The sequence below is a fragment of the Phocoena sinus genome, chromosome 15 (assembly GCF_008692025.1).
Source record: "Phocoena sinus isolate mPhoSin1 chromosome 15, mPhoSin1.pri, whole genome shotgun sequence".
Taxonomy (NCBI): domain Eukaryota; kingdom Metazoa; phylum Chordata; class Mammalia; order Artiodactyla; family Phocoenidae; genus Phocoena; species Phocoena sinus.
In genome coordinates, this window is record NC_045777.1 from 79,879,754 (window position 1) to 79,948,233 (window position 68,480).

At 56.2% G+C, this 68,480-nt stretch overlaps 3 protein-coding genes across 9 annotated transcripts; all 3 read left to right on the plus strand.

Annotated features, from left to right (window-relative positions):
* The first annotated feature begins 4,957 nt into the window (after positions 1-4,957).
* DTX2 (deltex E3 ubiquitin ligase 2) lies at positions 4,958-38,850 on the plus strand. Of its 7 annotated transcripts, XM_032605236.1 has the most exons (11): positions 4,958-5,133; positions 6,314-6,478; positions 17,500-17,856; positions 19,780-20,416; positions 26,679-26,779; positions 31,659-31,799; positions 34,166-34,239; positions 35,372-35,530; positions 36,218-36,379; positions 37,603-37,692; positions 38,307-38,850. In XM_032605236.1, the coding sequence occupies exons 3-11, from the start codon at positions 17,589-17,591 to the stop codon at positions 38,532-38,534; spliced, it is 1,860 nt and encodes a 619-aa protein (XP_032461127.1). In that variant the 5' UTR covers positions 4,958-5,133; positions 6,314-6,478; positions 17,500-17,588; the 3' UTR covers positions 38,535-38,850. The 7 variants fall into 7 exon arrangements, with proteins under 7 accessions (XP_032461127.1, XP_032461128.1, XP_032461132.1 ...); XM_032605237.1 differs by lacking the exon at positions 6,314-6,478; XM_032605241.1 differs by lacking the exon at positions 31,659-31,799 and having other exon boundaries at positions 4,985-5,133.
* A 2,996-nt stretch (positions 38,851-41,846) lies between these two features.
* UPK3B (uroplakin 3B) lies at positions 41,847-45,739 on the plus strand. The gene is made up of 6 exons (XM_032605243.1): positions 41,847-42,026; positions 42,177-42,326; positions 42,564-42,801; positions 44,029-44,108; positions 44,847-44,976; positions 45,445-45,739. The coding sequence occupies exons 1-6, from the start codon at positions 41,945-41,947 to the stop codon at positions 45,602-45,604; spliced, it is 840 nt and encodes a 279-aa protein (XP_032461134.1). The 5' UTR covers positions 41,847-41,944; the 3' UTR covers positions 45,605-45,739.
* Positions 45,740-55,392: 9,653 nt separating this feature from the next.
* UPK3BL2 (uroplakin 3B like 2) lies at positions 55,393-59,569 on the plus strand. Its single transcript, XM_032605244.1, is given in 7 exon segments — positions 55,393-55,489; positions 57,006-57,158; positions 57,328-57,434; positions 57,436-57,548; positions 58,120-58,196; positions 58,489-58,609; positions 59,461-59,569. Coding segments are annotated over 7 exon segments (762 nt in total). The 5' UTR covers positions 55,393-55,407.
* Positions 59,570-68,480: the final 8,911 nt, after the last annotated feature.

Below are 68,480 nucleotides of genomic sequence, written 5' to 3' on the forward strand. Positions count from 1 at the left end.
GAAGATCCCACATGCCACAGAGCGGCTGGGCCCACGAGCCATGGCCGCTGAGCCTGTGCGTCCGGAGCCTGTGCTCCGTGGAGGGAGAGGCCACAGCAGTGAGAGGCCTGCGTACCGCAAAAAAAAAAAAAAAAAAAAAAAAAGAGTTCTCAGCACAAGAAAAAAAAAAAAAAAAAAGTCTTCCCTTCTGGGCAGCTGATTTAGTACAGAGCCTCCGCCTGGAATGTTTCAGCTCCCACAAGGCATACCTAACCTTCTCTACTGTGTGCATGTGTTGGGGGGCATTCTCATATTTTTGATAGAAAAAATCAGCATGAATGCATACTAAATAAAATAAAAATCCTCAGCTCATCCCTTACCTTCTTGGAGCATCTTAGGTTTCCTCTCAGAAAATATCTATGCCTCCAAGCCTGTGTGTGCATTTAAAACACACAAATGTACCCCAGAGTTCACTGTAGCACTATTTACAATAGCCAGAACATGGATGCAACCTAAATGTCCATTGATTGAGGAATGGATAAAGAAGATGTGGTACATATACACAACGGAATATTACTGAGCCATAAAAAAGAATGAAATAATGCCATTTGCAGCAACATGGATGGACCTAGAGATTGTCATACTGAGTGAAGTAAGTCAGACAAAGACAAATATTATACGATATCTCTTACATGTGGAATCTAAAAAAATGGTACAAATGGACTTATTTACAAAACACAGAGTCACAGATGTAGAAAACAAACTTATGGTTACCAAGGGGGAAGTGGGGGGAGGGATAAACTGGGAGACTGGGATTGGGAGAGTGGGATATATACATTACCATATATAAAATAGATAACTAATAAGGACCTACTGTATAGCACAGGGAACTCTACTCAATACTCGGTAATGATCTACATGGGAAAAGAATCTAAAAAAAGTGGATATATGTATATATATATAACTGATTCACTTTGCTGTACACCTGAAACTAACACAACATTGTAAATCAACTGTAGTCCAATAAAAATTAAAATACACACACACACACACACACACACACACACACAAAAGTGCCCATTCTACTCTAACCCTCTGCTCTGAAAGTTCCTTTTTTACTTAACAATAGATCTTGGCTACCAGTTCCATCAGCACTTGTGAGTCTTCCTCATTCTTTCTGCCTAGCGTTCCAGGGTTATTTAACCAGCCCCGTTCTGCTATGTGTATTGGCTTAAAGTTCAGTTTGCAAGTGGCCAAACCAGTTTCCCTCATTTCCAGCTTCCTGAGGGACATCCTGCTGCAGACTCAGAGCACAGCACACTCACTTTCTCCTGCCAAAAACTTCAAAGTCCCTGTCCCCCGTTCTCCCTCTCGCTGTTGTCCTATTTCGCTTCTTTTCACGACCGGAACTCTTTACTTTTCCCCAAATAAAAATAGTCTTTCTTTTCAGGTTACAAAAATGGAAACTATTCATTGGGACACAGTGAAATGCTACAGGAAAAGTACAAAGAAAGTGACTATCACCTGTTCCTCCCGCCCTTTGGTTGTCACCGTGTTGGCTAGCGTCTTCCCAAACGCACACGGCCACGGGCATCCTTACGTAAGTGGCATCATTCCACAGGTGTGGATTTATCCTCTGCTACCCCCTTCAATCTCCTCCTCCCATGTGTGGAACACAAAGATTGCTCTTGGAACAGCTGCCTATGCTTCCAGACTGCATTCCTAACCTCCATGGCCTCAGCTCCTGCCTCTCAATGGAAGCCACTGTGTGGTCACCAATGGCCTTCCTGTCCCTAAGTCAGAAGTTTGGGACCTTTCTGGACATCAGCCGGTTGACTGAAAAATGAGAGAGCCCAAGACTGGGAGGCAGGAGCCCTGGGTTCTGGGATGGACTCCCCACCAGGGGACCAGCTGGTTGGGCCTCTCAGAGTGTCTGTCACCACTGAGCTCCCGCTTCGTGGAACCCTCCCCTTGGTTCTCTGCCGTCATGTTCACCTGGTGTCCCCCAGTCCAGCCTGTTCCCCAGACACTTCTGCTTCTCATCTGTCCTTCAAAAGTCAGCATTCCTCAGCCCTGGACTGACATTTGCGCCTCTTCTGCGGTCTTCCCAAGTGATCTCAATTTCATCGCCTGTGACTCCAAAATCCCCATCTCTAGCCCAGATCTCTCCAGGGCCTCATACCTGGCTGTTCGACCCCTCCCCCCCCACACACTCTGCGTGAGGTTGACTGACTGACCTCCCCACTTTTCTAGCATGCTCTACCTAATGGGAGGACACTCCCATGCACCCAGTCTTCCAGACTGTGTCCTACTTCCTGTCCCTGTGGAACTTCGCCTCAGCCTTCCCCCTGGCCTCCCACACTGGTTCTCAACCTTGAGCCCCTGAGACTTCCCCAGAGCTCCAACAGTCTACGTTTAGAGGTCCTCCCCTCTCTAGAGCCTAAGTTTCACAACCTTCCGAGCCAGCCTCTCACCATTGTTCTATCCATTTGAGTGTCTACGTGTATGTGCAGTGGGGTTTTGGACAAACACTCCAGTGCTTCACTGAGGAAAAAGGAAACACTTAAAATATCTTTTGGGTGTTGAAAGGCTTTTCTAATGCTTCAGACCATTTCATCTGCATCTCCACCTTTCCTGCAGTGAGGCCAGCCATATGGGGGTGCTCAAGTCTGGAGTCAGACACTACCTTGATATAAAGACCAGCTCTCAGGGCTTCCCTGGTAGTTCAGTGGTTAAGAATCCGCCTGCCCACGCAGGGAACACGGGTTCGAGCCCTGGTCCGGGAAGATCCCACATGATGCAGAGCAACTAAGCCCGTGTGCGACAACTACTGAGCCTGCGCTCTAGAGTCCATGAGCCACAACTACTGAGCCCTCGTGCCACAACTACTGAAGCTTGCACACCTAGAGCCCGTGCTCTGCAACAAGAGAAGCCACTGCAACGAGAAGCCTGCACACCGCAGTGAAGAGTAGCCCCCGCTTGCCGCAACTAGAGAAAGCCCGCGCGCAGCAATGAAGACCCAACGCAGCCAAAAATAAATAAATAAATAAATTTATTAAAAAAAAAAAAGACCAGCTCTCAGCTGTCAACTATGTGACCTTGGACACATTGCTTAAGCTCTGTGTCCTCACTTAAGCCTCAGTGTCCTCATCTTTTTATTTTATTTATTTAGTTATTTTGGCTGTGCTGCATGGCATGTGGGATCTTAGTTCCCGGACCAGGGATCGAACCTGGGCCCCCTGCAGTGAAAGCTCAGAGTCTTAACCACTGGACTTCCAGGGAAGTCCTCAGTGTCCTCATCTTTAAAATGGGAGTAATGAGGGAAGCACCTACTAGGTGAGTTAGACATGTTGTTAATGATTATGGCTGAGAAAACTGAGGCTCTGAGAGGGGAAGGGAAGTGGTCCCATCCTAATCTGTAGCCACGGCAGGCATCTAGTATAAACCACAGGTAAAACGCCACCCTTCGTTTCTCAATGGAGAGCTGGCTCTGGGCATAATTAGAAGAACCTGACTTTGATGCCTCCCCAGTCTCAAAGCCTATGTCCTCTAAGTCACCTCTGGGTGGTATGGGGAGCTGACCCAGGTCTGGTACCCAGCCTAGGGTACAAGAAACTGGGCCTGCTGCAGTTGTTTCTTCTCTTCCTTCACTAGCTTTTGGTGGGTTACTCCCCCTCTCTCCTCCGCTATAAAATGAAGTGTTTGAACTGAATGTTGGGGGAGGGCTCTTTCCCCATCTCCAGCAATCTGAATCTTCCTCAAATCCCTGATAAAGTATGAGTGACATTAGATTATGTAAGGATATTCAACTAGAGTTCAAGATTCAGAGGACTCTGAATCCCCTGGAATTGTATGCAAAATATGTGTGTATATACACGTGTGGACACATCTGAGCATTTTTCTGGGAATAGCTTTCTTTAGCTTTCTACAGGAGGTCTATGATCCCAAAAGATTAGTCACCAGTCTGGTTTAGGCCTCATCACCTTCGACCTGAACAACAACCTCCAGACTGGTCTCCCCACTCCTTTCTCTATCCTCCACCCACCACAGGGGTATCCTTCTAAAATGCAATGCCTACTCTCATTCCCCTGCTTAATCTTCGATTGACTCCAGTGGCCTAAATTTCTTGCATGACATATAGAGTCCATCGTAATCTTACCCAGACATTTCCCCATATCCTGCCACACCCTAATCCATTTTCTCTGTCCTCACCCCATCCATGTACCCTCTGCCTTGGCCACACAGAACATTTCCCTGCTTCCTGAATGCGTCAGGCACTTTCACATCTCTCATCCTTTGCAAGGGATTCCCTGTATTCCATCTGGCAAACCCCTATACAGGCTTCAAAATCCAATTCAGATGTCACCTCCTTTGCGATGTCTTCCTGACCTCCCCCCCACATTAGGCACCCCCTTCTATGCTCTCACTCCTTTATCACATTTATCCTACTAGATTGTAGGTGTGTGTTTTTTTTATTTAATTTTTTATTATCTATCTATTTATCTATCTATCATCTATCTATCTAACTATGGCTGCGTTGGGTCTTCGTTGCTGCACGCGGGCTTTCTCTAGTTGCGGTGAGCGGGGGCTACTCTTCATTGTGGTGTGCGGGCTTCTCATTGCGGTGGCTTCCTTTGCTGTGGAGCATGGGCTCTGGGCGTGCGGGCTTCAGTAGTTGTGGCACGCAGGCTCAGTAGCTGTGGCTCCCGGCCTCTGGAGCACAGGCTTAGTAGTTGTAGCAACGGCTTAGTTGCTCCGTGGCATGTGGGATCTTCCTGCACCAGGACTCGTACCCGTGTCCCCTACATTGGCAGGCGGATTCTTAACCACTGCGCCATCAGGGGAGTCCTGTAGTTGTATGTTTAAGTATCTGTCTCCCCAGCTAGACACGAAGCTCTCTTGGGATACATACCCTCTAAACAGGTGAACGTCGAGTTCAGCCCCGCCCCCCCGCTGTTCCACTGGAACTACGTTTCCCAGAAGGCCCAGCGTCCTGGGCATGCGCAATGGGACGCAAGGAAGCGACGCTGTTTCACTCTGGCTGCCTCTTCGTTAGGCTGGGAGGCAGAGCCTGAGCCGTGCCCAGGCCCAGCGGGGGCTGCAGCCTGAGCCCGGCGGTGTCGTCCGCCTGCCCCCCCGCCCTCCTCAGCCTCGGTGAGAGGGGCGGACAGGCCACCTGCTCGTCGCCAGGGCTGGGGTCCCGGGGACGCGGGGGAGACCGAGCCGATCTGGGACCGGAAGGGGGCGGGCGTGGGCGTGAGGGAAGGTTGGGCCAGGCCGGAGAAGAGCCCCGGGGTGACGGGGGAGGGGGAGGGGATTGTGGGGACCGGCCTTCGGGTAGATGTCCCGGAGGAGGGAGTTGGGGGAATTGGGAGACGCTGGGAGCTTAGCACCGGACCTGGTGGGAGGGTGAACGCCGGGGTGGAAGCCGAAGGGCTAGCAGGGGGAGGGGCGCAGACACAGAGTTTGGTCCATCTGTGGGAGTGTACCCTTTCTCACAGGACTTGGAGGAGGCGGTAATGCCACCGGCTGCCCTAGTTAGCGTTTGGGTTCTGCTGGGGTCTGCCTCCCGGTGGACGGCTCACTGGAGCCAGGGGCTGTACTTCAGGGGAGTTTGCCTCCTTAGTCTAACTCCTAACTCGCCTCATGTAGGGTCTGACTTCCAGGAAGTGCCTATTTCCTGGGACCCTGGGTCACTTTCTTGGGGAGGGCATAAGGTATATGCAGTGTAAAGGATTTAGGAGGCTTTTTTTTTCCCCCTGAAACTACCCTTTCTCAGCCAGCTGCTGTCCCCCACACTGGTTCCTCTTCCCTAAGTGCCAATAGCAGTGGAAGTAGTTTGTGCAGAGACGCTTGGGCCCTTAAGAAACTCAAAATATTTCTGCATGCTATCCTAGCTCCTGTAGAGTCGTAGAAGGTGGTCTTTCGGGTAACCAAAATCAGGCTTTACTTAAACCATCAGTATGACTATAACTAGGCTTCTTGTTCATTTGCCATGTGACCTTGGCCAAATTTTTTCCCTCTCTGGTGTGTTGCTTCCCTGGATACCTACACTGCAGATTGGCTTTCGAAGTCCTTTCAGGCCTTTCTGTGGAAGGGCTTAGTGTGTGTTTGTTTGTTTTGTGGGGTTGTTGTTGTTTTTAGCCATCCCCTTGGTTATTGAGTGGGCAGAGGGAGACTACTGTACCTTCTGCTCTGCCCAGGCTGTTGGAAAATGAATCTGGTGGTTTCCAGTCCCCAGCCACAGCACACAGACTGGACATCTGTGTATTCGTTTTCACTAACTCCTGTTTCTCAATTTAAAACCTGATCATCTTCTTCCTTGTTGGCAAAGGTGCCTTGGAATTCGTGTTGCTGAGTCAGGAAGCCTTTCAGATTTGCCCGGTTTTTGTTGTTTGAATTTTATATCAAGATGGGAACTCAAACAAGTCATTCCTCCTAAGGATCTGGTATCTCCATCAAGAAGGCACAGTTTGTGCCAGCTCTCCAGAGAGAAAAGGTGAGAGCCATGGGGACTTGACATTGCTGCCTTCCCAATCTGGTTTTCAGTAGAGAAAGTGGGCACTGGGGAGGGTGGAACTTGAGGTCCCCAGGATGAAAGTGAGCCCTGGGAGTTGATTGTTGATTGCCAACTGTCTCAGATAAATTCAGGTGGCTTCCTGCCAGCAGCTTCTCCTGTTTAACCAGTCTTAGAAGATGCTTTCCGCCTTCAGACGCGCTTTATGGGATGAAGGACACGAGTCACGGTTTCTGCATTTGAACTGGAAATTTTAGTTTCTTTTGTTACTTGAACCTTTACTGGGTGCCTCCTTTTTGTCAAGCCCCATGCCCAGTGCTGGGGGTACAGTGACCAGGCGCAAAAGTTCTGTCTTCCAGGAGCTCATTGTTTGGTGGAAAAGATAAACAAACCGTAGACAGTGACAAGGTGGTGTCAGTGTGACACATGTTGAGGAGTGGATAATCACAGGGCGGAGCCCAGCCCACCCTTGCCCAGGAGGGAAGGTCCAGAAGCCTCCAGAAGCTGACAGCTAAGGTTGTGAAGAAGGAGTAGGTCCCAGGAAGTAGGGGGCGGAGCCTGGCAGAGGAGTCAGTATACGCAAAGTCGTGAAGAAACCTGGCACGTCTGGGTCACTATAAGCAGGCTGAAGCGACAGCGTGTGGATGCGGGGCCGAGAAGCCTGGAAAGGTAGGCAGGGGGCTGAGCGGGGGCTTTTATGGGTCATGCCAAGGCTCAGGGGAACAGAAGGATTTTAGTACAATTCCAGGAAGGGCATTTTTCTTTTTTCTTTTTTTTTTTTTTTTTGCCGTGCCACGCGGCTTGTGGGATCTTAGTTCCCCGAACAGGGATCGAACCTGAGCCCCCTGCGTTGGAAGCTCAGAGTCTTAACCACTGGACCACCAGGGAAGTCCTAGGATGGGCATTTTATGAGCCATGGCTAGAAATGAGCCAGATGAGCTCCCTGGCTAGAAAGCATGGAATGGATTCGATTGTTCTCTTCGTGACTGTTTCCGTACACCACTGCCAGCTTCTGGTAGGGGGAGGTAGGCAGGGGAGTTTGCCCTCTGGCTGCTCTGGGTCTTGTGAAAGAGAGGGAACTGTAGAGGACAGACCGAATGCCGTGGAAGTTGGTAAGAGGGGATTTTTCTTTCAAGTGGGCACATCCCAGCATTCTGGAGGTGTTTAAATGGGGCCTTGAAAGTGTGGGTCAGCTGAGGATGGGTGGCCAAGTGGGTGGGATTCCGGGTAAAGTTGAGGCACGGAGTTGGGGAAACTGGCGGTATATGGGGTGGCAGCTCATCACTTACGCTTTTTAGGATGGATCGGGGAGGGGAAGGTGTAGATGGAAGAGGGTACTGAAGAGAGATGCTCTGGCAGCTACTGTTGATAGGAAGGGACCAGACCGTGATGGGCATTCAGCATCAGCCAGAACGTGAACATTATTTCTAGAGCTCTAGGGGAGGTGCGGAAGAGAGAGGGTCAGAACTGGATCGGGAAGCTCAACCTCGCACCTGCCTCTGGGGTGGACGAGGAGAGACAGGAGTTGGAGAAGCCAGTGGGCAGAGAGTGCTTGTCAAGGTGAGAGGCAGAAAGGTCCCAACCAGATGCTAGCAGCGGGGTCTGAGGAGGCGAGGAGAGGGCAAGCCGGGGCAGCCGCTGGGCTGGGGGAGAAGGCGGAGGAGGGCCAGTGCAGAGCCAGGGAATCCAGGAGGAGAGGGGCGTCTGCAAGGAAGGTGGGTTTGGCTGTTGAAGGTACCGAAGAGGCCGGCAGGAATGGGGCCACGGGCGAGGGAGGAGCATCCCTCATTCATTGCACACACGCTTAGGAAGTTGTGTGCCCGGGCTTGTGCTTGGCACTTGGAGTACAGAGAATTAAACAGTCCCTTCTGTGTGTTTGTTTTAATTTTCACCTCAGGTAAACAGAGAACTAGATTAATAAACAGTGATCACTGTTCACGCCCAGCTTGCTTTCACTTGTTTCTGAAATTATTTTTTTTTATTTTTCTAATTTTTTTTAGCGGTACACGGGCCTCTCACTGTTGTGGCCTCTCCCGTTGTGGAGCACAGGCTCCGGACACGCAGGCTCAGCGGCCATGGCTCACGGGCCCAGCCGCTCCGCGGCATGTGGAATCTTCCCGGACCGGGGCACGAACCCGTGTCCCCTGCATTGGCAGGCAGACTCCCAACCACTGTGCCACCAGGGAAGCCCCTCCGAAATTATTTTTAATGTGTTGTAAGTTCCTGCATTTCAGCCATCCACAACAAAAGCCAGGATCTTGAAACAAAATACACATCCAATCATTTGATCTTTCCTCCCATTCCCATCCTGAGATAACCATTATCCCCTCACTTTCATTTTTATGTAGTTTTACAGTACCTGTGTATTCCTAAGGCACTTAAAAAAATATCGCTACAGTTTGTCCATAGTATTGCATGTCATCTGATTCATTTGTCTTGAATATTGAATAATATTCCATGGTGTGGGCAAATCACAGTTTATGCATCTGATCTTCCGTTGATGGGTACCTGCTTGTTTCCAGTTTTGCTGTCACGCGTGGACTGCTCTGAACATTTCCGTACACGTTTCCTGTTGCACATATGCAAGAGGTTTTCTTGGGTATGAGCTGAGGGGTGGTATTTTGCTGGGTCATAGGGTGAATAAATGTCCAACTTTCGTAGTTGTTACTAGACTTTTTCTGAAGTGATTGTACGAGTTTTCACTCCACCAGCAGCAGAATGTAGGCCTTCCGCTTGCTCCACACTCTTGCCAACACTTGGTATAGGCTGACTTTTTTTTATTTCTGCCAGTGGAATGGGTATAAAATGGGATCTTTAGGATCTTGATTTCTGTGTCCCTGAGCCCTGATGTCGAACATCTCTTCTTAAGTTTATTGGCATGTGTGAAGTTTCCTGTAAATTATATGTTCACTTTTTTGCAATTTTTCTGTGGGGTTCCTGGCACTTTAAAAAGAAAATTGACGTGTAAGAGTTCTTTATATATCCTTGATTTTAATCCTTCGTGCTTATTGTGAATATCTTTTTCCAGCTTTTAACTTTCTGCTTTCTTTGAGGCATGTTTTGTTGAACAACCATTCTTAATTTTAACACAGTGAAATGTATCTCTTCATGTATAGTCAGCGTTCTGTGCCTTGTTTGAAAAATCTTTTCCTGACCATAATCCTTGCCTTTTAGGAGTCTGTGCCCTAGTGGAGGGGACAAGTAGATAATTGCACTCAGTTGTCACATGGACATTGGTGGTTAGAAGAGGCCACTTCTCTGTGCAGGGCAGGAGTGGATGTAGGAAAGATTTCACTGGGCAGAGAGTCTCAGGCTGGGAATTAAGAATTGAGTAAGTGGACAGGTGGGATGGGTACTCTTGGTGGGGGGTGAGGGGCATGAAACAGCCTGGCCGGTTCTGGGCTCTCACTGGAGTTGCTGATGGCTGGAGCAGAGGGCTTAAGGGACTCAGGCAGGACATCTGAAGAAAGATCTGGATGCTCTGCGTCCATGGAATTATTGAAGCCATGGGAGCAGATGAGAAGGTCACAGGGGAGGGTGGAGAGAAGAGAGGTAGGCCAGGGCCCAGTTGCCTGATGCAAGGAAAGGTGTGGCTCTGGGAAGCAGGTTGGGCTTCTCTGGGGGTGGCCCTCTCCACATGCTGCCTGCCGTGCTGTTGGATGCTGTATTTCACCCTCAGGTGTTGGGCAAAGACTGACATGTCTACAGAGGGCAGGCATGTCATAGGGGAGACGGGCCAGAGGCGTAAGCACTCTCCCACTTTTCAATAGAGAAACGGGTTCAAAGAAGTATTTCTCAGCTATAGTTCAGTGGGACCACGGTGAGGTCAGCAAACCGTGGCTCATGGGCCAAAGCCAGCCCACAGACTCTTTTTTTTTTTTTTTTTTTTTTTTGTGGTACACAAGGCCTCTCACTGCTGTGGGCTCTCCTGTTGCGGACCTCTTTTTTTTTTTTTTTTTTTTGTGGTACACGAGGCCTCTCACTGCTGTGGCCTCTCCTGTTACGGAGCACAGGCTCCGGACGCACAGGCCCAGCGGCCATGGCTCACGGGCCCAGCTGCTCCGCAGCATGTGGGATCTTCCCGGACCGGGGCACGAACCTGCATCCCCTGCATCGGCAGGCAGACTCAACCACTGCGCCACCAGGGAAGCCCCACAGCCTTTTTTTGTTAGTAAAGTTTTACTGGGACACAACCACGCCAGTTAGTTTATGTGTGGCCTTTGGCTGTTTTCACACTACAGTGGTGGAGTTGTGTAGTTGCAACAGACACCCAGTGTCCTACAAAGCCTAAAATATGTACCTTCCAGCCCTTTATGGGAAAAGTTTGCTGGCTCTGCCCTGGAGAGTTGTGGTAACTGTGGTAACCTTGAGAGTAGTACCAGCCACCACAGTGGTGCAGCTCGTCGTTGCTGGCTGCATAATGAATCTGGGTCAGGCCTGCAAATGTTGCCAGGTTTTCTGGTTTTCAAGAGAAGCTGGAAGTCTGGATTTTTTTTTTTTTTTTTAATGGTGGATATTCCAGTTTTTAAACATTGGCTCAATTTGTAAAAACTAAAAACTGTGTAGTAGGTCAAGCAGACACATCTGGCAGGCTGATTTGTCCACATCAGTTTATCCCTCTGCAAACTGATTTGGGTTTGCTTATACCTGTGGCTTCTCAGGCAAGTTGTTTATCTTTTGCCTCACTTTTCTCATCTGTAAAATGGAGATGATACCCTTTGCTCAGGAACGTGAGGACTAAATGAGAACACTTATACTTAGCACGGTGCCTGGTACCTAGTAAGCTCTTGGTTGGTGGCCACTGGTGTGATCATGGCCACTGTGCCTGCCACTGCTTCCGCTGCTCCCCCATTCTGGCCCCAGGATAGGCTCTGATGACCTGTGGGTGGTCGGGTTGCTCCTGGCAAAGAAGGAGCAGCAGGCTCTTGGTGCCGGTGGAGGAGGTTGCCCACTGGGGAACTGTTGGTCACTGGGGCCTGCCCCCTGGCCACTGTGTGGCTTTCTGAGCCCCATTTGGAACATTCTGCTCTGACCTGCCCCTGGAGGGCCCTAGTCAGGCACCAGCCAGAAGAGGAGTTATTTCCCTTCTGGCAGCCCCACGTGCAAGGGACAAATCATGTGTAGTTCCTTCCATCTCTCAGAAGCCTAGTCAGGCCTGGGTGGCACCAGCGTAAGCCATCTCTTTTCTAGACAAAAGCCCTACCTTGCAGCGCTCCCCTGTTGTAATAGTTTGGGCACCTGGATGGTGTGTTTTTTGCACTTCCTTGGAACTCAGGGGTGGGACATGGTGTCTCTTGGCAAGGAGGTGCTGTGGTACTTTGACAGGCCTGTTAGTGAAACTCCACTGGGACGGGAGCAGCCGTCTGAAGTAATGATGGTAAGTAACAGTGGTGGGGTTTGTTTCATATTTACGATCTTTTGAAAGTGGTGGGCATTGTAGCGGTTTGTTTCTGAAAAGTAATAGTTTCCCACTTTAGAAAATGTGAAAAGTTCAGATATATAAGGAAGTTGAACCAAAGGTCTCTAATAGTTTCTGCACTCCAAGGCAGTCCTTAGCATTTTGGTTCCGTTTCTACTGCGTTTTCTCTCTGCTTCTCTTTTACCGAGTTAAAATAGTGCTGTGGGGAGTATCTTTATGTTGAAGTTTTTCTCTCATCTCCTTTGATAGATTTTTTAATGATCGTGTCAAAGCAAGTGAACATTTTTAAACCTCTTGATACGTGTTACCAAACTGTTTTCTGGAAAGGGTTTATCCGTCCCAGAAGTGTGACATCTCAGGGTACTCTCGCCAGCACTGAGTACTGAAATTATTTTTACTGCTTTAACAGGCAAAAAAATAATAGGCCATTGTTTTAAATTTGTATTAAAAACAACATGTCTAGCAAAGTAGAACATTTCTTTGTTGTGTTTGTGTGCAGTATTTGACTTTCCCATCTCCGTGGGAAGGCTTTCTGACAGTGCCCGGGTGGCCGGCTGCCCTGTAACAAGTCTTTGAAGGTCATGCTCTGCTTACCCGTCATGCGCACCGTGTCAGCTGGTGGAGTGTGGAGTTGCAGGCCCATGCTTCTTGGAAAGCACCTGAAAGTGACGCAGCATGGAACTAGGGTGTGAAGTCCACCCAGTCTCACTGGTCTCCAATCCGTGCCCCTCAGAACGCCTCTGTCCCGCACAACAGCTTCCTGGACCTCTCAGGAAGTAGGAATGGAGGGCAGCCCTTGTGTTCATAAGAGCACCCCACTCTTCTGCGTTTTACGTATCTATGGGCAGCGTATGGTCACATTTGGAAAAGGGTTCTGCTGCTTATGAGAGGCTGGAAAACCCATCCAACCGCCTGAGCAGTGGAGCCCAGGAAAGGGGAGGTGACTGTCCCAAGATCACCGAGCATGGAGCCAAGGGTGAACTGCCCAGCTCAGGCCTGGGCCAGGCCACTCTGTATTTCGGTGGGCTTTGGGGGGAGGAAACGGGTCCTCACATGTTGGCAAATTGACAGTTGCCCAGTCTGGGCACCAGTTCAAAGGCCACGCTCGGGGCCTTCTTCCCGGAGGCCGCAACTGTAAGGGATCCATTTGTGTGGTTCCCCTACCCGGAGGCCCACAGTCAGGCAGGATGAGTTTCACTCAGATTCGTGCATCAGCTCAGGTCTTCTTGTAAAGCTTTTGTAAATCCCCTGGGAATAGAAAGACTCTTGGACACATGCAACTTTTCTCCTTTGTGTGAAACCCCTCTCTGGTAGGACAGTAGCGTCCCTCTGTGCCTCGGAGCCGTGGGGCTGTGCACAGGCGTTTGTGGCTAAATCTGACAAGAGAATGCAAGAGAAGTCAGGATGGTTTTTCTCGTGGTCAAAGTTGTTGATACATTTTTTTTTTTTTTTTTTAATTTTGGCTGTGTTGGGTCTTCATTGCTGCGCACGGGCTTTCTCTAGTTGTGGTGAGCGGGGGCTACTCTGCGTTGTGGTGCACGGGCTTCTCATTGTGGTAGCTTCTCGTTGCGGAGCATGGGCTCTAGGCGCGATGGCTTCAGTAGTTGTGGCACGTGGGCTCAGTAGTTGTGGCACGCGGGCTCTAGAGCGCAGGCTCAGTAGTCGTGGCGCACAGGCTTAGTTGCTCTGCGGCATGTGGGATCTTCCCGGACCAGGGCTCGAACCCGTGTCCCCTGCATTGGCAGGCGGATTCTTAACCACTGCGCCACCAGGGAAGCCCTTGATACAGTTTTTTAAAAATAACTTCGGTTCGATCATAATAAGTAATATGATCATTGTAGAACATTTGCCAGTACAGAAAGAGGTAAAGAATAAATATCCCATAACTCCATCACTCCTAGTAAAATGTCAGAGTTGTTCCTTCCCACCTTTTAAAAATTAGCTTATATTAGAACCTGGTGTCACAGACTGGCCATCTGACCTTGAGTAAATTCTTAATTGCTTTTGGCTTTGGTTCTCACGTCTGTAAAATGGGGATAATCTTTACCTTCAAGGTCAGTTGAGGGTTGAGAGAGCTGGATGGCAAGCGCACCAGACAGAGTGCGTGCCACATAGTAGGTGCTCAGTAAATGGCACACCCGCCCGCTTGAGAGCATATAGCGTATATGGTTACATATCCGGTATTTTTAACTTGTCAACAGCATTATCCTAGGTCTGAAAGCCTTTTAAAAACATTTTTCAAGACTCGTATTCCATCATTGGGGTGTACCATAATTTATTTAAGAATTCCCTTATTCCATTATCATAAAGTGTTTAGGTTGCCCCCAGACTAAGGCTGTTTTCCCATGGCCAATTAGAATAATAACAATTTTCATAATTAAGAGCACCCTAAATAGGCCCGTCATTAGGAGCCGAAACAAATTAGGTTTTTGAACTGCAGCTTGGGGATGGCTGAGGCTGTAACAGAGAATGGGTGCATTGACACGGCCGCTGCGTGTGCATGGTTGCTGCGTTCCAGGGGAACATCAGTGGGTGTTCTGGGCATCGCGCCAAGTGTGCCCCAGGCGCCTGGAGCAGAAGGTGCTCCTCTCTTTTGGCGTGTGTGTTTTAGACCCTCTGGGATATTAGGCATTTGACGAGCTGCAGCCCCAGCTTTGGGTCAGCCCCAGCTCTGCCCTCAAGGAGTTCCTTTTCTGGGGGGTGGTGAGAGCGGGGACAGATACTGAAACCAATAAATGCAGTATGTTTGGATAAATGGAGAATGCAGTGAGGACGCACAGGAGGATGGGGTCAGCACTTTCTGTTAAAGGTGTGGCTCAGAGCGGGGTGCTGTGGCTGAGTCTGGAAGGATGGGCATGTTTGCTGGGGGCTTAGGCGCAGAGAGGATGGAAGTCTGGACATGGGCACCAGCAGGATCAATGTCTGGGAGGTGGGAAATGGCTCCGAATGTTCTGACACTTGCTAGAATTTGATGCATGTGGACAAAAGGTGGAGGCCTTGGTGTTAGTGGGGACAGTGGCTGGTCGTGGAGGGGCCGTGTGCTGTGTCTTTCTCATCTCTGGGTCTCTAGTACCCTGACAGAGCCTGGACCGTCGTGTGCCTGCGGTCTGTAGGCCAAACACGTTCATGAAGAGCTTAGCTGAAGTTCTCGAGTGTAGTTCTCAGGCTGTTTGGCAGAGTTATCCGAGTTGGTTCATCTGGGGGTGTGTGGACATGCTGGAACATACCACGTGCGCTGGTACATGGGAGGCCCCTGCTGCCCGAGAGATGAGTGACGCCTGCCAGGAGGTGCCGGGGGAAAGTCTGGGCTCAGGAGTAATCGGCCCTGAAACCAGTCCTGTGATTTGTACCTGGATGTGGGTCCAGAGGCCTCTAGTTGCAGGCGCTGAGCTTATAAGCTCGCCAGCCATCTCGAGGGCATCCCGGGTCTAATCCTCCATGGCGGGATGTGTGCTTCTGTTGGAGCGGCTGGCAGCTCAGGGGTGGCCCTGGCCCCACTATGTGTGCTCAGAGTTATTGCAGGCCTGACTCATCGCCCGTGTTCTCAGGCCGGGTAGCTCAGTGCCGCCCTGGGCCACCACTGCTCACCTAGACATGAGGGGTGGGAGGTGCTGGGTTGGAGGGGAGCAGGGAAAGGGAGGGAGGCCAAGATTGGCTGATATCGGCTGTGTGCCTGGAGCTGTTCTGGGTGCTTTATACACACCTATCCATCTGAATCCCCTAGAAAAGCACTTAGAATAGAGGTTGATATGTCCACTTCCAAGCGAAATCGGGCTTGGAGGGCTTAGGTGCCTTCACCAGGTGACACAGGAGGGCTTAGAGTGCAGTGGGTATGCGGTGCGTGGGCACCACAGCCTGTGCCTCTTCCCTGTCACCTGCTGCTCCAGCTCTGCCTTCCTTGTGGGGCAAGTGGTACCGGCCTTCTCACTGAAACCCTGCAGGAGTACAATCTCAGGGACAGCAGCGAAAGCCCAGGCAGGGTCCCAGCCTCATTAGTGGCCATGAAAGTGAGTCACCAAAACCACCGGGGCCTCAGTTTTCTCGTCTGCAAAACAGGGACAAAATTCAATGTCTGTACTTAAGGGGATCGTGTGGGCATCGGAGCAGATGATGTGACTGGGAGCCCTGTTGGCACCAGGGCCCTATGTGGACGTAACAGCTGAGGGTGCTCACAGCTTGAGATGCAGGCTCCTCTCTCCCTTCCTCCCCTCCCCCCACCACTTTCCCTTTTCTCCCTTCCCCCTCTCTAAGTAAGTGGGGTGCAGAGAGGCTGAGAGGCTAGAGAGGGCTTAAGCATCCATAGGATTTTAACGTTTATTTAGGCGGAGCCCAAGGTAGAGCTCGTGCTGAGCTTTCCTCGCTAAGAAAATGGGCATTAGAGCCAGCTGATCTGGGTTTGCCCTCTGTGCTACCACTTACCAGTGTATGTGTGACCTTCAATAAGACCTTGACTTCTTTGTTTTCCTGTCCATAAAGTGGGAGAAATACCGCCTTGTCAGTCTGTTTGGCCCTGTTCCTCTCTCACCCTAGGAGCTTCCACAGACCCCCTTTCTTCTTCAAACAGCTGCAGGCACGTAGAGTCTTCATCTGCCTCCATTCAGTCGTGCTTTGAGCTAATCCGTGTATAACACGTGCTACATGACACGGCCTGTGCTGGGGCTGGCGAGGTGGCTGTGGACAAGGCTGGCTCGCTGGGTGTCTGCCTTCTGAGGGGGCAGAAAGACAGGGACCGCCATATGTGTATGTGGGCGTTAGAGTTCTGGTCGGGGCCGTGGAGGAGAAGTTCATGTGACAGATGGCCTGGGAAAACCCTGAGTGATGTAACTGGGCGGGAGTGACTGGGAGAAGAATGTCTTGGGAGATGGGTGTAAAGTCTTTGCAGCTGACCGCTGATCAGCAAGGCCCAGGCCCAGGGAGTGGGGTGCAGGGAGGCCAGAGAGGGAGGGCTTCAGCATCCACAGGATTTTGATGTCTATCTAGGGCCTGCCCTCTGTGGGTTAATGGTGCAGGAAACCAGGGCAGCCTGGAGACCTGGACAGAGCTAGGACCCACCCATGCTTAGAGTCGCAGCTCTGGCTGTCCTTGAGCCCCTGGTCCTTTCTGAGAGAGAGTTTTTTTTTCATCTGTAGCATAGCAGGTGTTAATATGTATCTCACAAACAAACCTGCTTTGGAAACCTGTGTGGCGTCCTCACAAAGGTATAAGGGGTCATGATGGCCCCAGTCCACAAAGGATTGGGGTGACTCATGAAAATACATATAGTATAAGAGGATACACTTAGTAGTTGGGCCAGAGGGAAATTATCGGTAAAAGGACAGAAGCAGGGCTGATGATTAGCACCCAGAATTCACCCACTGTGTCTTCCTGGACATTTGCAGAGGTAAGGAGGCTGCTTGATTGACTCCGAATTCTTCCTGGCTGCCTGAGCAAAGAGACAGGATTAGGTGCTTGGTTCACGATGCCCTGAAGGTTTTAGGGAAAAAAGTGACTGCGGAAAAGCACGATTTTTCCCACCCCCCGCACTGAGACTAACTCTGGTAGGGCCACCGTGTGTGTCGGTAACTGCGTGTCTGTCTTGTTTCAGGTCTCCTGGAAGCGCTGGGCAATGAACCTGAGACTGCAGCCCAGAGTGGTCTGAAGCCGGTGGGGAGAACAGAGGGAGTCCTGGGGAAGATGGCCATGGCCCCAAGCCCTTCCCTGGCTCAGGTGTACACCAGCCCAGTGGCAGTGGCCGTGTGGGAATGGCAGGACGGGCTGGGCACCTGGCACCCCTACAGTGCCACTGTTTGCAACTACATCGAGCAGCAGTTTGTCCAGCAGAAGGGCCAGCGCTTCGGGCTGGGGAGCCTGGCCCACAGCATCCCCTTGGGCCAGGCCGACCCCTCACTGGCTCCTTATATCATCGACCTCCCCAGCTGGACGCAGTTCCGCCAGGACACTGGTAAGGCACTTCCTGCCTCGAGTATGTGTCCAAGTGCCTGTTTCGGGCTGGGCGTCGTGCTAGGTGTTGGGGGTCACAGAATTGACTCTCAGTGTTATCCTGCCCCTGAAATGCACACGGTCAGAAGGCGGGTGGTGGGAGTGATAGCAGTGTGAGATGTTCCTTAGTGGTACGGGGTGCCTTGGGAACACAGTGCAGAGGCTGTTCCAGCCCCCTTCCCCCTTGTCTCCCAAACCAGAAATGCCTGCTTCCACCCACAGGGATTTGAGGGTCTCGCTGGCAGCAGGCAGGCAAGCAGGCCGGCCGGCATGGGGGTGGCACACCATGCTAGTTAAGAGGGCCTGGCGACGGGTTCCAGCTCCTGTATGAGGGCTGTGCCACATGAGCAAGTTACTTCACTCTCCTGTGCACTCATGTTTCTTTCGTGTGTGTGCGTGTGTGTGCGCGTATGCGTGTGCGTGTGTGTGCGCGTGTGTGTGTCTTTTGCTCAGTATTACTGAGAATGGGGCTACCAACTTCTTCCCAGAGCTGTGCACTATCCCTGTAAATCAGTGGTTTTCAGCTGGGGGCAATGTTTGGAGACATTTTTGATGGTCAGGACTATGGGGTGGGGCGCTACCAGCATCTAGTGGGTAGAGGCCAGGGATGCTGCTAAACATCCCACAATGTACAGGACAGCCCCACAACAAAGAATTACTAGCCCAGAATGTCACTAGTGCCGAGCCTGAAGACTCCTGCTCTAATCCCTGTAGCAGCCTCCTCGAGGGTGTGAGGACTCAGGCTTCCAGGCAGTGGATGCAGATAAAAGTCCCTGCCTTCATGATGTTTGCAGTCACTGAGAAAGGCAGCGCACAAGATAAATGATTCCAGAACTGTGTATGAGTTAGGTAGCAATGAGTGTTTATCAGGGAATGGATGTGTAAAGCACAGGGAGAGGTCGTTTTGAAGTTTGAGCTTGGGTGGCCCGGTCACCAGGAAGGGCTGGGGATAGATAAGGAGGGAGGGGCAGGTCGTTCAGGGCTTTTCCATCCCTTGAGGGACTTCGACTTTTCTTCTGAAAGGAGGAACCCTGGGAAGATTAGGGCAGAGGAGTGACGTAATCTGATTTGGGGGTTAAGAGTATCCCACTGGCTGCTGAGGTCGGGAGACCAGGTAGAAGGTAATCGCAGTGATCACCTTTTGACAAGTACTGTTGGAAGCATGGCCCAAATTGTCTTTCTCTCCTGAATCGTCAGGTTTGGTTTATTAATATAAGCTAACCACAGGTGTTTGCTAATAGTTGCTACCTGGGAAGTCCAAAGGAATCTAAGTACATCCATGTAAGAGAACTGTGTAACAGTTAATAAAGAGTTTTACAGAGTTTTAGAGACATAATAAATACTTATGGCATAATACATGAAAACAGGAAAATTTTTCAGTATGATTGCCAGCTGCACCTAAACATACATGCCTAGGAGACTAGACGGGAAGGAATATGTTACGATATACGATATACGTCGTGTGCTTTCCTCTTGGTGGTTGGATTATGGATGATTTAATTTTCTTCAGACATTTTGTTTTCAGTTTTTTAAGTCAGGCTACATAGGTTTCATCCTTAGGACTATTTTGAGCCACAGCTGGTCTTTGACCTAAGCGTCCAGCATCCCTCACTCCTGCTGAGAAGCGCTGGTCCCTCTCTGCCCCTTGATCCCTTTGATCCACAGTTTCTTTGCATAGAGAGAGCTCTCTACCCTTCACCCCAAATTTGGAGAGAATAGTCAATGCCAGCCTTTAGGTCAGACAGCAGCATGACCATATATACACCGTGATCGTGTTGTTTTATTTTGGTTGTAGGAAAAAAAGAATTTTTAAACTCCCTTTTTTGGGGAGGTGGTGAGTGGCTAGCAGATGAACTTTATATGTGCAACGCTCCTTTTAAAACAGGCACCATGCGGGCTGTGCGGAGGCACCTGTTTCCCCAGCACTCGGCCCCGGGCCGGGGCATCGTCTGGGAGTGGCTGAGTGACGACGGCTCCTGGACGGCGTATGAAGCCAGCGTCTGCGACTACCTGGAGCAGCAGGTGGCCAGGGGCGCCCAGCTCGTGGACTTGGCTGCCCTGGGGTACAACTACACCATCAACTGTGCCACCCACACGCAGACCAACAAGACTTCCAGCTTCTGCCGGAGCGTGCGGCGCCAGGCAGGGCCCCCATACCCAGCGACCACTGTCATCGCCCCACCGGGCCACACGGGAGTGGCCTGCTCTTGCCATCAGTGCCTCGGCGGCGGCGCAGCCGGCCCCGTGTCAGGCCGCTACCGCCACTCCATGACCAACCTTCCTGCCTACGCAGTCCCCCAGCCACCCCACAGGACCGCCGTTGTTTTGGGGGCCCACCAGACCTTTTCTCCGTACAACAAGCCCTCACTCTCTGGGGCCAGGTCTGCGCCCAAGCTGAGCACCGCCAACCTCTGGGCTGGGGCGCTGCCCTCCCTGGGGAACCAGCCCCTCTACCGCTCCAGCCTCTCCCACTTGGGACCTCAGCAGCAGCCCCCAGGACTGTCCGCTGCTGGCGCAGCCAGGTATCTTGCGTTACGCGGACGGTCGTTTTGTCCACCCGCATGCCTTGTTAGCGGGCTTGGGTTTCTGCTCTTCTTTAGCTGGGAAGACTCCCCCCAAAATGCCCGCAGACTCGGCACCTGCCTCCTCGGCTGTCCCTGCTGCGTCATCCCCTTTGCACATGCTCCAGCGCTGCACGTGTCACGTGGTGCTGAGGTGCCACGCTGTCCACAGCCTTGTGTCCCGGGGAGCCCACCTGACTTCTGGCACTTGAGTGCTGGTAGTTGCCCCATGGGTTAAAACCAGTGATCCTTTCATTGACCCAGGAGAATTGGGCTCTCTGAACAGTTAAAGATTCTTTTGGCTGTGCCTGTGTGCCACATAGCTGGGGCCGGGTACCTGAGGACATTTCTCTGACTCCATCTGTGTGCCTGGCCCTGGAGTCACAGACATGGAAGGTTCAGCCCTCTCCCTGAGCCCACGGCTTCATCCAGGGAAGGCTGTGAGCCCAGCTTTGGTGCTTAAAAGTTGGTTGAGGAGAGAGCAAAGTGCTGAGCGTGTTGGGGGTGGCAGCAGGTGACATAGGGCAGCTGCTGTGCTGGTACAGTCCGTCTCATAGGGCACCCTGAGATGATGAAATGGGCCCCGTCCAGACCAGATGGCACTTTAAAGTGGGGAAACCCCTGAGTGGCCAGTGGTGGGTGCATCTGGGATGCTCAGAGACCTGTCACTGATCAGGGGCCTCATCATCGATTATTATTGAGGGTCTGGGGCCTGGAGAACATTTTGAGAGCTCAGAGCGTTAGCCGGAATGGGGGCAGATTTCTGAGAGAGGGTGGCCTGGGCGGGTGGGGACTGGATGTGTAGGCCTGTGGCCTCCCTGTTTCCCAGGGAGTCAGCCTCTCGGTGCCACATCACTCACCCAAGCCCGCCCGCCAGCCCACCTGACCACAGGGAGGGCTGAAGCGTCCCAGTGTGGCCGAGACCTCCTTGGCAGCTTCTCAGGCCTCTAGTATTTCTTCTACTTAGGTTTCAGAGGACCCTTCCAGCTTCGGTAAGACAGTGACAGCTGTCACTCACCAAGCACGTGTTATAGCCGGGCCCTGTTCAGCAGGCTGTGTGGGAGATTTCGTGAATCCTCCCAATGGCCATATGGTAGGGGATGTCCCCAGCTTACAGGGGAGAACATGGAGGCTGACGAGGTTGGCAGCACAGCCAGGAAGTGGCAGAGCTGGGATCAAACCCAGGCCCCTTGTGGGGCATGTGGAGTTTTTTTTTTTTTGAAAAAAAATTTTTTTAATAATTATTTTTTTGTATTTTGGCCATGCTGCGTGGCATGTGGGATGGTTCCCCGACCAGGGATCAAACCCGGGCCTCTACAGTGAAAGTTCTAAATCCTGACCACTAGGCCACCAGGGAACTCCCCACGTGGAGTTCTTGAAGCTGTCTAAAAGGCAGAGTGAGAGGAAGGCAGAGGGCGTCCTGAGGGGTGTGCGCAGAAGCCGCCAGTACACAGAGGAGGGGATGGGCCCCCTGGGTCCGGGTGTCTTCCTACGTGTCCTCCAGGAGTTGGGGCACGTGGATCTGAGATCTCTCTGGGAATGGGGAACACAGGGAGGTATGGCCTGGGCCTTCTCTGTGGGCTTGCACAGAGACATAAGCAAGCTGGGCTCCATGCCAACCCAGTCCCTCCCAGTGCTCTGTGAGGCCCCTCCCATTGCTCTGTGAGGCCCCTCCCAGTGCTCTGTGAGGCCCCTCCCAGTGCTCTGTGAGGCCCCTCCCAGTGTTCTGTGAGGCCCCTCCCAGTGCTCTGTGAGGCCCCTCCCAGTGCTCTGTGAGGCCCCTTCCAGTATGTGAGTCAGTCTGTTCTAGAGAAAAACATGTCACGTTTGCCAGCCCAGAAGGATTATCAGCAAGGTTGGAGCTGCTTTTATGACTAGGTCGGCTTTGCATAGCCTCCTGGGGCTTATGTTCTTACAAATTAACTGGCAAGTTTCTAGCTGGTTCTAGAGCTGGGATGCTGGGATTGAGCCAGGCGACTTCATGGGCTTTGTTGCTTTCTTTTGGTATGGGGCGCCCATCAGTCTCCCCTGATATTTCTTTGGTCTCCCCTCCCCAGCCTGAGGGCCCAAGAGGCTACTGAGGTGGGTCCCGTCAGTGCCATCCAGGCCAGTTATAGGATGGAAGGCTGCCGGGCCAGACGGCCTTACCTTTGCTGCTGAGTCGTGCGTGTTGCCGCTTACCCTGCTGCCCTGCGTTGTAAACCAGGAGGGAGCTGGGCCAGCAGGCTCTGGCAGGTGAAACAGCCTCAAAGGGACCTGCCGCCTGAAGGGGGTGTTCACCTTGACCTCCTGCAGCTCTTCAGGAGCTGGGAGGGGTGACATTCACTCGCAGGGGCCGGTGTTCTCCTGTCTAATTTGTAGTGTGGTTCTCTGCAGTTAACCCTTCTCTAATGGCTGTTGTAGAGCCAGAGGGGGTTTAATAAATCCCTGACCTCTTAACCCAGCAGGGCCAGAAGGATTTGAAAACACCTGGCACCTTAGTCTTCTAGCGGCTGTGATATAGTTCTCAAAGCCAAGTGAATGGCAGCAGCAACAGGTGAAGGTTACTGCGTGTGTGGAGGAGAAAGTGTTTACTGGTAGCTGTTGGGAAGGACATGTGAGTCAGTGAAATCAAAATTTGTGGAACCCATGTGGTTTCTTTTTTTTTGTAACCCACATAGTTTCAAATCACTTCTTGCTCAATCTGGGTAAAACCTTGGCTGACTGATTTGCCTGTTGCCCCAGGAGCCTTTCCGAGTAGGCAGTAAGCCATCGAGAAGACACGTGATTTGTCACTGAGCCACTGGGTTTAAGTAAATTTCCTAGTAGCTGAAGTTTATCCCTTTAAGCACCAAAACTTGTGTTTCAGTGATGTTGGATGGAAGACTTTCCAAAATGTGTCACGCACAGATTCTGTAATAGAGGGTGTGCCGGCTGGTTTAGCATTCCGATGGCTCGGGGTGGTGATTAGGACCAGCCCTCCATTGCAGCTTTGGTGTGGCTAGGCCTCGGGGAGCTTAGTCCCTGCACTAACCCGGCCTAGGAAAACGGCTCTCAGCTTGCTTTCGTCAGCTCTGTTCTTGCTGCTGCTGTTCTCCCAGCCTCTGAAAGCACCCCACTCCCTCCCAGTATCGGCCAGGCTCTTCAGACTTGTGGGATTGGGGTCCTGGGTTCCAGTGGGTCCTTGCCCCTGACTCGCCGTAGGCCCTCGGCTGCACTCTGTTCTCTTTCCGCGTCTCTCTTTTCCTCTCTGAAGGTTACAGAATTGGGTCAGTTTCTGAAGTTTCCTTTTGCTCTGATAGGGCTGTGGTTTTCCGGACTTGCTGAGGGCCCTGCAGCCCTCCCGGAGCCACCTGGCTCCGCTCAGACCTAGGAAACAGTGGGCACTTGGACCGAGCTGCAGATTGAGCCTCGCAGACACCCTGGGGGCCTTTGGGAATTGTTTGCATCTTACAGAGAGAGAAAGTAAAGCTCAGGGGACTCGACATGCACCAAGGCACCCAGCTTTTAAGCGCTGCGGGGACTGGAAGGGGGTCGCCAGGTTCCACATCGTACGCTTCTTGTACTGCACATGCTCAGAGGTTCCCCGGTGGGTGGCAGCTCGTGGGGAGCTGGAAGAAGGCTTTGTGTGCCTCACTGTCCAGCCTTCTAGCTCTGCCCCCTGTTTGGGACTGTCCAGTCCTGTCTGCGGAGAAGACTAGAAATCTTCCTGTCTCGTGTTCCCAGCTCCACTTGGAAGCTCCTGGAGACGGTCCCAGACAGGCAAGGCAGGGAGGGCCTAGTAGGTAGAGCCAGGAACCCAGCAGGTGGGACGGGTGCATGAGGCAGGTGAGAGGGAACTCTCGGAAGGGCACTTCATGGGCATATGGTGCCCCCACGTCGGGGAACACTCTGCCAGTTTGAGCCCTTTAGAGGACGGTGCAGGGAGATCAGCGACCTCTGAGGTTCTGTCCATCCCTGAGAGTCCCCATCTTGGGACCCACTGGATCCTTTTACTGCTCTGTTCCTTCTGATCACAGCAGAGAAATGCATGGGGGAGGAGCTGGGGAAGGTCGCAGGGCAAGTGACAACATCGTGAGACCCCTAAGCAGATTGAACTTAGCCATGGTTCCTGGTCCCAGTTCCAGGGTGAGCTGCTCATTGGAAGCCTTACTGCCTGTCTGCTTTCTGCTCTAGAACCTAGGCCTTCTCCCTCAGATACGTGCCTCTCACCAGCAAGGGAGGATCCCGCTTCTCGGACCCCCGCTGGGCCAGTGATGCCCACTGAGTAGCCCAGTGCAGTGGCAGAGCCAGGCTTCAGCTTTCCAGCTTCCTGGCTATGGGCTGAAGCTTAGTGCTCCCTGTCGGGTTAGCTTGGGAGATGAAGGATGCCTCCAAGGGCTGTATCTTCTCAAATTCTTCACTTCTAGAACCTGAGAATTGAAGAAACAGGCTCAGGAAGGTGGCGCCACGTGGGGCGTGGCTTCAAATTAAACGGAGTTTAGCGGGGCCAAAACCTTAGCCCTAGTGTCCTACACACCTAACCCCCCCCCCACCCCCCCCGCCTCCCACATCATCAGAGCGCCCTGATCCAGTTCCATTGTCCTCTTGGGGCTGAGGGTAGATAAGGGTGGCAGGAAGCGTGGCCGCACAGGTTATTCTGTTTGGGGAGAATAGTCCAGAAATGAAAACCAGTACCAGCCAGTGTGAAATTTTCTGATTTGGGTCAGAACCAGCAGCTCCCTATTGTGTCCACCAGTGGGACCCGTGACCCCAGACCAGCAGTAGGGAAGGATCTGGGCAGCTTCCAGAAGCATTTGCCGTAACCAGGTGGTTGCTGGTTTGCCGACCGTTGTAAGGGTGGCACAGCAGATTGGAGGCGTCCATCGTTTCCTGAGCACCTTCCCAGCTCCTGGATCCAGGCTGGGCCCAGTGGAACAGAGAGGAACATGCCCAGGGCCTGTCCTTGGGGAGCTCCAGTGGAGGGACTGCGTGGAAGGGTTTCAAAACCCTTCCCACTGCGTCACCTTGAACATGGGCAGTGCTGGATTGGAGGACGCAGTCACCGGGAGGGGGAGGAGGTAGCAGGCATGGCGGGCCATCTACGCCAGCTGTCCCCAGGGCAGGGCTCCCTGAAACCATAATGGCACGGGTTTATTACCGTTTAAAAATATAACGGCTTAAAACCAAGTGAGAGACCTGGAATTAGTCACTGTGGGAAGCAAGACCTTCATTGAAAAAAAAATTTCCTGTAGTTTGAACTAATTTGGGATTTGCAGAAAAGTCACAGAAATAGTACAGAGTTTCCCCACCGCCCTTACTTGACTTCTCGTGTTAACATCTTTCGTAAACATGGTGCGGCTCAGAACCAGAGAGGGCCTCACCACTGGTGCAGGACTGTTAGCTAAAGACTTCTCCCACTTTCATCGGTGTTTCCTCTGCAGTTGTCTTTCTGTCCCACGATCCCACTTTGCATCCAGTTGTCATTTCTCCTCCTCCACCTGTTCCTCCTCCTGTGGCCTCCTGTCGAATGGCCCTTAATTTGGGTTCGTCAGACGTTTTCTCATGACTGGACTGAGGTTATGCTGTTTTGGCAAGAACCACAAGAGGGGTGTTATTTCCTTCTCGGAGCGTCTTCTCTTGGGGTTCCTATTACTGGTGGTACTGGTCTGGACCACTCAGAGTGGTTTCTGCTGGACTTCCGCTCTGCAGGGAGCCACAGAGCCCTCCTTTTGATGAAGCTGGTGAGTTCATAATTCTTTTAGGTTTGTCTTCAGAGTCTCCGATTGTCCAGGAGAACGTTTTTTGACAGCCAAAGCTTCATTCTCGATACCTTGTAAAAAGATGAGGTTCATCCCCAGCAGTGTTCTTTCGTGTCGCTGCCCCCTCCCTGCCTACGGTTCCTTCCCCTCCCCAAGGCCCAACTTGGAGTTTGACTTTTGTCGCTTGATTTTCACAGGGGAAGTGATGGCGGGCCGGCCTCTGGCTTAACATCAAGTATTCAGATTCTCTTTCTTGGTTAGTTTGGGTCTGAGAGGAGTGAACATCAGATCTCTTTGCTCCTCCTTCCAGATACTCTTCATCGGGATCTTTTCTTTAAAAAAAGAGAAAAACAGAAGCCCTCACTGTACAGAGGCAGCTGCGGGAAGTGAAACCACAAAGGGGCCTCGGCAGCACCCGTGTCTTCCTCACTCGGTGTTTCTCCGGCTCCTGTTTCTGCTAAGTCGTCTCCGCACATTAAGCTCTGCCCTCTCTTCTCCCCAAGTGCCTCCCTGCCCAGCGGTCCAGTGAGCAGCCCCAGGAGCGCCCCTGCCACGGTGCCCGTGCAGATGTCGAAGCCCAGCAGGGTCCAGCAAGCTCTCGCAGGTAGGCAGGCTGCTCCCTGGTCCAGGTTCCAGAACAGACTGTGTCTGGCAGGACCAGGACTTGGGGGCAGGGGGGAATGCGTGGGGTAGGGGGAGGAGATTGTGGGGCAGGGGTCTTGTTACACCTGTGTGTTCTCATGGAAACCCAGAGAGGCTCCTTGGGGGGCGGTGCCTTTTTTCAGTGATGGTGTATCCCCCAGCGGGTGAGCCTGGGTGCCTGTTCGTTTGTCTCGGTGTTGGGGCGGGGGGGCGGGTCATGCTTAATGACGGTGGGTGCCCTGGTGTGGCCTTTCCCCATCTTTTACGTTTTCACATCGCCTTGAATTATGGTTCAGGAGTCACTTTGCTGTCCCCAAATGCTTTAGGCATTTCCCTAAGGGGGCCCCCTGGGGAACTCATAGAACTCTTGGCTGGAGTTAACATTTTGAGTAAGTGCTTTTGTGTCTCTCTAGATCTTTTGTTAACCTTACACCTTTGAACTGTTATTTTTTTTAATTGATAAATTATTTATTTTGGCTGCGTTGGGTCTTCGTTGCTGCGCGCAGGCTTTCTCTAGATGTGGTGAGCGGGGGCTACTCTTCGTTGCAGTGCGCGGGCTCCTCGATGCAGTGGCTTCTCTTGTTGTGGAGCACGGGCTCTAGGTGTGCGGGCTTCAGTAGCTGTGGCACGTGGGCTCAGTAGTTGTGGCTCGTGGGCTCTGGAGCACAGGCTCAGTAGTTGTGGCGCACAGGCTTAGTTGCTGCGCGGCATGTGGGATCTTCCCGGACCAGGGCTCGAACCCATGTCCCCTGCATTGGCAGGCAGATTCTTAACCACTGTGCCACCCGGGAAGCCCCAAACTGTTTTTAAAATTCCTCTTGCGGGTATTAGGAAGCCACTGAAAGTTATTTTTTAACTTATGGGAAATGTAAAATCGTACCTGAAGATACACTGAGGAGTCTGGTGAGCCTCCATCATTTAAAGATGGAGGCAGAGGAGTGAGCTAACCAGACTGGGTGTTGGGTGAGTCACTGTGGTAGCACAGGGGGGATTGGAGGGGACCAGGCCTAGAGGCAGGGAGACCCTGTGGACCTGGACTTCATGCCTCAGGTGGGCCAGCCACTGACTAGGGTCGTGGCCGTAGATGGAGGTAAGGGCTTCTGACTTGGTGGTTGGATTGGTTGTGAGAGGGAAGGAATAGAATGAGGCCTGGTGTACAGCTGCCGACAGAGATAATAAATCATCATAATTAAGGAGGAAAGACTAGGGGTTTTGCATGTGTGGTAACTCATTTCATCCCAATAGCAACTCTGTGGGGGAGGAACTTTGATTCCCATTTTATGTTTAAGGAAAGTGAGGCTCAGAGAACTCCGCAAACCTCCCAGGGCCAGCCAGCCAGCCCTTGGCAGAGCTGGGATTCAGCCCCAGGCATTCTTGGCCTCAGAGTCTGGGCTTCTCGCTGTGAGGCGATGGGGCGATGGGTGGGGTGATGGCTGTGGCTGTCGACGGGCGGAGCTGTCCCAGAGGCAGGGAGGTTTGGATGAGCAGTTCAGAAGAGCGGCGTGGGGTGGAGTGGGGCGGCCCGTGCCCGCCCGCCGGGAGTGAGCTTACGGAGACCCGGTTGGATGCCGGGAAGAAGAGCCCTTGAAGGACATGGAAGGACCAGTCAGAGAGGCGGTGAGGACGGTAGAGTGGGGCCGGGAAAGCCCCAGGAGGGGAGGCTTTCAGTCTGTCAGCTGCTCAGCCATCAGCCCTTTGCTGGGGCAGAGAGAACAGTGAGCAAAAATGTGGTGACTAGGAAGTCCCTGCCCAGTGTAGGTCTTCTCGTGGCATCCGACGCCACAGGTGTTTCAGGCCTGTGTGTGTGTGTGTGTGTGCGCGTGTGCGTGCGTGTGGTGCTGGTCTTGTTGGAGAGAGGTGGTGGGGGAATGGGCCCAACCTGCACGCGCCCAGCTCCGTTCAGCTCTGCGGTCACTGAGGCTTTAATACCAATGCCATGATCACCTCTGCACACAGCTCAGAAGTGGTCTGGGTGCTGAGGAGCTCTTGAGACTGGACCCGCTGCAGGCCACATCCTCTGTGTCCCCTGCCGCCTGGGCTCTCACAGCGATCCTGGAGGCAGGCAGGTATTTTAATCTCCATTTACTTGTCAGGGAAACAGACCCCAAAGGTTCAGGAACTGGGTCCCAGTGAGAAAAGTGTAGTAGACGAGCCAGCGGCCAGACACCGCCCCGCCTGAATACGTGGCTCTGGCTCGTACCTGAAGCTGGGGCCGCTGTGTGGGGCACCAGGGAACCAGGGATCCTGCGCCCACCCCCAAGAAGCAGGGTCTGGAGAGACCTCTCAGCTGGGCTGCAGTTACGCATTCGATTATGGATTTGGGAACACGCTCGCCGCATTGAGGTGAGCACCTGGGCACAGGGGTCTGCAGGTAGGTCTCCAGCCCGCGGATGTACTGCGGAAGGGCTGTGCGCCCCTCTCGCTGGTGGAGGATCCACGTCCGTGTCAGCCAGCCACCTCAGGTGCTGGCTTTGCTGCCTGCGGCCCAGCCAGGGCCTCTTCTTAAGGGGGGGTGGGGAGGAGTGGGCCTCCGAGACCGGGGCCAGGCTCCCACCCTGCGAGGGAGGAGGAGTGTCTGCATTTTACGCTACCAAGACCTGCCCGAGACCGGTCAGCCAGTGGGGAGTGGTACTGGCCTTGAGCCCAGCTCGGTAAGGCCAGGGCCAGCGGAGGATAGGCTTGGACCTGAGCCCTGGTCACTAGACGGAAGGCCAACGCTGGACATCAGAAAGGGAGTGTCTGCACATCTGCCCACGTGCAGGACCTGCCAGGGGCTCCGGCAGATCAAGACGAGAGCAGGAAAAGCCGTGGCTATCCGAGCTGTTATGCCGATTTGGGGGGGCGCTGTCCCTGAGCCCTTGCTATTGGGGAAGATGTGATGGCCCCTCTTGGTCCCCCCCCCCACCGCCCAATCCTGTCCACTGGATGCCGCTTTTGTGAAGTGTTAGCTCTGGGGTGATTTTCACACTTTTTCACAAGAAGGCAGACCTGCAGGGCATGGGCTGCTTGTCTGTGGGCGTCTAAGTTAAGACTTCGCTGTCTGTGTCTTGAATTCGGAGGAGCAGGTCCTGCATTGAAAAGGGTAGGAGCGTTGTTCACGCTGGCCTCTCGCGGGGCTGATGTGGTGGCCTCAGGGATGTCTGCTCCCCAGCAGGCAGGGACCGGGCACCTCTTGGAGCAGAGTGAAGGAGACGGAGCAGGAGGGGGACGTGGCCGTTTCAGATGGGCAGTCAGGGAGGGGCTGCCGCTCAGGGAGGGGCAGCCAGTGCAGAGGGGTCTGCTTGATGGGCGGGAACTGGTGCATGTTGGGGCAAGTACAAAGCTCCAGGGTTCTCCTAAGGGATTGTTCTCTTTTTTCCCATCTATCTGCCCCCTGTGCCTGCTTGTCATTTGGCCCACCCGATGTTCAGTTCCAAGGGAACCCACAATTTGAGCCCAGGAACAACCTTGGGATGCTGGTGGCATCGAGTTACCTGATGAGCGGGCACCCAGTGTCCAGCCTTGGTCTTCTGATGTCCACTTTGGTGTCTCCTGCGGAGTGGCCACCACAACGCACCCTGTACTGCCCAGGCTGCCGGCCTCTGCTTCTGTCCCTGACTGGGCGCATTTGCCCCGCTGAGAGCCTTTGTTCTCTGGTGGAGGCCACAGTGGGCCCCCGTGGACCCCGAGGCCAGATCTCTCCTCACCGCTCTGGATCGCCTCTGGAGTGGGCAGCAGGTCCACCTGGCTTGTCTGCTGTGCCCAGAGCCCTTGCCAGATTCTGAGCACCTAGAAAGCCCCCCTAAGGGAGGTGCCCGAGGGGAAGCCCAGAGCTCCCTTCCCTGGGGGAGGAGGTGCTTTTGAGCCTGACTAGGGACAGGGAGGATTGGGTAGAGGGTGCTGTGGACAGCAGGGTGGCTGAGAGTGTGGCAGGAATGGGGACTCCAGCGGGAGGACGTGCTGTGTTCCAGGTCCTTGGGGAGCGCGGGTGAGGGTCCGGCTAGGATGCGTGTGGAGCGCCAGGCTGAGGAGTGAGGCATCCCTCCTGCAGGCATCAGGAAGGAGGGACAAGATTGGACAGTCCACTCGGTGCGGCTGCCTGCTGCGGCTCCCTCACGCTGTGGGCTGCCCCTGTGCTCCCACCCAGGGCAAAGGGGACCAGAGAAGGAAGCCACGGCCTGGGACCTTAACTGCTCCAGAGGAGCGGCCACAGGGGCCATGGGGATGCCTCGGTGGGGGAGCAGGCCCGGGGCAGCATTCCCGCTGGCCCGCCCCGCCCCGGCGATGGCGCTGAAGGCATCTAGGCGGGCCAGGTGCGGCGTGCAAAACAGGCAGCTCCGCACGGGGGCAAGCTGAGCAGGAGCTGAGGGGGCGCGGCCGAGGGGCCACAGAGCGAGGACCGTGAGCTCCAGCCCATCTGCGTTTCCATAGCTTGCCTGCGCCCTTCTGTGTCGCCCGTCTGCTCTCCTTCCTCATGCCTGGCACAGAGAGGCGCCCACCAGAACTACTGAGGAGGCTTCCTGGGGTGGCATTCTGCCCTCTGCCCTCCCGAAGCAACAGACTCGCCCCCTGCATGCTCCAGGCACGGGCTGATGGGTTGCTTGCACAGACCCCTTTGGAGCTTGGGGCCAAGGCTCCCACCAGCCAGGCATTTCACTGGTTCCCGACCCAGAGCTTAGCCCTGCCGGCCCGGATAGGCCCTAGCAGCCTCGAGCAGCCGGATTCCCCGGGGAGATCGGCAGGTCCTGATGGCCGTTGACAGTGCCAGCTGGACACAGCCGGGATTTGTGGAGGTCACATGCTGAACGACTCCTTCTAACGTTTCTCCCCTCTCTGCATGTCTGATCTCGCACCCCGTGTAGGCATGACGAGTATTCTGATGTCAGCCATTGGACTCCCTGTGTGTCTTAGCCGCGCACCCCAGCCCGCCAGCCCTCCCGCCTCCTGTCTGGCCTCTAAAAGTCACAGCTCAGTTAAGAGATTGAGGAAAATGTCCATGAAAGGTAGTTCCTGCTCACAAATACTCTCTGGCCTCTGCTAAGTCTCCTCCGAGTCTTGCTGCCTCTGACTCTGCTGCACCGAACGCTCTTCTCTGACCACCACGGCCCTCCGCCGCTTCCTTCAAAGGGCCAGCCCATGTGGGGCTACTTCAGAGGGGTCCCCCGATGACCACTGCCCTGGCCGTCACACGGCCAGGGAGGAGGGGTTTCAGAACCGTTGGAAGGTGCTGTGAGTTTTAACAAAACTCAGGTGGAGGGGCCTGTGGGTAGTAAGTTCTAAACCTGCCATTTCTAAAGCTGATGATGGCTCTGCTTCCATCGTTGGGCCAGAGAAGTGTGACCGCCCCGGTGACCTTCAGGATGGTGTGAGAGGGGGCATGGCTCTGGCTCCGCCAGTCCTGGGTTTCCAGAGCTCACGGGCTTTGTGAACTCACACAAGCCTCCCGTTCATGAGCGGAGCGCCTCCTACAGGGCAGGTTGCTTGTGGGAGGAATAGGAAGTAAATCGCTTGGGAAGCGCCTGGCAAGTAGTAGTAGTACGGTGGTTGCTCTGATCCTGTTCACTGCCTGTCTAACCCCTGCCCAAAGGGGGAGGAGGGAGGCCAGGGAGGGGCGGGGCTAACCCTGCCCAGCCCCACCCCACCCCTAGCAGTCGCTCCTGCCCTGCTCCCCCTTCTTACTCTGCCTCAGAGGCCGGCAGCTTCCTGAGGCACTCGGGTTTGCCCCGGGAAAACAAGGCTCTCAGCAGACGCTCTGGCCTTCCTGGGCTCGGATGTCCCTTTCGTGGGGTAGGCGGTCACCTGGCTGGCCCCCTTTGAGAAAAGTGGCTCCTGGAGAGTTACCTCCAGTTCTGAAAGGCTGCCTGGGCACAGGCAGGCAGGAGAGGTAGGGGTGCTGAGCCAGGCCTCACCGAAGGGATCCCAGGGTCCAGCTGGAGACTGGCCTGTCCCTAGTCGACGTGGCCTTCTAGACCAGTCTTATCTAGAAGGCCTCCTCCCCTCAATCAGAATAGAGTCCCAGCCAGCAGGATGGCCACCCAGTGCCGGTGGGGACTGTGCTTTTGCCTGGCTTTCTCCCCAGCGACCAGAGTCAGGGTCCTAGAAGTCTGTGTGTATGGGGGTGCCTGTGCGTGTGTGTGGGGTGCGTGGTCTTCCTTTGCCTCTAGCTGTTTTTCAGGTCATAGCAGCTAATGCCCTTACAGTGATCACGGCTTTGGTTGGTATTGGGTCCACTTTTTAGATGAGAGGACTGAGACTCAGAGGTGGCCTGATTTGGTCCCAGCCCAAGAGCCAGAATCCAACCTGACATCACCAGGTCCCTGCCCCTCTGCTCCCCTCATAACTGTCCCCTGGCCTTCTCTGGTCTAGAGGGAGCTCAGGCCTGTAAGTCTGCAGCCGCAGGCTGACGGCCGTGAGCTTGGGTTCACACCAGAGCCCCTCTGGTCTCAGGGTCTAGGACCAGGAGCTCCACCTGACCCTGAGACAGGATGACAAGCCCTGCAGGGATCACTCTCCCCGGGCTGCGCTGGTCCCCCTGGTCCCTCCCCTGTGCTCCGCTTTGCTGTCCCTCTGTGATTCTGCAGCTGCCTCTACCTGGAGAACCCCGCCATGCTGATTCTCTCTCTAGCTGGGGGCGTTTCTTCTCCTTGGGGTGGGGCCTGTTTGGTGCAGGGCCTCTGCTCCGGGCTTCCTGCACAGGTGCACACAGAGGAGTGGGAGGTTTCGGGAGGAGGGGTCGGGGACAGAACTGTGGGCAGCTTAGGAATCGAGGAGGCCTGTCACTGACACCCCACAGTCCAGGGACAAGCCCAAGAAGACTGTGGTTTGCTGTGGCTGTGTGGCCGTCATCTGCAGTCGGTGTGCACACAGATGCCCCCATGGGGTAGGCACGCGCTACACACTTGACTCAGAAAACTTACTTCTCTTACCGAGACTTTCTTACAAGAATGATGAAAGCTGAGTAAAATAACACGGCCAGAATGTGCTCCAGAGTATCTGTTTTAGAAGCTGCTGTTTGACTCTTCCACATGTCCTCTGAAGCCTGGGACAGGTTTCCTGAGTGAAGGTGTGCAGGGCCCCGTCGTGGCTCCTGAGGGCTGTGGCCAGCTGCTGTCTCTGCCCCTCTTCTGTCTCCTCCAGGGCTCCTGGGGCCGGGCCCCCGGCGTGGGCCGGGAAGGGCTCAGCCGGCAGAGCTCCGGAGCGTTCTGCGCCTGGCCCAGGTCTCTCCTCTCCTGCACGCTAACCTTCCCCTCTGAGCCGCCCTAACATCCCTCCCAGCAACTTGGACCGCTCACTGTCGTCCTTTCTGTCTCGTTCCAGCATCTCCAGTTTGTTCTCCTCGGGACACCACTTATGTTCTTCTCTCTTTTAGGAGGGCCTCCAAAGCCAGAGCCAGAGCAGGTGATAAAAAACTACACAGAAGAGCTGAAGACGGCCCTGGATGAGGTGCGTGTCACGGAAACCACGCTGCTTTTGGTTTTGTTTGGAAATGAGGGGTGGCTTAGACGAGGACGCCAGCCTGTCCCCTGCTGGAAGGTGCTTCCTGAGGAGCCTCTGGCCTCATCCAGAGAGCCATCCTGCCCGCCTGGCTGTTGGGAGGGCCGGTCGGGGTTCCTGTGGTTAACCCAGCCTGCCAGACCCCCGTCACGGCTGCACCTGGACCTCTCTCTGCTGAGCCTCGCTTCGGGGCTATGGCACTTTTCTCCGATTTGAATGGAGAGTCCTGGAGAATCTGGAGGGGTGGGGGTCAAGGTCATTCATGCCAGTCCAGAGCCGAGGACTCTCTTCCCTCTTTCTCCTGCAAACTGAGTGCATAGGAAGCATCTGGCTGGTAAAGGTTTGGACAGAAACCTGAAAGTCATCCTCCCGTTGGCCCCTCCCTCCAGCCTGCTCTGCCCTCCCCCTTCACAGCTGTCTGTCTGTCTCTGCCTTTGTGCTCACCCAGCACAGCTGGGCTGCTTTGCCCCCTGCCACCCCCCTCCAAGCTGCCGGCTACACAGCCGACACGTGGCCACGATGACTTAGTACCCGCTGCTCACAGCCTCTCAGCTGGGCCCCCGACGTGTAAGATGAAGAAGCCCCAGCCCCGACCGTGGCCGTCAGGGCCTCCCGGGATCTGGTCCTCCCCCCACCTCGCCTTGTCTCCTGCACCCTGGTTGCCCCTTGCCCTGCAGGTGCGCCGCCCCTCCCAGCGGAAACGCTGGCTCCCGCTTCAGAACGCTTTCTTCTCTCTACCCGAGGGCCCGTTCCCGTGCTTGTGCGTCTGACAAGTTCCCTTTCCCTTGTAAAGCCCAGCGCTGAGGGCCCCTCCCGTACTTACCTCTGCCTGGCTGTTCTGGCCGCCGTCTCCGCCTGTGCTTCAGTTGTTATGCCGGCCCCCATGCTTGGTGCTGCCTGCCGTCCCCTCTGCTGTGGTGACGGTGAGCCCTCTGTGCTCCCAGCCTCCGGAACAAACAGCTGTCAGATTGAGTTAGACTGGGGTGAGGCACTTCAGCAGATGAAGGCCGGTCCTACGGGACCCACCCACTGTGGCACAGGGGCCGTGGGTGAGCACTCCCCGGGTTGGGTCTCCCTCCAGGACTGCATCATCTGTATGGAGAAGCTGTCCATGGCGTCCGGCTACAGCGACGCGACCGACAGCAAGACCTTCGGGCCGGTGGCTGTGGGCCGCTTGGCCAAGTGCAGCCACGCCTTCCACCTGCTCTGCCTGCTGGCCATGTACTGCAACGGGAACAAGGTACCCATGGCCCACCAGGGCCAGGGGTGGGGGTCGGGGTCTCCTTCCCGCAGCCTGTACCCGTCATGTTGCACTTAAGCAGGTGACTGGGGCTGCCGTGTGAGGGGCCCAGGACCCGCTCGGAGGCAGCCTTGAGATGTCTGCAGCCCTGGCCCTGCAGCAGGATGGGCCTGGGGGTGGCAGGCGATGCCTGGCTGCCCTGCCTTTGATGTAGTTCAGCCGGAGTGGACAGGTCAGGGGGACGGAGAGAACGAAGGCCCGTGGTGGGCCTTGGGGCCTGGCCTTTGCGCAGTGTCCCCGTGCCATCGTGTACCAGCCAAGATGCCAGCTTATCAGTCCACCGTTCACAGGGTTTTCTTTTTCATCTTAAACATGACTCGGCTGTGCAAGCTTTTGCTCACAAACCTCATTTTCTTACCTGATGCCAGTCTCTGGGTACCTTGTCCCTTTAATGAAAATGGCATGAGTTTCTGGGTTAAAACTTATCTGTCCAAGGAAGCTTCTAGAATCAAGTTTCTTTGCGAGGAGGCTGCCTGGGAGTTGGGCAATGCGCCTGGGACCCACTGTGTGACTCGGGGCCAAACCTGTGTCCCTGTGGGCCTCTTTCCCATCTAGCCAGTGGGGTGGCTGGCCTGGGTGCCCTCTCAGGGGCCCCGGCTCAGTCCACGGCATTCTGCCTTGTCCCAGGATGGAAGCTTGCAGTGTCCTTCCTGCAAAACTATCTATGGGGAGAAAACTGGAACCCAGCCCCGGGGGAAGATGGAGGTGTTCACGTTCCAGGTGTCCCTCCCCGGCCACGAGGACTGTGGGACAATCCTCATAGTCTACAACATTCCCCATGGCATTCAGGTAAGGGGCCCCGGCACAAGAGGAGCCTCCTCGGATCTTTCTGGAATCAGCCCTTCTCGGGTGCTGTCCTTTCTCTCCCCCTCCTAGCAGTCTGCACACCCCAGGTCACTGTGAAGGTGCCTAGGCTGCCAAGTCAGGCCACCAGCAACCAGGAGGCACTGGTGCTGGGGGCTAGAGCCAGCTCCTAGGGTTGTGGAAACAGAGAGGTGGCCCTAGCCCTTTCCTGAGCCAGGGAGGGCTTCTTGGAGGCAGAGGCATCTTCGCTGGACTTGTACTGGGTGGAAGGCCAGCAAGCGTCTAAGCAGGAGGAGCGCTTTTATTGGGCCGGCCGGCCAGCGAGCCCACAGGGGCAGAGCACAGGGTGGGGAGGGCTGGCTGGCCTGACTGCTCTTGAGGGACCCGCTCAGTGGCCTGATCCAGGCCTGCGTGGGGCGTGCGGGGACAGGAACCCAAGCTCATTGGGGACCCAGACGGGAGCCCTGGCCCCTGAGGTCTCTGCCTTGGACCAGGTTGGGGGATCTCAGAGCCTGGGCAGGTTGGGAAGATACTGGGTAGTGGGGGCCAGGAGTCTGACGGGATGTCACTCGGTTTTGTCTAATTAGGTGCTTCCCCTGGTTTCCCTCCAGTTCTCCGTGGCTCAAAGTGAAATTTAGAAACACTCCAGACAGCAGTAGAGCCACAGAGTGGGAGGGGACTTTGGAGTTGTACATGGCGTGTCACCGTGTGGCCGAGGGCACAGCAAGGGCTGTGCGCGGTTCCAATCGCCAGCCTCTGTCCAGCCTGCCGCCACTGTCTCGGGCCCCACTCCGGCCACTTCTAGGGCGAGAGTGGAGGGGCTGTGTGCCTGAGTGAGGGTGTCAGGCGGTGGGCCCTGTCATCCAGTCCAGAGAGCCCCGTGCCCAGAGGGCCTCCAGCGAAGCAGGCGCTTCCGTCCCAGCCTCTAAGGGATCCGGGCTCTTCGGGGAAGTGGAGGGAGTTAGCCGGAGTGTCTGATGCCGGGCTGAGCGGCCCGGGTTCAGGGAGGGCAGTCGTGGGTGGGCGCCGTGTTCACGGTGGGTCTTCAGAGCGAGACGTGAGACGGCGGTCGATTTGGTTGGTCACTTGAGCGCAGCAGTAGCCCCACCTGGAAGGCAAAGGGGTGAGGCTGGGCACCCGTGTCCGAGCACCTCTGCAGCCGGAGGGCCCCTCGGCTCCCACTCCCCGCATCTGTGTGCCTCCTGCAGGGCCCAGAACACCCCAACCCTGGAAAGCCGTTCACCGCCAGAGGGTTTCCCCGCCAGTGCTACCTTCCGGACAACGCCCAAGGCCGCAAGGTGAAGGCCCAGCCGACGCCCCTGGGAGCGGCCCCCCCTTCCCCCCGGCTGGCAGCTCTGGGCCTGGCTGTCTGTGTGCAGTGGGAGGCCGTGGGGTGGGGAGGGCCCAGCTCGGCGGCCACACCAGACCTGCCTCTGCCCACCTTACTGCGACAGGCAGAGGGGCCCCTTCCCGGGGACCTGCTGTACGTTAGGCATCCCAGGTGCCCGGGGTCCAGGGAGAGACGAGCTGACCTCACCGGTGCTCCAGTGGGAGGACGGGATGTGGAGGCGCTGGGGCCGTTCTACCTGGGTGGTGGGGGCAGCGGCCTGCAGAGCCACCTCTGCGCTGAGACCTGAGTTGGGACTTCCCAGCTCTCCGAAGGCCAGGGAAGAGCGTGCCAGGCAGACAGAAGAGTTGGTGTGGTGGCTTCGGGGTGGGGACAGCTCCGAGGGTGTGAAGAGGCTTAGGGAGGTGAGGGGGTGTCGGGGTGGGTGTCTGCTCTCCAGGCCAGCCTTGGGAGCTGGGGTTTGTTCTAAGCGCTTGTTCACGGCCACCTTCTTCCCCCCCTCCCCGCCATTCCCTCCCCTTCCCCCTCTTCCTGCCTCCCCACCATCCCCTCCCCCTTGGGCAGGTCCTGGAGTTGCTGAAGGTGGCCTGGAAGAGGCGACTTATCTTCACAGTAGGGACGTCCAGCACCACGGGGGAGACCGACACGGTGGTGTGGAACGAGATTCACCACAAGACAGAGATGGACCGCAACGTGACAGGCCACGGCTACCCCGACCCCAACTACCTGCAGAACGTGCTGGCCGAGCTGGCCGCCCAGGGGGTGACTGAGGACTGCCTGCAGCAGCAGTGAGCTGGGGGCGCAGGCGTGCCCCGCCGGAGCCCAGGCTGCTCCTGCCTGCCTGTCCCCATCCCCCGGCCCCCCAGGCCCGGGCCTGCGTGGGACCTGGGTGAGCCTGGGAGTCATACTTGCGAGGGCTTTGGATGCAGCTACCTCAGTGCGTGGGCCCCTCCGTCCTCGGTGGGCCGCGTTGGGCCGTCGGTGCTGGGGGCCCTGCAGGGGGTGAGGAGAGACTGCCTGCTGTGCCCCCAGCCAGGGGCAGGCCTGGGTCTGGGTCAGCTTCTCATACCTCAGATGTTCTATTTGCAATAAATGCCCTATAGCCAAAGTCAGCGGGCCCTGGTGGGTTTGTCAGTGGAGAGGCTGCGTGTGTGTGTGTGTGTGTGTGTGTGTGTGTAAAATCTGATGTGTGAAGGCCAGCACACACATGTCCTGCTGCGTCAGAACAGGAAGGGGACTTACAGGCTGCCCATCCAACCCCCTATATGAAGAAACCAAGGCTACAGTGAGGCCAGGAGCCGGGCGCTGACCTGAGCTGCTCCCGGGCCCCGCCCCAGTTCTCCTTGCAGTGCGCAGTCCAGCAGCTCTGCCAGGGCCCCTCCCATCTCCTTCCCCAGGGTTCTGGCTTTCTAAGCACTGCTCACATGGGGCAGGTGCTGCTGTCTTCATTCTACAGGTGAGGAAACAGGTTCAAGGGTACAGTGACAGCGGTAGAGCCGGGACTGGAATCCCGGACAGGATTGATCTGACCCCATCCTCAAAGTTCTCATCCTTCCCAACCTTCTTAGAAGGAGGATCCAATACTCGCAGGCTTGCTGTCTGCCTGGCGGGGGTGAGTGTGGCCTGGGGCTGAAGAGACACACACCGAGTCACCGAGTGACATAAGGGATGTGGGGGAGGGGGTTTGCGGGAGGGGGTTTGCTTTCACAAGCCCTTCTCGTATAAGAAAAGGACTGAAATTCTTTGACGCGCTGGTACAAAGATGAATATATGTTAGAGCATTTTCTTTCATCTAGAAGTTCCTTTTTTTTTTCTTTCTGATTTTAAAAGAAATTTAAGCATTTTTGTGGACCCCTAGCAGTATCGTGGGCCCTGGGCACTGTGCCCACTGCCTCGTGAAGTTGGCTGGGGAGGGCAGGGAGGCCTCCATAGAGAAGCTGGACCCCAATCCTGTTTGGTTCCACGGTGAGACTCGCTCCACTGCTCACAGGGCACAGGAGTTGGGTGGGCACCCGAGTGCCACCCTCATGCTCGGCTCCCACCATTACAGCACAGTGAGAGTCAGAATTGGAGAAAATGTTCGCAAATCTTATGCCTGATAGGGGTCTCGTATCCAAAAAATATCAAGAACTCTTACAACTCGACAATAAAAAGACAGATCCCCAATTTTTTTTAAATGGGCAAAGGACTTGAATAGATATTTCTCTGAAAAAGATACACAGATGGCTGACAAGCACGTGGAAAATGCTCAACGTCATTAGGGAGACGCAAATCAAAACCACAAAGTGATACCACTTCATACCCATTAGGGTGGTTATTATTTTTAAAAAAGCAGGGAATAAATATTGGTGAGGATGTGGAGAAATTGGAACCCTCATCCACGGCCGGTGGCTATGTAAAATGTAGCCACTTCGGAAAGCAGCTGGGCAGTGCCTCAGAAAGCAGTTACCATATGACTCCACAATTAAAACTACCAGGTAAATATCCAAGAACTGAAAACATGTCCACGGTAGCACTCGTAATAGCCAGAGAGTGGGAGCAACCCCAATGTCCATCAGCTGATGCACGATACAATGTGATGTATCCATGCAACGGAATGCTGTTCAGCCAGAAAACAGAATGAACTATCGACACGTACAACATGGATGAGCCTTGAAAACATTGTGCCAAGTGAAAGAAGCCAGACAGAGAAGGATGCACTGTGTGATTCACTTCATATGAAATATGCAGAAGAGGCACATCCGGAGAGACAGAAAGTAACTTAGTGGTTGTCCGGGGGAGAGGGAATTGGGGGTGACTGTTTTAGTGGGTACAGTGTTTCCTTTTGGGGTGGTGAAAAGTTTCTGGAATCTGGTGATTTAAGGCCAGTGAATTTTAAGAGGAAGTCTACAGGGGCTTCTAGGAAAGCTTATGTTTTTCTGATAAAAGAGATTGGATAACACCCCCCTGCTCCTCCCTTCTTCCTACTTTGATTGAGGATATGATGGCTGGAGCCACAGCAGCCATCTTGCTACAATGAGAAAAAGGCCAAGAGAATCTCAGAGACATTGACCCTATCGTCATTTGACCAAGCCCATGCCAGCAGCTGTCCTCCTCCAGGATTCTTGTAAATAAAAATAAATCCCTCCTTGTTTAAGCAAAACAAAAGCAAACAACCCCCCCTAAAAAAACCAAAGCCCCCAGAAAACAAAAACCACTGAACTGTACATTTTAAAATGACATGGTATGTGAATTATATCTCAATTTTTAAAACACATACAGGGAATTCCCTAGCAGTCCAGTGGTTAGGACTCCACGCTTTCCCTGCCGAGGGCCTGGATTCAGTGCCTGGTCAGTCAGGGAACTAAGATCCCACAGGCCGTGTGGCACAGCCAAAAAAAATTAAAATTTAGATATTTAAAAAATAATTAAAAATTTAAAAATACATATATAGTGAGAACCCGTGGGAGTAATGTAAGTAGGGCAGGTGTCCCCAACGCCCAGGATGAAGACCGGTACCCATCTGTGGAAAAATTGTCTTCCACGAAACCGGTCCCTGGTGCCAGAAAGGTTGGGGACCACTGAAGTAGGGGACTTGCTAGCTGTCAAGGGCTCTACAAGCCTTGCTCTGAGTCCATGTGATTCCTTTGGACGAAGGAACTGGGGAGTGAGGGAGGATGCGGCCTCGTGGAGGAAGGGCAGGGTGCAGAGATGGCAGCAGGGCCAGGGGTGGTGATGGGGCTGGCATCAGACAGGTTGGGGCTGCCCACTTCCTTCCCTGGGTGGGGATAGAAGGCCAGAGGGAGGCTCCTGGCACCTGGGGTGCAGGAATCTCTGGCATGTGGCCCTGAACCCTTGTTTCCAGAGATCAGCCCTCCTCCCCAGGGCTGGGAGGCTGGGTGGGACCCAAATTCAGACATGGGCCTCTGGGGTGACCTGGCCTGCATCTTGGGGGTCCAATGACCTCTCTCGCTCAGCTCCAGCGGCCCTGCTCCTGCCCTCCTAACTGGCCCTGGCCTGCCCCACACCGGAGCCCTGCCCAGCTCCCTCCCCGTGGTGGGCTGGGCTGGGAGGAGGAGTGAGGGTGAACTTGCATTTTCAGGTCTTTCAAGCCCTCGGCCAGGGGGCAGCCTGACTAACCAGCTCCTCCAGGCCCGCGGTGTTGGGGGAGGGGGTGAGGCCGAGCCCCAAGCTGTGGATGCGTGGGTGCTCTGCAGGCCATCATGGGGCTCCCCTGGAGGCAGCTGTGCCCTTGTCTGCTGCTCCTCGTGGTGCTGGTGTGGCCCCAGCCCTGCATGAGCCTGGGTGAGTGGGGGTCCCGGGATGGGTGCCCCTGGCCAGATCCAAGGGGCTGGGGCACCTGCCGGGACCCTGGGAGCCCGCCCCCTCCGATTGGGAGAGGCAGCCCCAGGGGCAGTGGGCCCTGGGCCCTCACCCCTATCTCCACGGCCGCAGAGCTCATCCCCTACACGCCGCGGATAACAGCCTGGGACCTGGAAGGGAAGGTCACGGCCACCACGTTTTCCCTGGAGCAGCCGCGCTGTGTCCTGGAAGGGCACGCCAGTGCTGCCAGCACCGTCTGGCTGGTGGTGGCCTTCAGCAACGGTATGTCCTGGTGCAGGCCTGGGGCTGAGGAGAGCTGCAGGGGCCCTGGGAACCCCTCACAACTGGGTGTGGATTGGGAGTTTGGGCTTTATCCAGAGGGCCCTCTGAGAGGTGACAAAGCCTCATGTGAGGCATGGAGGGCCAGGGCTGGAGGCCTTGGACCCAGCCAGGGGCTGTGGCGAGGTCCCATCCGCTCCTCCCCTCCGGCCCCAATCTGTTTGTCCCTCACTCCTGCAGCCTCCAGGGACTTCCAGAGTCCCCAGACACTGGCTGAGATCCCAGCCTCCCCGAGGCTGCCGACGGATGGCCACTACATGACGCTGCCCCTGACCCTGGATCAGCTGCCCTGTGAGGACCCAGTGGGTGGCAGGGGGGGCGCCCCGGTGCTTAGGGTAGGCAATGACGCCGGCTGCCTTGCTGACCTCCAGCAGCCACCCTACTGCAACGCCCCCCTCCCCGGCCCTGGACCTTACAGGTGGGTCACCCAACCTGGACCTTGGGAGAAGGCTGTGCTGGGAGAGGAGGGGTTTTGGGGACCAGGGCTGCCCCCCCACCCCAGCCTCTCCCCAGGCCTCTGTCCTGGCCCGTCCCCTTCCCGGCTGCAGGCAGAGCAAGCCCCTCCCCTTCACAAGCCTGGGTTTCTTCCTCTGTTGGGTCCGACCAGCTGGGGGGGGCAGACAGAATGTGGCCCTTCCAGGAGGCCCACGAGGAGGAGATGGGCATCGCAGAGCCGGTGGGGTTGGGTGGGGGTTGGGGAGGAGTCTGCAGGCCCCACAAGGCGGGAGGGGAATGCTGCAGGGCCCACCGTCCCTCCCACAGGTAAATCTGGCGGGAAACTAAGCCTGGGGCTGAGGGTGGAGCCGGGGTGGGAGAACAGGTGTCAGACGAGGGGACAAGGCCAGAGGTCCTCGGGGATACCAAGTGCGGCTGGGGGAACCGGCAGGGGGCGCAGGCAAGGCGGGCCGGGGCGTAGGCTCCACCCACGCCTCCCTCGCCCTCTCACCCAGCCCGGCCAGGTCCCCCTCCCCTCCCCGTGGCCACTCCCTGGCGCGGCCTCCAGTTGTACCTGCCGCCGCAACCCTAGCGGGCCCCCGGAGCCGTCCCGTCAGTGCCAGCCTGCCTGCGTTCCTTGCGGCTCGGAAACCTTCCAGAGCTCCGCCCCCCACCCGCGGACAAAGATACTACCGAGGCTTCGCACGGCTCCCGGTGCCCCCCGAGCTCAGCCTGCCCCCTCCCGTGATCCTGGGCTCCGAGTGCGCCCTGATCATAGCCCTCCCTCCCTGGCCTTTGCCTGGGGTGCCCGCCCTTATAGGGGGGCTTTCCAAGGCCTCACAGACTCCTCACAGCCAGCAGTTCTCTGGGAAGCCAGGGCCCCCCAGCCCCATGCGCCCCACTGAGCCACCCTGAGGCACCCTGCATGTGACACTTAGTAATCGGGGCCACCTAAACCAGATAGAGTGTCTGGAGAGCGACGGGTCAGATGGTTTGGGGCTGCTGGCACAGGTCACTGTGGCCAGAGAGGTCTCCGGGGGTCCTTAGAGCAGGGCCAGGCTTCAGCGGTGCTGATGGGCCCCACCCTCCCCTATACATGGAAAGGCCCACAGCCTGGCCGGCCAGCAGCAGCTGCCTGGGGTCTGGCCAAGGTGGGAGCCTCGCCCAGGGCAGTCGAGGCTCAGAGCCTCACCCTTCCTCCTCTCCCCAGGGTGAAGTTCCTCCTGATGGACTCCAAGGGCTCACCGCAGGCCCAGACGAGGTGGTCCGACCCCATCACTCTCCGTCAAGGTAGTGCTGGGGGAGGGGTGCTCCGGCTCTAGTCTGCCCCGTGTGGACTGGCTGCCCTCTCCACCATGGTCGTGCTCAGCCGGCCCCCGCCCCATACAGAACCTCGTGCTGGAGGCTGGGGCACGGGGCCGACCCCATCGGCAGAGACACCGGCTCTGTCCACCCCAAAATGTTTGCCAACCCTCGGGTGCCCCGGGCCCCAGCCCCGTCATAGACAGAAGCAGTCTTCCCCTCCTTCAAGGAGCCAACCCTGTGCCCAGCACTGCCAGGTGGAGGAGAAGGGCCAGGGCAAGAAGGAGGCTGGAGTCGGTCAGGGCGGTGGGTCCCGGGATAAGGAAACTGCACGTGAAAGGCTGGAGTGTCCCACATGTGGGTGCCTGGGAGATGGGCTGAGAGGCCGGGCTGGTGGTGTTGGTGGGTCTTGTCATGTGAGGGCCTTGAATGCCAGGCTCCAGGAGCAGGGCAGTCCTGAGCTCTGCTGCCACGCTTCCTGCAACAGGCGGGGCAGTGGGCAGGCACATTGGTGGGAACAGCCTAGAAGGTGAGATCAAGGCAAAGGCTGGAGCGATGGCTGGTGGTCCAGGCTGGCAGAACACAGATGCCTAGCTGAGAGGGACAGATGGATGGGCTCAGGAGGCTGGCTGGGGATGTAAGGCAGTCAGCCTTGGGTGGGAGCATGGTGGGGAGGTGACCGCCCTGGGGTCCAGGGGCAGCCTCTGAGAGCCACTGTGTGTGCAGGGAAGTCCCCAGGCTCCATTGACACGTGGCCAGGCCGGCGAAGTGGCGACATGGTCGTCATTACCTCCGTCCTCTCTTCTCTGGCCGGTCTCCTGCTCCTGGCCTTCCTGGCAGCCTCCAGCGTGCGCTTGTGAGTGCTGACACCCCCGAGGGCCCCTCTCTCACCCAGAACCCCTTCCCTCTCACTGGTCCCAGCACCTGGAAGCCCTCCATGAGCCCTGTGGTTCTGAGGTGGGCGATGCCCCTTCCAGGGATGTGCAGGGAATTCCCCGCCCCCGCCCAATATCTCTCACCTGGGAGGTCAGGGAGGTGGTCCAGCAGCTCCTCTGACGACAGGTTCAGAGAAGGGGCCACCTCGTTCTGACTGGGCCCTTCTCCTCTCTGACCTTGTTTTCTCTCCAATGAGCCCTCTATCATTTCAGCGAACTGACACCCAGGTAGTCAGGGTGGCCACCTGGAGGAGGCACACCTCCGGTTGGTTCTACAAGGGAGGAAAGGGAGATCAGAGGCTGCAGGGGGAGGGCTCTGGGAGTGGGGAGCTCGGCAGCCTACTCCACCCAGCAGGATGACAGCTGCGCCTCTTCCTCTCCCTATCCAGCTCCAGCCTGTGGTGGCCGGAGGAGGCCCCAGAGCAGCTGCGAACCGGCTCCTTCATGGGGACGCGTTACATGACCCACCACATCCCACCCAGCGAGGCTGCCACGCTGCCCGTGGGCTGCGAGCCTGGCCTGGAACCCCTCCCCAGCCTCAACCCCTAGCCTGGCCCATACAGCTGGGGCTGGGGCCATGGGGGACCTGCACCTACGTGGCCCTCCCCCATCGCATCTCCCCACCCTGCCTGAAATCCATCCCACCACTAGCAGCCCTGCCTTGGGCTTTCCCAGTTCCCCCGCTCCAGGCAGTGAAGTTGCACTCAGGGGAGGGCTGTGGTCAGGCTGGGCATCCAGCCTCCGCCTCCATCTGCCTCAGTTCTGCCTGCCTCGAGTGAGGCTGAAAGGTGACATGGAGAGACCGCCCTGACAGGAAGCTTCCAGGCCCCAGGAGGAGGCCTGCAGGGGGCCTTGTCTGCCCTGTGCAGGGGGCTGGGCTGGGCGCATCCTGGGGTATATGAGGCCTCCCTCTGCCCCTCTGTCCCATCCACCAGTGGCTGGGGCTGCAGTGGAGCCTTTAGAGGTTCTTCCATTTTCCCTGGACGGGGGCCCTTTCTGAGGGTGGCACTCACCAGCTGTAAGGTCTGACAGTGTAGACACACGTTATGACTTTCCGGCCACCACTCCTAAGCCCCTTGCACACGCTGATGGCTCACACGCTTATCCACTCACTCTCACGCCACAAACATTTATTGAGCTCCTGCTGCATGCCCTGCAGTGTCAGACGTGGGCCCTCACGCAGAGCCCGGTGCTGTTCTTGGGAGCTCACTCACTGCTCTGAGCCTCAGATGACCACGTGTCCTGATGTGACCTGTTACTATTGGGAGGCTATGACTCCCTCACATTGTCACATACCCTTGGGCTCACACTCCTCAGACGATCACCCCAATGGACTCTCTGGGGTCCGCGAGCCCCCATCACCCAGGAGGATACACTTAGAGCAGCGTCCGTCCGCCCGCCCGCCAGGCCGGTGGTTCCCACTATGGCCACAAGGGGGCGCCAGTCCAACGCAGCCGCAGGGTCCCGCGCTTGCGCACTCCTATGAACTGCTGCGAGTCCCGCCGCGTGACCCGATGTCGTAGAGATACCGCCACTCAGGGGGGTCTCTGGAGGTCAGGGCTCCAGGTCCCACCTCGGCCAAGCCAGAGGGATGAGCAGTCACGCTCTCGCTTGAGGATCTACGATGTGTCGTCTAATCCGCACAGCCGCCACCGTTTTCTGGACGGAAAAACTGAGGCTCAGTACCCTCCCCGCCGCGCACTGTCCACTGTCACCGCACCCCGTGTCCCTGGACCCAATCCCGGCCCCTCTAGTCTGACCGCGGCTCCCAGCAGGCAGGCCCCCCGAGGAGGGTGCCCAGCGGTGGCCAGCGGGGGGCCCCTGCTTTTTGGAGATGAATAAAGGCAGTCTGGCTCCTCCATCCTAGCAGTGCCTGTGCTGGTTCTGGAAGAGGAGAATTTACACGCAGGGCCCAGCCTGGCCCCGACACCAGACCCGGGGCTGCCCTGAGCCTATGCCCTTGATCGCCAGCCCTAACTATACATTGAGGGTGCCCCATCTCCTGACGGGCCCAGGGAAACCTACCCACAGTGGGGGGCAGGGCCAGGAAGCCTCCCACCAATGCAGGTGGGTTTAGCAGTGCTCCCTCCCAGGCAAACACTTTAGGGGGGGTCTACTTTGAAAACCCATGCACCCCTGGTCCCTTGTGGTCTCTCCCTACGCTGCCTGCATCCCCACCAGCCACAAGACCCATTTTAGGTGCAGACAGACAGATTGAGATGCAGTCAGGAGCTCAGGCCCTGGTGTCCTGGGTGACACCTGGCCATGGGAACCAGCCCCTTCAGTCAGCCACTTTTGAAATTCTGCTACTGTACAGCCCAGGACCCTCTTGGATTTTTGGAATTGGAGGACGGTTAAAAGTGCCCTCCCCCGCACCAGCTACCCCCAGAGGAGCCAGTCTCACACTGTCCTGCCCAGGCCTGGCTCCAACACCAGACAGGGAGGCCCTTGAGGCCCAGGATGCCCAGCTTGGGGCCTGCCCAGGAGGGATATGGTGGGGAGGAAGAGGGGTCCGCTGGTGTTTGCTGAGTGAAAAAATGAACAAACCTGCCCAAAGCTGGAGGATCAGCCAGGAGCAGGAACTGCCCCAGGCTCTTTCTGTCCCAGGGTCCTTTTGTGGCTTGTTCTTAGTGCCAGAATCTGTGCAGGTCCCAGGAGCTGCGACATCCTGTGCAGGCCTGCGGCTGCCCCTCACTTCTGAACAGCATCTTCGAACCCTCTGAGGAGCTGCTGTCGCCCCATCGGGGCCACAGGGTCTTAACCGTGGAGACAGGCTCTGAACACACATTGCAACATGGTGAGTGAAGACTGGGCAGGGGAGCCCAGGGGAGGCAACTGACCCCACCTGATGGTCAAGGGGACTTCCTAGGGCTGAGATGAGTCTCAGGAGGCAAATGCAAGTCAGTCAAGTCAGAGGAAAGAAGGAGAGAGGAAGACAGGGTGTGACTCAGGGAGATCAGGTGTAAATGGTCTCGCCCTACGGTGGTACGGATGGTGCCCGGGACCGTGGCAGCAGGGACTGGGGGCCAGGAGGCCAGTAGGAGGGAGGGTGACCTCCAGGCCGATGGAATCAGCCCTGACCCAGCTGGGGCAGATGAAGCAGGTTGGAGGGGAAGAGTTGGATTCTAGAAATATTCAGGAGGTGGCTGGAGGAATCAGGCACTTCTTAGACTTGGGGGATAAGCCAAAAGGAGAGGTTGTGCTCTCCTTTTAAAAAAAGAGACTTGTTTTTAAAAATAAATTTATTTATTTTTGGCTGCGTCAGGTCTTCGTTGCTGAGCGTGGGCTTTCTCTAGTTGCGACGAGCGGGGGCTACTCTTCGTTGCGGTGCGCGGGCTTCTCATTGCGGTGTCTTCTCTTGCTGCAGAGCACAGGCTTTAGGTGCGCGGGCTTCAGTAATTGTGGCACTCGGGCTCAGTAGTTGTGGCGTGCGGGCTTAGTTGCTCCGCGGCATATGGGATCTTCCTGGACCAGGGCTCAAACCCGTGTCCCTGGTGTTGGCAGGCGAATTCTTAACCACTGTGCCACCAAGGAAGTCCCTGTGCTTGAGTTTCTGATGTGGGGACAGGTATGAATGCAAAATGGGGCCCTTTATGTTCTGAAAGTGGTTCTATCACCCCAGCTTTAGAGCAGATCCCCAGAAAAGGGGGTTCTGGGAACGTCATCTTAGGTCGGTGAATCCACAAATACACTAACAAATTGTTTGTTTTTTAATTAATTTATTTTATTTGTTTATTTGTTTGTTGCTCCACGGCATGTGGGATCATCCAGACCAGGGCTCAAATCAGTGTCCCTGCGTTGGCAGGTGGATTCTTAACCACTGCGCCACCAGGGAAGTCCACAAATTGTTAATATTTTACAAAGATGGAAGCCAACCCTGGTCAGCGGGAGGCCACCCTGTGAGCCTGCCCAGCTGTGGGCGTGCTGCCCAGGCGCCACAGAGTCCACACAGAGAAGGGGTGACTGGCGGGACCAGTCATCGCCAACACAGGCACCGTCACGCTGGCCCCCGGGGAGCCGTGCCATGAGCCAGACGCCAGCCCGGCGAGGGTCAGCTCGTGACAGCCTTGAGCAGGGTGCTTAGTGAGAACTACATTGTGGAGAATTTTTCATTAAATAATGTTTTAAATTTTCTCCAGGGCTGTATTTGGGGAAGTGCCTCCAAATCCATTGGCCCATAACATAATGGCTCAGTGGTTAAAAACAAGCTCATTGTTAAAAAGGAAAAACCAGCAACGGTTGTGGGGGCGATGACTCGCAAATGACTCATCAGGCCAGAAATCGAAGGAATCAGGATGACAGCAGGTGGAAACCAGGCAACCGGGCAGCATCCCTCCCTCCCTCTCACCCTCTGGGTTCACTTTATTCCTCTGTATCTCCGAACCACCCGTGTCACTCCATCATCCCTGCAGTCCCCAGGCCGGCCACCTGGTCTCTTGCCGGGGTGTCAGCAGCTGCCCCTTTGCTGGTCTCCCGGTACCAGCGTCCCTGATCCCCACCCGCATTCTCCTCCCAGCATCCCAAGGGACCAGATTATACACCTAATGGTGTCACACCCTTGCTCACAACACTCAGAGGGATTTCCTGCTACAAGAACAGAATCCAGATTCATCACCTCAGTCCTGAGGCCCCAGGATCCATCCCTGGCTGCCTGAATCCATGCCACCACACCCTCCGTTAGCCCCCATGCCACAGGACGTTTGCACTTGCTTTTCCCTCAGTGTAGACCATTCCTCCACTTCGCTCCCCTGCCTCTAGATCATTCCTCAGCTTCACTGTTGCTTCTTCAAGGAAGCCCTTCCTGACTCTCTCAGCTCTCCTAGAGCTGTGTTCTTTTCCTTCTCGGCACATTTTCTTTCCATTTTGTAATTAGACATTTAAAACGGCGAGCTTTTGCGTCTCCTCCACTAAACTGTAAACTCCAGGAGGGCAGGGATCACGTCTGCTTTGCTCGCCAGGGTATTCCTACAGCTAGCACAGCGCCCGGCTCCCAGTAGCTGCTTAATAAATATTTGTTGCCTGGATGCTTTATAAAAGGCGTCTTCGCACCAACTGCAGTCGGCTGGCCAGGGCACATGCTTCTTTGCCCGGTGAGGGTGTGTGACCGGTGGGTACCCTGGCTGCCCAGGAGCCTGGCGCGTCCCACCCTCTGGCTGCTACAGTGGGAGGTGCAGACTCAGGCTCCGCCACAGGTGGGGTTCCTGGGTGGGGTGAGGGGGCCGAGTCCGTGCAGAGAAGAGACACCTTTTTGTGATTCTTACAAAGACATCATATGGCTAGCGCTGGCCGGGGGACATGGCAGCAAGAGAGCCATGTCCCCGACATAATATGGGTGTTGCAGGAGCTGGGCAGTCAGAATGGCAATCATCTCTCATGCCCAGGAAGGTGGCCAGTCCCCAGGCACACACACTGTTATAGACAGAACCGTGTTCCTCACAATTCCTGTGTTGAAACCCTAACCCCCAGTGCCTCAGAATGTGACTGTATTTGGAGAGAGGGTCTTTAAAGAGGTAACGAAGTTAAGAGGTCATTAAGTAAGTTCTTGAGGGTGGGATGTAATCCAGTCTGACTGGTGTCCTTATAAGAAGAGATTGGGACACAGAGACACCCGGGATGCTGCAGAGGACAGACCGTGTGAAGAGGCAGCAATAGGGCGGCCGTGTGCCAGCCAAGGAGAGAGGCCCCAGAAGAAACCAACACTGCTTCCAGCCTCTAGAACTGTGAGGAAGTGCTGTTTAAGCAGCCTGGTCTGGGGCACCTTAGCTGGCGCAGGCTGATCCACCCACCCACCATCGCGGTGTTGCGGACGTGAGCGGTGACGGAGGCGGAGTGCACAGGGCAGGGGTCAGTGATGCGAGCCGACGGGCAGCAGCAACAGCGTGTGCAGAGGCTTGGAGGCAGGAAGGGCCATCACGCTGGCCCCTTGACCCAGCTTTCCGGGCCTTCTCCTCCCCTCCCTGTGGAGAAGCCAGAGGCCACTGCAGCCGCGTCCCGGCCCTCCCTTTTCGGCCTCTACCACTGGTCCCAGGCTTGCATGCATCAAGGAAGAGCCACGGTGGCTGCCTCTTGGCCCTAAATTGTGAGATTTCACTCCAAGGGGGCATTCTACCGAAAGAGCTTTCTGGTTTATGATTCTGGGTTTACGATGCTTTAACTAAACAGGAGAAGTGGTGAGCTGCCTGTCATGAGGGGTGTACAAGCAGACCTGGAAGGGGCTGGACCACTAGCCAGAAAGATTGTAGTAGAAAGATTCGGGGCAGGGTGGGGTCAGTGAACTGTATGTAGGGTCTTTTCCCCTTGAAATTAGCACAGACGGGTGTCTGTCAGGGTCTGGTGAGTGGCCCCGAGGTCGAGCTGGTGGCAGGGGAAGGGACTGGGTCACCTGCATTCTCCCTCTCTGCCTGAAACCCCAGGCTGCAGATCTGGTGTCTCGCCCTGCTGCGGAGGGTGAGCCCAGAGCTTCCTGTGTGCCTCCTCGGGGCAAGGTGTGATGCTTGCCATGGAGCTGGGGCCTTGTGTGGTAACACAGGGCTGGGTGGGCCTTTGGGAGCATTACCTGGCTGCCCTGTGTGTGTGTCGGGTGGGGGGGGGGTGTTCGGAACCCCACCCTGTCCCATGAGTCACCCCAAAGGTACACAGCCAGGTAGGTCCTTGGGAATAGACTATTCCCCAGGGCTTGGTATGTCCCACTCACCACCACCCCCAGCCCTTCCTGGCCCCTCTGGGCATCCTGGTCCCACTCTCTTCACACTAGGCCACATGCAGCAGCTCTGGTTGAATGCAGGACCAGGAGGGACTCCTCAAGCCCTGTGGGCCTGGGAAGGAGCCCTCACACCTGGGCCTGGGTGGACAAACGGAGCCAGCTGGGGCCCCAAGTGGGCTGTGGGTATGGACACCCCTGGTACCCAAGGGAACTTGTCCCACATCAAGCTGAGAGGGGACACTGAAGATTGCCTACATCTGTGGTGTGATTAAAAATAGCATTTCACATCAGTAGGGAAAGGACTGATTTTTCAGTATTTTAGGTTTTTTTCAGTATTGGGGTTTTTTTTGGAGGCTTCGTTACGTAGGCATGATTGATTAACCCATTGGCCGTTGATGATTAATATAACCTCCAGCCCCTCCCCCCTTCCCAGAGGTAGGGGGGATGCAGCTGGAAGTTCTAACCCTCTAATCAGGTGGCTGGTTCCCCTGGCAACCAGCCACCCCCTTCCTGTGGTTATCTAGGGGATTTCCAAAATCACCACATCAACATAAACTCAGGTGTGGTTGAAAGGAGCTTGTTATAAAAAACAAAAAACAGGCATTTCACCTTTATCACTCTGGAGCTGTTTCAGGGAACAAAGGATGCTCCTTTAGGAGCTGTGGGCTGCCCGTACCACAGACAAAGACTATAATATATATCAGAGTAGCCATAGGTAACTGATACAAGGACGCGTACCAAACTAAGGAGACTGGATGCCTAGGCGGGGAGGGCAGGAGTGGGATAGGGATGGGCGCGAAGAGAAAAAATTAAAAAATAAAAGCAGGACCTTGTGCAGAGCAGTAATGAAGGGTGCCAGAAAAACTGAGAAGGAAACGTAATCCTTTGCTCCTGCAAGGCCTCCCAATTAAACACAGATGAAAAGGGGAAAGAGAGAGAGTCCTGCCTGGGTATTAGAAGACCAAGGGTTGGTTTCCAGCCCTGCCACTGACCGTCCACGGGGCTGAGAAAGTTCTTCTCCCCGTGGGGGCCTGGTTTTCTCATCTGTATTATGAGATTAACAATCGTGCCTGCCCTGCCTGCTTCTGGGGATCTGAGATGAGTCGATGGGCAAGAATGTACTTTCAGAAGGAAGAAGCTCTTCCCATGTTATGATGTCTGCTTTCAACTGCCTTTCAAAAGACAAAAAGAGGGGAAAAAAGTAAATCTATATACTTATCAATATACATTATATTACAAAATATATGTGTATTATAAGTATATATTATATATACATGTTTTGTAAGTATACATATATTTACATATAAGTATATGTATTATATATACAAATAAGTATATATTGATATAGAGAGAGTAACATAGTGTGTGTGTGTATATATATATATAGTAAATATATATATATATATATATATATATATGGGAGGGAGAGGCTTGAGAGCAAATATAGCAAAATGTTTACAATTGTTGAATCTGGGTGGAGGCTATATGTATGGGCATTCTTCGTACTATATATTTTCAACTTTCCTAGGTATGACCATTTCTGTAATAACAGGCTGGCGAGATAAAGAAGCCTTTCCGGGGCTGGGTCTGACCGGGATTCGCCGGCTGGGCCCCAGCTGGACCGGCTCGTGTCCCCCTCTTTTCCACATCTGGGTCCAGGAGTGCTGGTCCCGCTCTCTCAGAGGCCCACACACATGCTTAACGTTCTACCTGCGCGACCTCCATGTCCCATGACTAAACGTTGATCTCAGGATGACCTGCATCTCAAGCCCGTCCAGGTAACCGCCAGACGCTGAAGTGGCCGCTTCGCGGACGGCCCTGTGCCAGCCCCTGCGAGCCCACCCCCTCCTCCCTGCCACCCCGTGAGGAAGGAGGGGTGGTTCCTGCCTTGAGGAGCTTCCAGCGGGAGGAGGGCCAGGTGTGCACAGGGATGCACTTGATATAACAATACATTTTATTGCAATGATTATAAGATGGAGGTACATGCCAGGTGCTGGGAGGACTTTAGGGGAGGCACCAAAGCCAACCAGGGGACAGTTTCTAGTGATGCCAGACCCTGGGTTAGGTAGGACTGAAGGACAAGGGTTCGCTGGGTACTTACTGCAAGGCAGCGAGGGCCCTCCGGGAGGAGCCTGGCCTGAGCCGCCTGAGAGGGGAGAAGCCTTAGAAGAGGGGTCCCAGCGACCTTTGGTTTTATTGTGTTTTTCTGTTTGTTTGTTTTGAAATATTTATTTATTTTGTGGTTGCATTGGGCACACGGGATCTTTTTTGTTGCGGTGTGCGGGCTCTTCGATGCGGTGCACGTGGGGTCTTAGTTCCCCTGCATTGCAAGGCGGATCCTTAACCACTGGACCACCAGGGAAGTCCCTCAGTGGCCTTTTGGTTGAGGCTCTCCAGGCGCACACTCAACTCCCCCGACCTCGTCTGCCTTCCTGAGTTTTTCCGCTCCGCTTTTGGCCCCCAGTTCCTTGGGGGCTGAGTCAATCACTGGTGAAATGCAGTAATGTTCAATCTTGAAAAGTCTGGAACTAGCTCGTCCGAGTAGAGAGTTGGTCACAAAAACCCTACTAGGTAATAACATAGTGTGGGTAGGAATATTCTCCTTTTTCGAAGTTCACTGAAATAAACAATTTGCACAGTTTAAGTATATTGGGAAAGGAAGATAATGCAGGTGGGCTGGTAATCAAATAGATTATATATTTGATTATATAGAGATATAAATTAAATGTGTTTTAATAACTAAAGAATATTTATAATTAATTGTTTAAAAAAATTTTTTAAGTGCTCCGCAAAGGAGTTTGAGTTTTAGGAGGGTGGCTCCAGTCAGCTATGGAGCTGGGCCGGCGGGGGTGGGGGCTGGTGCTTGGGGCAGGGGACCACCCTGAGGGTCTGCTGCTCCAGTCCAGGTGAGAGGTTGTCGGTACACTCTCTGCCCGCCGGCCCTGGGCCCCATCCGGGCACCTTCTGTCTCGAGGAGGGATTGCCCTGCTCTGGCAGTGGCCAGAGATGGAGGAAGGAGAGAGGGCAGGTCACCTGGATAAGGAGGGGAGGGAGGGTGATGTTGGGGAGCCCCCTTCCGGGGCCAGGCGGTAGGGGGACAGCAGGGAGGGAGTGCCCCTAGGCTTGCCTTGGGGGGTGATGCTCCAATTCTGGGTCTGGCCCGGCTGGCTGGGTGGTCTTGGACAAGCCCCCTTCCCTGCTTTATGCCTCGTCTGAGAAATGAGGATAACTCCCTTCTGCAGAGGGGGGCCGTGGGGAGCCGTGGTTGCCAGGTTGGGGGACCATTTGGACAAGGAGATTCCACAAGGCACGGCAGGGCTGTCCCTGGGGCTGCCTGGACCCCAGGACTGGCTCTTCTTTCCGTGGCCCCTCCCCAGCCAGGCCCTCCTGGACCCCCCTCCTGGAGCGGGGGTGGGGTGCAGTTTTCCTCTTCAGACCCCTCCCTTGCAATGCCAAATCCTTGGGGCCAGCACATTCAGCCCCTAAGCGGTCCAACCAGTTGTCTGGGAGAAAGGGGGCACGTGGGAGGGGCAGCAGGAGGTGCCAGAAGCAGCCTCCCCCAGCCCAACACGCACAGCGGAGCCTCTGGGGCTCCGGATGCTGCAGACAGACCCTCGGACAGACAGACAGTTGGACACTTGGCCTGGCCATGAGGCTCAGCGGGGGACAGTCTTCTCTTCTGACAGCACTGTTGCCGCTGCTGACCTGCCTCCATCTGGGGATGAGTCTGGGTGAGCGAGGGTCGGGCAGGGCAGGGGTGCCTACTGTGCTTCAGGCTTAAGGAAGACAGACCCCACCTCCCCCGCCGCCTCCTGAGCCCAGAGTCTGGGGACTGGGTGCCAGGTGGGTCAGGGGAGACAGCCCACCAGAAGAGGTCACAAGACAGACACCTGTCCCCCTACCCCCCCCCGCCCCAAGATTGGGAGCAAGGAATGCTTCCTCCCTCTCTTTGGGCTTCTCATCTCCGTACTTCCTGAGCCCGATTCTCACCAGATGGCTCCCTCCATCCCCTCCTTCCCCCTCCTTCCCCTCCTTCCCCTCCTTCGCCTCCTCCCCGGCCCAAGGAGAGGTTTAAAGAAGTCTTCAAGGATAACACTTACCCCAAAAGAAGCTCTCCAAGGGGGTCTACAGTCATTGTTCACTGTTGGGCTCTCAAACTGGAGGGACTTAGAGATGCAGCCCCCATGCCCCCGTCTCTGCTGTTCCATGTCTTTCCTCTCTTTTAAGCAAACATTAAGTACCTGCTGTATGCCGTGTGCCCTGGGCCTCAGCGTTAGAGCCAAGAGCTCTGAGAGAGGAGGGTTCTAGCCCTGAACCCTTGGGGTTGAGCTGAATTAAATGGAAATGAATTGCATTGAACTGAACTGAAAGAGGGAGAGGGTTCTGGAGACTTCCATAAAGCCCACCTCATCTTTCTTCTGCTCTCCAGTATCTGGGGCTGAGGGACACCTCAGGGGGCCTGGAAAGGAATTAGGGGTTCTGAGCTCTCCAAGCAGAGCAGCAAGGCTAGACAGAGCTGTGAGGGGCTGAGAGGGGGACAAGTTCTCTAAGGGGAGGGAGCCTTGGGGCGGAGTGGGAGGTGCAGAGCACTGGGTGGGCAGGAGAGGCCACCCTAGGATCTGAGCCAGGACACTTCCTCGAGGCCCACCTCTGGGCCTAGGGTCTTCCTGTGTCACACCCGCGCCCCCCCCCAAGCCATTCATTCCTCTCATCAAGCAAACCAACCTAGACTGTGTGGATGGAGCTGGGGGGGTACTTGAAAGGTGGGTAAACTGAGGCCCACAGAGCGTCAGAGCTCAAGGTCACTGGGCTCTGTCAAGAGCCCGGCCTAAGGTTTGGGCTTGGGCTCAGGCTGCCCCAAATCTGAGTGTCACCCCAGCAGGACCTAAGACGCCTCCCGCAGAAGAGCTGTGCATGCAGCTGGGGAAGGGTCTCCTGTGCCTCCACCTGTCCTCCTTCCCCAGGCCCTGCCCATCACTGAGACCCCGGTGACGCAGGGGGGCAAGGCTTCCCCCCGACCTCCCACGGTGCCCACCCCTAATAGGCTCCCAAGGCAGGGGCCAGGGGCCGGACACGGAAGTGCCAAGGAGCATTCCTGGTTAACGCCTGACCAGAGCTCCCAGGAAAAGCCCTAACTCCTCCCACTGACAGGGGCTTCCAGGGCCATGAGCCCGTCCCCCCCCAGACGAGCCGCTGGGGACTTGGTCGTGCTGTTGAGCCTCTTCTCTCTGCCCGCACCGGCCCCAGAGCGCATCAGCTACGCGCCCCAGCTCTCAAGCGCCACCCTGGCAGGGAGACTTACCCAGCCCACCTTCACACTGGAGCAGCCGCGGGGCCAGTTCAGTCACCTTAACGTCGCCGACTTTGACACCATCTGGCTGGTGTTGGCCCACAGCCATGGTGGGTGCTGCTGGGGCAGGCCTCGCTTTCCCCTCTGTGAAATGGGCAGGCGGGCCTGAAGGGAGCAGGGGTAGGTGCTGCCAGGGATGTGGCCTGAGGCTGTCTGGCCTGGCGGGATGGGGTAGCGCCCATGCATCCCCCACCTTCTGACCCTCGGTGCCACCCTCAGCCACCCAGAGCTTCACTGCCCCACAGAGGGTGGAGGACACCCCGGTCCCTGCCAACTTGCCCCAGAGGGGCTACTACGTCACGCTGAGGACCAGCTGAGCACTCTTCCCCGGGCGGCCAGCCCGGCAATGAGCTCCGGGTCCTCCGTGTCGCCAACGATACCCGCTGCTCCCCGATGACAAGAGGCTGCCACCACCCCCTGCCGGGCCCGGGCCCCTACCGGTGAGCGGCCAGCCCCGCACTGGGGTGGGAGGGCTCCTGCCTGTGTCCAGACCCGAGCCTGGGTGGCTCCCAGCTGAGTGCCTGGGTTCCTGGCTCCAGTTCTGCCATTAGGAGTAGGGGGCTGGGGCCTGGGAGTCCGCGGTGAATTCTTCAGTCTTCTTGAGCAGAGGGCCCCCAACTTGAGCCCCCGCCCCCATGGGCCATGCGGACCATGTGGGTGGAGTCTCCCCATCCAGGCAGAGTGGTGGGCCCTGGCCGCATCTCTCCTCATTCAGGGCTTGATTCACTGACGTTCCGTGCTGAGGCATCTAGTCCGCTCCACACACATTTCCCAAGAGAGGACCCTGAGGGTCGCAGAGAAGGCAAGGGATGCACCCAAGGCCACACAGCTGAGACATCCCAGTCACAGCTGGGATGGAGCCCCTTCCGGTGGGCTCTGAGACTGTGCTTTTAGCTCTAGGCTGTTCCCCCCAGGCCCTGGGAGTCAGGGGGAGGGACTGACAGGCACCAGGGTTGGAGGGTTTCAGGTCCTGGGGACACCCCCACCCCCAATGCTGGGTCTCCTGTTCAGAGTGAAATTTCTGGTGGTGAGAGACAGGGGACCCATGGCTGAGACAGAGTGGTCCAGTGAGACCCACCTGCAGCAAGGTATGGGGCCAGGTGTGCCGCTCAAACTCTAAGGCTGGGGGCCCAGGGACCTGGGGGCTCCTGAGGACTCGGGGTGGATGGGGAGGAATGAGCCAGCCCCTAGTCAGTCAGAGCCACCGTTAACATCCTGCTGTCTGCAGGTGCCCCTCCCCAGGCCGCCTGCAAGCCCCGCCCCCATTGGGCTGCGGTGAGAGGCGGTTGGTCTGGAGGCTGTTCCAGGCCCCCCTTCTCAGGTCAGATCTCTTTCCTCCCTTCTCACCCCACCTGCCTGTGGGCCCCCTCACACCCTCAGCCGAGGCACTCCAGGCTGCCCCAGGGCCCCACAGCGCGGGCACCGTGGTCATCGTTGCCATCCTGTCGGTCCTGCTGGCCGTCGTCCTCACCACCCTCCTCACCCCGCTCATCTACACCTGGTTAGTGGAGAGGGTCGGGACTGCCCTGGGAGGGGTGGAGTCCCTCTCCTGGGCCACCTCTATCCTTTCCCCACGCCCCGGCCCAAGGCCCCAGCCCAGGCCCCCAGCCCAGCTTGTTCTGCTGGAAGGGTTTTCCCTGAAGGCCGAACAGGGCTAACAATTATTGATCAAGGGATCCTCAAGGTTCTAGAACCTCTAGGTGGGGGTGGTGTGTGCATTAACCCCTCCCTCTCTTGTCCCTCTGCCTGACACCTGCTGAGGGGTTGGGGCGGGGGTGGGGGGTGGGGGCACATTTTCTGAGTGCTCACCATCTGCCCCCTGGTGGCAAGAGCTGGAATTGCGAGTGGGAGCGCAGAGCAGATGTTCCAGGTGGAAGACATCCAGGTGGAGGTGAATTGCTTTTAATCTAAGCGCTGAGCTTTGACTTGAGCGCTCAAGGCTTCATCTGGGGTCTGGTGGGGAGTGGGTGTCCACAAGGCTTCCTGGAGGAAAGGGACGTCTGGTCCCCGACGAGGATTTGGAGAGGAGGGGGAGGGTCTGGGGGCAGAAGAGTGGCCAGGAAGGCCTGGGCCTTGATCCCAGCTGAGGAAATGGGCTGTATGCTGAAAGCCAGAGCGCCAGTGGCAGCTGTGATCAGGGGAAACAGGCAGATGGTGTTTTAGAGGCATCCTGGACGTGGGGAGTGGGGGAGGGGAGCGTTGCGGTGGGGTGATGACAAAGGGCAGGGAGACAGAGCTGGATTTGTGAGGTTTAGAGGAATAGCGCTCCAACCTCTAGGCAATAGAGGTTTTCCATGAGGCCCTGCATTCTTCATTCTCTCCATCTCTCCTCCCCTCCCCGCTCCCCCCCAGCTACGACACCTGTGGGAGCACGTCCATCTCTGGCCCAGGGGAGCTGGCGTGCATGAGAAGATATAACACCCACCACATGTTCAGCCCTTCAGCTGAGGGGGGCTCCTGAGAGGCTCCAGGGGGCCCCCATCTGCCTCGCCCCTGGTCCAGGCTGCAGAGCATGGCCTAGGGGCTCACCCTGCTGCTTCAGAGCCCTGGGAGAGAGTGTTTCCAAATAAGGAAGGTGGGGAGGGTGTCCTTAGTCCAAAGCTTGGGCCTGTCCCTGTCAGAAATAAATGTCCCCATTATTGGGGACAGCCCCCTGAATGGCTGTGTCATTGTACACCTGGGCAGTCTCCCTGCATCCCTGTCCCCAGCTCCTCTTGGGAGGATACAGCAACCGGGGGTGAAGCCCAGGGTCCTAGGCCAGCTGAGCCACTGGGGCAGGGCAAGCCTCTCTTCTGGCCTCAATGGCCCTGTCTGTAAAGTGGGGATGATTCCAGTGGTCCCACTGGGCCTGATGAAGCCAAACCAAGGAGGTGATCATGTTCACCTGCCCTGCGTGTCTGGCACTTGCTGGCGCCACCCCCCGCCCCCCACCTCCTCTTTTTAAAAAATATTTATTTATTTATTTGGCTGCACCAGGTCTCAGTTGCGGCACACGGGATCTTCGTTGCCGCGTGCGGGCTTAGTTGCTGCGTGGGGGGATCTAGTTCCCTGACCCAGGGTCGAACCGGGGCTCCCTGCATTGGGAGCGCAGAGTCTTAACCACCGGACCACCAGGGAAGTCCCCCCGCCTCCCCTTTGTGGTGTCCCTCCATCTGGCCTCTCCTCCTGGCTGGAGGACTTAGAACTTCTAGGCTTCACCCCGACCTCTGTGCTCACGCCGGGGTGGGGGTGTGGAAATGCGTGAGAAGCTGCAGCCCCTGGAGATGCCTGGGCTCAGACTCGGGCCCCAAACGTAATGCAGGGCACCAAGCACCTATCATCATCCACTCCACTCCAGGCCAGGCCCCCCTGGGGCCAAGATGACCCAGCAAGGTTCTGTCCTCGAGTCACCCACCGCTGTGTGGGAGAGGAGGGGAAACCAGCCAGCACAAGGGATGGAGGGAGTGCAGAGGTTTGAGGGCCGGAGGAGGCTTCCTGAGCAGGCGTGGCCTTGGAGGAGGGGCCGCACTGTGACAGGTGGACCTGGGAAGGGGACCCAGGCAGGATCAGCAGCGTGTACAAAGGCCTGGAAACCATGGTGACTGCTGGGTGGGCAGGTTGGGGACAGCTGGAGGGTGGGGTGAGGGACTGCGAGGAGGCCAGGGGATGCCCCTTGCTACGTGAAGGGCCTCACCCCCTGGGGCATGGGGCAGGGAAGGAGGGCTCTGGCTGCATGCCCAGGTGCCTGTGTCCGGGTGGTGCAAATGGCCCTAATGGGTTTATTAAGCCGGTGCACACACATCTGGCTCTTGCTGTGGAGGAAATGGTCACATGACCGGCCTGGGAGGGGCAGGGAGGGTAGGGGGGCACACAGAATTCCAGCCTCTGCCCAGCTAAGCCTTGATCTCTCCACAGCCTTTCCAGAGCAGCCATGAGCCCCAGCCCTGGGGCTGGGTGACCTTGGACAGATCACTTACCCTCTCTGAGCCTGTTTTCCCCTTAATGTAAAAGCGAAGGTTGAACTGGGTAACTCTAAGGCCCTGCACTCCACCAGCACCCAGTATGGGTCAGACACTGGCAGGAAACAGATGGCACGTTGTCTAATGGGGCAATTGAAAGCATTTACAAGGGTTTGGGCAGCATATTAAGGGGACCCAGGGCACCGATGGGGCCATAAGCACTCCTGTCCCTGAGGGGCTGGTGGTGTTTCCAGAGCCAGTGGGCAGGAGCCACGGGCAAGGGTCTGCCTGGCAGGAGCGGGGGGCTGTAGGTAGAGGGAGCCGGGGGACTAAATACCCCGGCCTGTCTCCTCCGGCCTTCTGATCGCGTGCTGACCACACCTAACCAGAAGCAAAAGGGCGGGGGGTCTGGACGGTGTGGTCCATGTGCCAGCTAGACCTGCGTCCAGAGCAGGACAGAGAGGGGCCAAGAATGGCCTTAGAGGGTACTGTGATCTGTTTTTTACTCACAGCACTTCTGACACCAAATGTGTGGGGTTTTCCTGTTTGTTTTTTATTTTTATTTTGGCCATGCCAAGTGGCTTTCAGGGCCTCAGTTCCCTGACCAGGGATTGAACCCGGGCCACAGCAGTGACAGCGCCGAATCCTAACCACTAGGCCACCAAGGAACTCCTCAAATGGGTGGGTTTTTCTCACACCAACCAATTCTCCAGCTCTCTGGACACCAACTGGCTGTCCTGCAATTGAGTTCAATTCTGACACTAATTCCCTGGAGTTAGTGCAGACCCCACAGGTAAAGGGCTCAGTCCCACAAGATCGCCCCCACCTAGATGCCAGGAATAAGTATGGGGCACCCGCACGTCTATTCAACTTGGTTACAAATAGCTTATTCCCATGATCCCCTCCTCAGATTCCATAATTTACTAGAACGGCTCACAAAACTCAGGAAAACAGTTCACTTACTATTACTAGATTATTATAAAGGATACAACTCAGGAACAGCCAGCTAGAAGAGATGCACAGGGTGAGGTATGGGGGGAGGGGTGCTGAGCTTCCATGCCCTCTCTGGGTGCACCACCTCCCAGCACCTCTGTGTGTTCATCCACCCGGAAGTTCTCCAAACCCCATTGTCTAGGGTCTTTATGGAGTTTCCATGACATAGGCACAATTGATTAAATCATTGGCCATTGATGATTGAACCAACCCCAGTGCCCTCCCTGGAGGCTGCTTAGGAAGAGTGGGGGGATAGGGCTGAAAGTTCCAGCCCTTTAGTCACATGGTTGGTTCCATCCTAAAGCTATCTAGGGGGAATTCCCTCGTGGTCCAGTGGTTAGGACGCCACGCTTTCACTGCCAAGGGCTGGGGTTCGATCCCTAGTCAGGGAACGAAGATCCTGCGTGGTGCAGCCAAAAAAATTAAAAAAGAAAAAAAGCTATGTAGGGGCCCACACAGAGTCACCTTATTAGCATAAACTCAGGCATGGTTGAAAGGGGCTCCCCATATGGATAACATAAGATGCTCCTCTCACACCAGCACTCAGAAAATTGCAGGGGTTTTAAGAGCTCTGTGCCCAAAAACCAGACAAAGACCAAATGTGTGTTACTCATTATATCACAGCATCACAGAGGGGGCACAGGCCGCCTTTGTGCTGATCCTGTGGAATCAGATCTTTCCCCACCTTTGTGGGCTCCAGACTAGAGAAAGGGGCCACAGAGTCCTGTCCCAGACGGAGGGCGGCCTGAGGCCAGGGTTGGGCGTGCAGAGGGGGCTCTGCAGAAGCTGACCCCTGAGTCGTGGAGGACAGCGATCCTGGCCGCCTCTGACCAGATATCCCAGAGGGCCTTCAGGCCACCACGTTACCCCACAGCCAAACCTAGAGCTGCCCCCAGCCCCAAACCCCCTCCTGGTTCCCTGGTCCTCCAGCCCCCGAGTTGAGTTCTGAAGACGACCCTGATCAACCTCTGTCCCGGACCACAGGCCCCCACGGGGAACATGCACCACTTTCTGTGACAGGCACAGCCTGGCCACAAAGTTTAAGCCAGCTCCCTGGGACATGCCCGGTGCTGAGCTCAGAGCCCAGCTCCCTGTGGAACCTCAGCTGTGCCTGGCCTTGCTTCCCCGGGCTCTTCTGGGGCCTGGGAGTCCAGGACTGGCTGGAAGGGAAGGCCTGAGCCAGGGTGGCTGGCCCCATAGAGCTGCTGATGGTGACCCCTATGGAGCAGAGAGGGAGCCTCGGCTCCGGAGCTGTGTCGTGGGACCTGCTCTCAGGGAGCGCTGTGCGGAGCAGTGCCCCGGAGCTGCCAGGGCCCTAGGAGGGTCCATATCCGGGCCCCAGCCCTGGCATCCTGTCTGACCCTCCTCAATTTTCTCATCCGTGAAAAGGATGGAAGAGATGAGCAGTAGGGTCCTCAGGTCACTCAGTCCCTCCGTGTTCATTCATTCACTCATTCATTCATTCCCACACTCAGGGGACAGTCACGGACTTCAGTGCTGGGCCTCAAGGACTGCATCAGTGAGAGGTAGACTTGCACAGAGATAACAAGGGGGCCATCATGGGATGGAGAGCGCTGACACTGCTGCCGGGAGCAGGGCCTGGTGGGGTGACACTGACCGCAGGGTGCGGCACATCAACCCACTCAGCCCTCCAGCTCTCAGGCGCACAAGCCTGAGGAAAACAGACTCAGGGACGATGGCCTTGAGCCATGAAGTGGCGCCACACGTCACCTGACGTCAACCTGATAAATGGACCAACAGATCAGGGCAGAGGACCTGCCGTATCCCGCTGCCTTTCTGCCCGTTTTTCTGGCGCTCTCTCTCTCTCTCTCTCTCTCTCTGTGTATCCTCTCCTCTTATGTTTCTCTGCCTCTGACTACAGCCTTTTGTCTCTGTTTTTAACTCTGACAAGCCATGGGAACTCTCTCACTCCCTGGGGGGAAGCCGTCTGAGCTGAGAGGTGGACACAAGCGTTTCGCAATACACACAAGATAAAATCAGAAAACTGGCTCCTGTTCTAGGTTTGGGCTCAGTAGGGGAAAAGGGCAAAAGGGAAGCAGAAGGACGAGGGAGAAAGACTATGTGTGTCAGGGATGGGGACCGTTCACAGCCCATCACCCCAACCGGCAGGTACAGAGGGGTCATCCCGGGCCCCTCCCCCAATGCCCTTTGCAGCCTCCAGGCTCCCCATCTCCATGCCCTGGTTCCTCTCCAGACACCCGGTTGTCCCCTGCGGCGGGAGCCCAGGTGGCCCCAGGGGACTGTTCTGCGCCCCCCTTCCCCACAAGTGTGTGTTTGCATGCCCTCTTTGGCATGGATCTGGGGCTCTCCTGGGAATGCTGGCTCACACAGTAAAGTCTGAAGATCTAGGCGGTGCTGGAAGCCAGGCAAGCAGGAGGGGCTGTGAGGCCCGGGAGAGGAAGGAATCAGCTCATCTGGAGTCTGGGGCGTGGGCTGCTTCTGGGTCCCACTCCATCAGCCTAAGCTCCCTGGGGGACATTTCCACCTGGGACACAAACATGCAAGGGTGTGACCTGAGAGAGGGGTCTCTCCAGGGTCCTAGCCACCCTGTTGGGAGGCCCTTCCCAGGAGGACAGTCCAGGCAGAGGGGGTGGCCTCCTCCACCCTCCCAGGCCCCGTTGGTTAAGCCCAGGCCTAGGTGCAGGCTTCTCGCTTGTGGCCCTGGGGACTTTCAGGGTTGCTGGCAACGTGGTGTGGCGTGAGCCGTGTCGCTTGCTAGGTGGGTTTGAGCTGCCCAGAGTCAGGCCTGAGGTTCCGCTGTCATCCTGATGGCTCAGGGTTCACAAACGCTCTTCCTTTTGCCCTCCTGGCTGCCCACGGGGCTGCCTCTCCATCCATCCCTCGTGGGATGAAGGGACTGAGAGAGACAGATGGGGAACAGAGACTGGGATACTCAGACCAACCCCCCTTCCTCAATCCCTGCACCCCACCCAGTCACTCCAGCCCAAGAGAGCAAAGGCCATGCGCAGAGGGCACCATGACTTAGGAGGGGCTGGTCCTTGTCCAGCACCTACTGGGCACCAGGAACGGGCCTGGACAATTCACATACGTGAACCCCCAAATCCTTGGGGCAATCCCATGGTTAGCCTCATTTTACAGATGAAGAAATGGGGGTTGTGGTAGGTGCCACCAGGGTAGAAAACACAGGATGGGAATCCAGCAGGGGTGGACTGGGAGGGGTCTCAGAACTCCACTGGAGGGGAGCAGAGGGGGCTGCAGGGCCCCTGGGGGGAAGGTAGGGGTGGTCAGCTCCCCAACCCTGCCTCTGATCTGGGCAGCAGCCAGGGTGGTCCCCCGTCCTCCTCTCCGCCCCACCCCCAGCTTCCTCAGTGGGAGGATGAGGCCGGGCATTTCCACTTCTTTCTGGAAGGTTCCGGAGGTTAATGAGGGTAAAGCACGTAACACCACTCAGGGGGATGAAGTTCTGGGAAGAGAGGAACCTGGATCTGGGCTGAGGGCCAAGGGCAGGGCGGGAGACAGCACCTCTGCTCACGGAGCCTGACCGCCCGCTGTCCCAGGGCCACAGCTTGGCCCTTCTGCCCAGCCACCAGGCCCCTGAGGAGTCTCTGAGAACGTCAGAGACATTGACTGGAGGCCTTCTCTGCCTTGACAGAGCAGGGGACCCCTTCTCTTCCCACCGTGGACCTGCTCCGGCCTGGGCTATTTGGGAGGTGGACTCCTGGGGCCTGGGGAGCGTGGCCAATATGGCTGTGGTTGTCCCCAGCTGGGCTGCTTTACGTCTAAGGTACAGTTGGCGGGGTGAAGGGAAGAGCAGGTTCTCAATGCCACCTGGACCCCGGAGGGACGCCAAGCCCACAGCAAAGCCCCAAGGCGTTAAAAGCTGCAGGCAGACTGGACCTCGAGCTTATACCTCCAGGCTCAGTCCCCAAGGTAGGGACATTTATCTCAGGCTGTTCTCTCCCATCCCACCTTTCTGTGCATCCCCGGCTGCCCGGGCTGCGTGCTGGGCACCAGGGACAGGAACAGCTTGACCACAGCCCGCTGTCCTATGGGAACAAGGTGGCCAAAACAGAGGGACAGACCCCAAGTAGGCAGTCCCGAAGTGCCATGGGAAGCATTCCCAGCCTGCAGGAAGAAAGTTCTATGCCCTCTTAGGGGAGAGGGCTCTCTCCTTGCTGCCCAAGACAGTGGCCCCTTCTGCTGTGAAAGGGGCCCCTGGGCCCACAGGGATGGCAGGAGTGAGGTCAGGACAGCTGTCCAGCTCTCCCAAATAAGACCAAAGGATCTAGAGTTTCTGCTATTGGGCGGTGCCACACGGTGGGTCCACTGCGGAGAGGGTGGGGACAGGTGTGACGTGCCCACAGAGGGACAGCAAGAACTTACCTGCTTAGGACTCAGTGTCGTCATGTCCCCCTGGGACCCAGCAGTTCTGCTCATGGCATTTCCTCTAGAGAGAGAAACTTGCGCTCTCGTCCAGCAGAAGTCATATCCAAGAATGCTCATGGCAGCCATATTCATAACAGGCCCAAACTGGACACAGTACAGAGGTCCGTCCATGGGCGAAGGGCATTGTGGGAGCTCCATCCGCACTGTGGAATGCTGTTCAGCAATGATGAAGTGTGGAGAGTTGACCCAGGCAACCACGTGGGTGACTGTCCCGGACTTTATTACACTGAGAGAAGCCTGACGCGGGGGAGTCTGCACGGTGTGATCCCATCCGTAGGGAGATCAGAACCAGGCAGGACTGACCAGGGTGACCAAGCTGGGCTAGAGGTGGTCCCCGGACCGGGGCACGAGAAAGTCTGCTGGAGGCTGCAAATGTTCTAGATCTCCATCTGGGGGACGGTTACCCAGGGGTCTACCTGTGTAAAAATCCATCAAGCTGTTCACTTAAGATGTGTGCGTTTGGGCTTCCCTGGTGGCGCAGTGGTTAAGAATCTGCCTGCCAATGCAGGGGACACGGGTTCGAGCCCTGGTCCGGGAAGATCCCACATGCCACGGAGCAACTAAGCCCGTGCTCCACAACTACTGAGCCTGCGCTCTAGAGCCCATGAGCCACAACTACTGAGCCCACACGCCGCAACTAGTGAAGCCTGTGCACCAAGAGCCCGTGCTCCGCAACAAGAGAAGCCACCGCAATGAGAAGCCCGTGCACCGCAACAAAGAGTAGCCCCGCTCGCCACAACTGGAGAAAGCCCTCTCGCGCAGCAACGAAGACCCAACGCAGCCAAAAATAAAAAAAAATAAAGTGTGTAAGAAAAGGAGTCCATGTTTATTCAGCAAGTATCTGTCACTGTGGCCACAGCAGGGAACAGACAGAGGCCTCTGCCCCTGGGGAGCTTGGCGGGGGGTGAGCTGTCTGCTGCCCTGGGAGGCCTGGTCCTTCTGTACTGAGCACACCGTCAGCCTGGCTGCCCCTCACTCAGGCACAAGCCAGAGAGACATGGGTGGAGACCAGCAGGGGAGGGAGGGGACAGTCACACAGAAGGTCCCAGGGATGCTAGGAGGGACAGTGGAGGTCCTGCTGAGGGCGAGTAGGGCAGGGAGACCCCGGTGAGCTGAGGGCTAAAGGGTGCCCAGAGGCCAGGGTCCCAAGTGCCCAGGTAATAGGAAAGGGCCTTTGTATTCTATTACAAGTTAATCACTAAAGAGATGTTGCCTATACGCTTATATTATACATAATGGCCCATCTCTGGGAACCCTGCCTCCCAGGTAATGAGCGTTAAGCTAAAATACCTTTGATTAGCTCATGGGGAACATCCTGGCCAGGCCCACCTGTGGATGACTGCAGGGAGGAAGAAATTAACACATCCCTTCCGGAGTCTGGCCGGAACCAGGACTTCACCTCCTTCCCTTTTAGTATAAGAGAAGCCTGGGGCTTCCCTGGTGGCGCAGTGGTTGAGAGTCCGCCTGCTGATGCAGGGGACACGGGTTCGTGCCCCGGTCCGGGAAGATCCCACATGCCGCGGAGCGGCTGGGCCCGTGAGCCATGGCCGCTGAGCCTGCGGGTCTGGAGCCTGTGCTCCGCAATGGAAGAGGCCACAACCGTGAGAGGCCCGCGTACTACAAAAAAAAAAAAAGAAGCCTGATTTCTCACTTGGGGAAGATGGTTCTTTGGGACTCGAGTCTACCATCTTCTCAGTCTGCTGGCTTTGGGAATAAAGTCGCTACTCCTTGCCCCAGCAACTCATCTCTTGATTTAGTGGCCTGCCCTGCAGTGAGCGGTATGAGCTCGGACTCGGTAACACCCACCGAGCACTGAAGCTGGGAAAGTGGAGAAGCTGACGTGGCGGCGTGGAGAGCCCTTTGAGCAGGGGTGAAGGGTGTGCTGGAGCCCTCCAGGAGCCGCCTCCGCCAGCCATCCACCTCCCCACCTCACCGTGGCTCCAAGGCTCCTGGTGTCTGTCAGCCCAGCCAGCGCCTGTCCAGAGCTGGAGCAGGGAGGCGGTGGCGCCAGAA

Coding starts and splice junctions, on each gene's coding strand:
- DTX2 (XM_032605235.1), top strand. CDS start 7,141: ATGCGGGGCCGAGAAGCCTGGAAAG. Junction 20,417..26,678: donor TCCGCTGCTGGCGCAGCCAG/GTATCTTGCGTT, acceptor CTTCTCCCCAAG/TGCCTCCCTGCCCAGCGGTC. Junction 31,800..34,165: donor GAGGAAAATGTCCATGAAAG/GTAGTTCCTGCT, acceptor TCTCTCTTTTAG/GAGGGCCTCCAAAGCCAGAG.
- UPK3B (XM_032605243.1), top strand. CDS start 41,945: ATGGGGCTCCCCTGGAGGCAGCTGTGCCCTTGTCTGCTGCTCCTCGTG. Junction 42,802..44,028: donor CCCGGCCCTGGACCTTACAG/GTGGGTCACCCA, acceptor TCCTCTCCCCAG/GGTGAAGTTCCTCCTGATGG. Junction 44,977..45,444: donor GCAGCCTCCAGCGTGCGCTT/GTGAGTGCTGAC, acceptor CTCCCTATCCAG/CTCCAGCCTGTGGTGGCCGG.